This window comes from Enhydra lutris, unplaced genomic scaffold (genome assembly GCF_002288905.1).
Source record: "Enhydra lutris kenyoni isolate GAN:26980312 unplaced genomic scaffold, ASM228890v2 scaffoldscaffold7, whole genome shotgun sequence".
Classification (NCBI taxonomy): Eukaryota; Metazoa; Chordata; class Mammalia; order Carnivora; family Mustelidae; genus Enhydra; species Enhydra lutris.
This window is the reverse complement of record NW_019154091.1, coordinates 33,114,646-33,186,734: the sequence shown is the minus strand read 5'-3', so window position 1 is coordinate 33,186,734 and position 72,089 is coordinate 33,114,646.

Below are 72,089 nucleotides of genomic sequence, written 5' to 3'. Positions count from 1 at the left end.
ATTGCGCCTAAAATGAAGGTAACAAATGTTCAAGGTGTATTTTTAGAATCCATGCATGCTATTCCTTGCATCTTCAGTGAGATCCAAGAAACGAAGCTGTTTTCTCTTTCCATTATGGATGCTCTTTACAGCATTTCCACTCTCTGAACAGCTGTCATGGCAACATTTTCCTCTGTCAGGATGAGAAAGCGGCAAGGCTCATCCTCTTAATGCATGAATGAACCAGGGAGACTTCTGAATAACAGAACTCCCCAGAGTTTGGATGACACCATTGCAAAATGCAGCTTCTGCCATGCAGGCTGCTTTCAAAGCAATGCCTTCTCCATCCCGGCACTTCACAACGTGATGACAACATAAGGAAGAGATGAGAGAAATGGACTTCATTTCTTACTTGTGACTTGACATATTTTGTCCTTAAATAGTAAGCTGTGAAGTGACAATGAATAACATGAACACTGGAAAATGTTTGGAAGACACAGGATTTTTAATAGCTGAAAGACAATTTTGTCCTTGCAAACGTTCATAAGGGAAAATAAAAGAACTGCTGTATTCCAGAAATAAGCTGAATATCATAGATACCGAAAGTTTTATCAGCAGAAACTCCTGAACGTGGAACAAATGGCCTTGAATAAGAGTTCTACAAATGAAACAGGTGTAGGTAAACTTACATTGTTTGTTTCTTTGTTTTTTAGCTAAAATGTATTCTTAGAACAGTTTAGATTTACAGAAAAATTATGAAGTTAGGGAGCTTCTATAACCCCAGATTATTAACATCCTACATGTGTATTAGCTATAAAGAATGAGCCGATATTGATACATTATTATTAACCAAAGTCCCTACTTGATTCAGATTTTCTTTGTTTTTACCCAACACTCTTTTCTGTTCAGGATTCCACCCAAGATAAAACATTTCATTTAGTTGTCATATCTCAGACTCTAACAATTTCTTAGATTTCCCCTGTTTTTGTAGAATATCCCTCAACCAAGATTTGTCTGATGATAAGATGGGGGTTGTGGGTTTCAGGGGAGGAGACCGCAGGAGTAAAGTGCATTTTCATCACATGTCAACAGTAGATAATATTGACACCACTTATCACTGCTACTGTCAATCTTGATTGCCTGGCTAAGAAAGGTTCGTAACTACTGCAACCACTGTAAAGTGACTTCTGCCTCCTCTTTGGAACAAAGCCATTGTGCACATCCTACCCTTAAAGAATGGGGAGTCATCTGCCTGCCATTCTGTCTGCCTGTGCTCGCTCTCTCTCCCTCTCTCTCTGACAAATAAATAAAATTAAAAAAAAAAATGGGGAGTCATGTTTCACCTTCTTGAAGATAAAGTATCCACGTACATATGTACATATCTCCAATTCTGCAGAGCAGATGGTCTCTTCTGTCCCATGATTTTATTTTTTGTATGGCTGTGCCACGGATTGTTGTCCATTTATCTGCTGAGAGACATCTTTGTTTCAAACAGACAACAGAGAGTGGGGTCTGTGTTTTTAAGCTACTCTGATAATCTCTGTCTTTTAATTAGATAATTAGTATATTTAAACTATTCACATGTAAAGTTGATTATACAGTTGAATTAGTATCCACCATGTTTTTGTTTGCTTTCTATTCATTATATATTTTTCTCTTTGTTCCTTTTTCCCCTCTCATTCTACCTTCCATTATTTTAATAAGCACTTTCTATGACACGTATCCCCTCTCTCAGCATATCAATTATAATCCTTTTTAAACTTTTTTTTTCTTTTTTTTTCAGTGGTTGCCGTAGAGTTTGTAATATGCATTTTAGACTACTCCAAGCCCACCTTCCAATGACACTACACCGTTCCACGTGTGGCGTCCGGGCCCTATAATAAAGTCCCATCAGTACCTGCCTCAGGTCTCTATGACAGTGCTGTCATTCCTTCCACTTCCCCACATGCTGTAATCATCTAATACATCAAGACTAGTGCTAAGCAAATAGTTTCCTTAATTTTTAAAAACAAAAGATTTCCTTTTACCTTCATTTACTCCTTCTCCAGGGTACTTCACTTCTTTATATAGATTCCAATTTCCAAATTACATCATTTTCCTTTGCTCTGAAAAATTTAATGTTTCATGAAGGGCAGTTTTGCTGGTAATAAAATCCCTTAGTTTTGCTTGTCTGAGAAGGTATTTCTCCTTTACTTTTGAAGGATGAGTTCTCCAGATACAGAATTCAAGGTTGGTGGGGGTTTTTTATTTCAACATTTTAAATATTTTACTCCACCTATGAGGTTTCTGATGAGAGGTCCACTGTAAGTCTTATTCTTGTTCTTCTTCTTCTTTTTTTTTTTTTTGGACAGAGAGAGAGAGAGATAGAGATCACAAGCAGGCAGAAAGGCAGGTAGAAAGGAGGAAGCAGGCTCCCAGCCAAGCAGAGAGCCCGATGCGGGGCTCGATCCCAGGACCCTGAGATCATGACCTGAGCCGAAGGCAGAGGCTTAACCCAATGAGCCACCTAGGTGTCCCTATTCTTGTTCTTCTAAAGGTAAATTCCCCCTATGCCTACTCATGTAGGGTCCCCTGGTTTCTTTCAAAATTTTCTCTTTGTCTTTGGTTTTCTGTAGTTTAAATATATACCTAGGTATAGATTTCTGGTATTTACATTTACATTGCTTGGTGTTTTCTGAGCTTCCTAGATTTGAGATGAGGTATCTGTCATTAGTTCTAGAAAATTATCAGTCATAATTACTTCAAAGATTTCTTTTGTTCCATTTTCTCTTTTTTCTACCTCTGATGTTCTTATTACATGTATGTTTCACCTTCTGAAATTGTAGCAGAGTTCTTGGGTATTCTGTTCTGGGTTATCTTCATTATCTGTTTGTATTTCAGTGTGAGAAGTTTCTATTGACCTATCTTCAAGCTCACTGAGACTTTCTCAGTTTCAGTCCAGTCTACCAATGAACCTATCAGAGGTATTCTCCATTTCTGCTACTGTGTTTCTTATTTCTGGCATTTCCTTTTGATTCTTTCTTATATTTCCCATCTCTCTGCTTTATATCATCCATCTATTCTCTCAGATTGTATACAATATACGTTTGCAGACAAATTAGTTAATAACCTATGAATCACAGTCCTTTTAACTTCCTTGTCTGATCATTCCAAAATCTGTGTCACGTCTAAGTCTGGTTCTGATGCTTGCTTTGTCTCTTCAGATGATATGCTTCCTTGCCTTTTAGCACAGCTTATAACTTTTTGTTGAAAGCCAGAACATGATATATTAGATAATAGGACTTGAGGTAAATAGGACTTTCATGTGGACCTGGTTAGGAGCTACTATGTTTAATGTTCGCTATAAATATGGGTGCCTGAAGCTTAAAATTCATCTAGGGTCCTTATTTTATGTCTCCTATTATCTTTGGGCTTTCCTAGGAACACCTCCTGGGATAGAGTCTGAATTCTGCATCTCTTTCAGCTGTGACCTACTGTCACAGGAGAGCTCTGTTGGTGTGGTAAGAAGTAGAAAAGGGGAAGCATTCTAGAATCTTATTATTACATTTGTCTTTTAGTGGGCTTGTGTTGCTGTGTCGTGACCTTTACAAGTGTTTCTTAGCTTGTTTCTTTCCCTCTTAGGGGATACAAAAAAGCTAGAGACGGCTTGAGTCAGAGAAATGTCCTTTCAGCAGGTGGTATAAGACTGATAAAGTCATGTCCCCTGGAGAGTGGACCTTTATTCTAGAGAATGCTCTGGGAGTATTTTACAATGGTTATTTTTTTTTTCCTCTCTCCTTGCCAGAGCCAAGAGAGAGTCTTTCTTGGTTCTTTATTGAGAGAACTTGATGGGGTTCCTAGAAGCAAATCCATGTAAGTGTGAGACCCCTTCTGAAACTGCTATGACCAGGGATTTCTCACTCTCAAGCTAAACTACACTCAGTCTCCAGCAATTCCTCAAAATCACTATTTAAGTAGTCCTCCCACCCCCACCCCAGGTTGTGACTTCTGCTTCAGCTTCAGGCAAGCAAATCTTATTTGTGACTGTCTGGATTTACATTTCTCCACATTTCAGTGGCATTTATTCTTTGACTACTGATGGATCTAAGAAAAGTCATTGATCTTGGTTTGTTCAGCTTTTTCTGATTGTAAGGACAGGAGTGAAGACTTCCAAGCTCTTTATGTGTTGGAGTTCCTTACATTCTTTTCATAATCATATTTTAACATTTTATTAGAGAACATAAATCTTTGGCTTGAAAGTATTTATTGAAGACTTACCACAAGTATAGCACAGTACCAGGTACTCTGGAAGATAAAAATTCATTCATTTGGGGGGCGTGGGTGGTACAGTTGGTTAAGCTTCTGACTCCTAGTTTTAGCTCAGGTCATGATCTCAGGGTCGTGAGACCCAGCCCTGTGTCAAGCTCCACTTAGCAAGGAGTCTGCAAACACTCTTTCTCCCTCTCCCTCAGTCCCTCTCCCGCTTTCTCTCTAAAATAAACAAATAAATCTTCCCAAAAATCCATTCATTCAATAAATATTTATTAAGCATCTATTACAATAATAAGCCATATGCTGAACAGTAGGGATATGGTGATGAAGAAAGCTATGGTCTCAACTCTCAGAGAACTTACATTCCTGTTAGAGACACAGGAAAAGTATATACACTCAAAAATAGTAACCTCAGCCTTTAAGAAACTACTCAGTGACAAAACAAAATGTAATAGTCATAAAGAATGTCTGTGTTTGAGTACACTGTCATAAGGTGGTCCAGCAAAAAAAAGGAACGGTGTGAGCTCAAGAGCAGAAGTTAGAGAATGAGTAGAATTTAGGTTGTGAAGAAATGTCCCTTTGATTAAGGGCACAGCAATGGCACAGACTTGAAAGCAGTAATGAGGAGAACATGTTGTAGTACGGCTAGTACAACACAATAGTGTGTCCCATTACAGCTTGGCTGCAGTGTAGCTTTTGGTGCAGAGTAGTGCAAAAGAGCAGCAAAGAAGAGGGCTAACATCAAAGCAGACATGTGTGGTTTGACAAGCTCCATGAGGACCTTGTTATTACAACATAAGACAGCGAGTGGAATGAAAACAAGCACTGTACTGGGACTCATGAGGACACCTAGCCTCTGCCGTCAACCAGGTGTGGGTACCTGGGCAAAATCACTTGGCTCTGAGTCCACTGTTCCATCCTTATTACCAAAAAAAAAAAAAAAAAAAAAAAAAAAGTTCCATCAGTGAGTCGTCTTCCCATCTCAATACCCTAAGAGTCTGTGTGGGAATCTCTTCTACATCAGTCCCGGTAAGTAGTAATCTAGGCTCCAGACGAGTCCATCAAATGACAAGGCTCACTGTTCTCTGAGGCAGCCAGTTCAACAGAACCAGGCCTGGACAGTTACGATGATAGAATGCTTCTTTCAAAAGGAGCTGAGATCTACCTTTCCATAATCCACTCTGTCTAAAGCTTAAAAGAAGAGCAGCTCTGTCCAACACATCTCTCTGCAATGTTGAAATATTCCGTATCTGCTCAATTCTCCCCATGCAGCCACCGCTCACTTGAAATGTGGCTGCTACAACTGGGAAGTTGAAATATTTATTTTACTTATTTTTTATTTAGTTTTTGCTTTATTTTAATTGAATTTAAATGGCCACATGTAGCCAGGGGCCACAGTACGGGACTGCCTAGCTCTAGAGCAACCCAAATGAACCCATTTCTTCCACATGACAGCTCCTCAAATACATGTGATAGCCCATTGTTGGCCTGTCTCCTAAGCTTTTCTTTTCTAGTTAATCACACCATGAGGCTCTAACCATTGCTCACATGGCATATTTTGTGGCCCTGTGCTCTTACTGACACATTCTAATTCACTCACATTCAGTTGATGTCCACAGATGGTCTCTAGAAACCGTGAAACACGCCTGAATTTACATGTAAATCTGCCATGGATGTATGTGCATTTTTGATGGGAGAGTGTCCATGGCTGCCTTCAGAGTCTCAGAGGAATCCCCAACCCCCGAAAGGGGGCTACAGGGAGAGGGGATGATAAAAGAAAATGAGATACAATAGTAGTATTAAAGCTAGCTCTGAAACATCACATAACTATTAAGAGTGAAAGCAGATCTTAGGACCCCCAGAGCCCAGTCTTATTTCTATTTCAATACCACCTATGTATTTTTACACTGCTTCAATTTCTTCCTAAAAACATAGCCCATCCTTCTTCTTCTATAAACACAGTAACATGTATTTTTTATAAACCTGTATGTCATGTAAAACTATGTTATTTTCAGGAGAACTGTGGTTGGAAGTGTTTTTTTAAGGCATTCTTTAACACCACTAATAAATACATACATACATACATACATACATATATACATACATACCCTTCTCCAGTTTATTCAGTCTTGGGATACTTATTTTTTTAATTTATTTTTCCGACTGACATGACAACTTTTTAAAAAAGGAAAATGCACTTCAAAACCCTTCCTGCAGTCCACGGAAGACATCTGCAATTCCCCAGGTTCAGATCCTGCTGCCTCCATATTAGAAGAGCATATATTAAAAAGATGTTTGATGGGGAGCCTGGGTGGCTCAATGGGTTAAAGCCTCTGCCTTCGGCTCAGGTCATGATCCCAGGGTCCTGGGATCAAGCCCCACATCGGGCTCTCTGCCCAGCCGGGAGCCTGCTTCCTCCTCTTTCTCTCTCTGTCTGCCTCTCTGCCTACTTGTGATCTCTGTCAAATAAATAAATAAATAATCTTAAAAAAAAAATAAAATAAAAATGAAAAGACGTTTGAATTCATCTTACTAAATCAAAGGACCTACAGTCTGTCAGGTCATCGGACCTCCATTGACCTAAATCAAAACATCACAGCTATGCCGGGGTTTATCCTACTTTCAAAGAACTCCAGAAAAAATCATCTTATTACCTTGAAAGGCAATTCATTCCAATGCCATTCAATAAAAGACCTGGTGCAACATAACACTAAACTAATTTTACAGACAGCACATTGCCTTTTCCCAGGGTATGTATCAAGGAAGAGTACATCATCTATTCGGACAGCTGGGACTCTTCTTCGCTATCATCCGAATTGAATCCAGGCATTAGAATTATGTAAGAAGACCCTAGGGCAGAGTGAATACTCAAGTCTAGAGTTTTCCTAAATTCCAGGGTTTGCGGGCATTCTTTTTTTCTTTCTCTTCATTTCTTTTCCTCTCTTATTTAAATATTAAACAAGCAGCTGCACTGTCTACAATATAAAAATTTTAAACAAACAAGCAAAAAAGAATACCCCCTTCTGACATTACTCCTTACCTGGAGGTTACTTTTTAATAATAATTGACCGAAAGAGCATGCAAGATCTGAATCTATCTTCTTGCAATTAGATCCTTCTGCACAAACTTTAGAGCATTTATTTTTGTCTTTCCAGTTCTGAAGAAAGAAATAACTATGAGATATGAGCAGAAGTCCTTCTAAATCATCATGAGTGGCAGAACCTGGAGTCCGTCTGACCAGCTCTAGAGCCAGCTCTAGACCTGGAGTCCGTGCTGTGACTGCCTTAGGAGCTCCTGCTCCATCTATTAATACTAATAGATGTCTATTCTACTACAAAAGACCAAACACAGAATGTGGCTCCATCTCACCACCTGTAACACGCCTCTCTGGACCATATCTCCATGACCCCCATCAGATCCAAGCTAGCCCATCTCCCTATTCTGCTTTTGACCTCCTTTATTCTCAACTCAGTAGCCAGAGAAATGCTTTCAAAACACTGGTCAGTTCATGTTATTTCACATCATGTCCCAAATGCTTCCCATTGCACTCAAAGAAGCCAAAATCCTCATTATGCCCCACAAAGCTGCCCGATTCCTTCAAGTCTTTACTCGAACGTCACCTCCTCCGTGCACTGACCCATTTAACTCTCAACCTTTACCCCCAAGACACATACATGTCTTACCTCCTCACCTGCTATACTGCTTTTCTGTAGTACTTCAAACTATTTAACGTATTTGAGATTGTACTTATTCATCATATTTGTTGACTTACTTATGTATCTCCCCCATCCAGAATATAAGCTTCATGAAGGCAGAGATTTGAAGATCTAGAACACCGCCTAGCATTTAATAAGTGGTTGGTGGGTTCATACACAGGATGAAGAAAAAGGTAAAGCAAAAATGATCATAATTTCCACACTGTCTAAACGCAAATCCTCATTTAAATACTGGTATTATCCTCTGGAATTTTTTAAAAATAGATAATTTTTGTTATAAAGTAGTCAAATGCTCATTATAAAAAATCAAAATGAAGTCTTAACAAAGTCTTAACAAAGTCTGGTACATAATAAGAACTCAACAATTTTGGGGGCACTTGAGTGGCACAGTCAGTTAAGCACCCAACTCATGGTTTCAACTCAGGTGGAGATCTCAGGGTCGTAGTTCTGCGCTGGGCATAGAGTCTGCTTGGGATTTTCTCTCTCCCTCTGCCGCTCCCCAGTCCCCTCTCATGGGTGTGCTGTCCTCTCTCTCTCTCCCTCCCACAAAAAGAGAAGAAAAAGAAAAGGAACTCAGTGATTGTTTTCTGTTATTGATTCTTAGTACAGATTTTCCTTAGGATAAACTCTTGAAAAGGGCTATCACTGGTCATAGAGAGAGACGTACAGATTAAGTTCCTAATAGAGTGTCATCTTCAAGGGCCATCATTTGCTAGAGCCTCTTCCAAGATATGAAAGAGTCCTCAAATTATATTCACATGACCGTATGTTTTTGTAAAGTTTGTAAAAATAAGATCTTTAACAGCATCTGTTGTGACTGATGTTGCCTTCCACTCCACTCTCCCTTTCATCAGGCTTTCCCTATGTTGAGTGGCTCTGGAGTAGCCACAGGCATTCTGGGATTCCAGCAAGGGCAAAATGAGTTGGGAATTATATTTTAGTTTACAGTTTACACATGGACTTTGAGGTCCCTTCCAAAGATAGTTAGTGACCACTACCCCAGGCTAGAAATGGCCACGAATATTCCTACTGCCCATCATTCCAACTCACCCTCCAAAACTTGAGGTCACAGCATAAGAACGCCTCTTGCCAAGCCCAGCACCAGAAGTATGTGGATAGCAGACAACAATTAAGATTGGAAATGCACAGAACCAAGAGCTAATACGTAGCGAATTCTTCCAGTCATCAGGTATCTGAAATTGTAAGCAAGGGATTCGATTCTGTTTTCATCAGTGCTTAGACTAAATGGAAGGAATCCTGTGTCCGGGCTATATTCAGTAAGAGTTTATTCAATTACAAACACAACAAACCTACAGCTGTACTACAAACAGCAAATACATGTGTGAACTTTCAACTTCTATGAATTCCAGTTGCCAATGATGAAAAGAAATTTCCATCTACCGTGTGAGAAAACGTTTGTCTTTCTTGTGCCTTTGTTGAAAATAACACAAAATCAGTATCACATGAAAAGATAATCAAAGAGTAACCAAAATAATGTGAAGGATAAAATATGACCGAAGAACGTCAGGAAGTTAATTACTAAAAATGTGAATAAACGTAATATGTACATTCTGTTCAAGGGCGAAACACAGAGACCAGTTAGGAGGCTATGCCCACGATTTGAGAGAGAAAGAGAACCAAGATGGAGGTTTAGGCCAGGGCGCAGCAGGGGAGGTGGCAAAAAGCTGCAAAAACATTTCGGTCATTAGCAGTCAGCGGACGTACATAATGATGCATTCAGAGGCAGTCACAGCAAAGCTGGCGTGAGCCAAGCCCAGGACCTATGCTGACTCAAGTTTGCCACACTGAGATGGAGTATGACCCTTACGGTATTTACCAATTTCATAAAATATTGTTACTAGGTTTTCCTCATTAAAACTATTTACTTCCATATCCAATTTTGTATTCATAACTTTAGAATCTTTTTATGTTATTTTTTTTTAAGATTTTTATTTATTTATTTGACAGACAGATCACAAGTAGGCAGAGAGGCAGGCAGAGAGAGAGAGAGGAGGAAGCAGGCTCCCCACTGAGCAGAGAGCCCGACGCAGGGCTCAATCCCAGGACCCTGGGATCATGACCTGAGCCGAAGGCAGAGGCTTTAACCCACTGAGCCATCCAGGTGCCCCTAGAATCTTTTTTTTTAAAAGAACCCCTCCCCCCTCCAAAAAAAAAAAAAAAAAAATGCGATACAAAATACCACCCCACCTCAGGCTCCACAAATCTTACAACTGCCTTTGCTCACAGAGTAAAGGTAATCTCTGTCCTTTAAATTTCAATACCGGCTGCTTAATTTCACACTGGAAAGATCACAGCAAGTGACACTCCAGTTTCCTTAAAACATCATCAACATTAGCTATTATTATTCCTTCTAAACTTGGCCACTCTGATAGATGACATTTCAATTTGTGATTCTTTGATTACAAGTAACTCTGAACATATTTCCATATATGTACTGCTTACTTGTAAATCTTTGGTTAAAGACCAGCCCTTTGCATTTTTCTACCGGAAAGGTAATCTCTGTCCCTTGACTGGCACACAATGCTTGGTAAATGTCAAATATTGTTACCATGTGTATTTGCCCCACTTATCTGGCACATATATTTCATTTAAACATTTTAACTCTAAATGTCTTGTTTTTCCCGCTACGGAATAAGTTCTTAGTAGGCAGATAAAGTCCTTGGTGAGCAGATACATACTTACTATATTGTATATTTTATTTAATATTGCTTACCTAGCACAGAACCAATGTATTTTTTAAATTTCAGTATGGTTGACACATAACATTACATAACTACAGATGAGCAACGTAGTGATTTGACCTCTCTGTACAGTATGCAATGCTCATCACAAATGTGGCTCCCATCTGTCACCATGTAACACTACAATACCACTGACTATATTGCCGATGCTGTAACTTTCATCCTGACATCCTATTCGCTCCACAACAGGAAGCTTGTACTTCCCACCACCCCTTCAACCAAAGTTCTTTAAATGAGTAGTGTTTGAAAGAAAATCGAAATCCCTTAAACGACTCCATCACCACCACCATTACCAACACCACAACCACCACTATCGCCACTATGATCACCACATCTGTAGTCTGAACAGCTAAATCCACTCACTCAGTAGGAGTTAAAATGTCTCACTGGATGTCTCACCTGTCTGGCTAAAAGAGGATTCCAATGTCATGCTTTCAAATGAACATCAGAAGACTTGTGTCTTCATTATTTCCAATCACCCCCACTCTTCTTGCACTCTTCCAAACCTTCTCCACGTTCTCATAGTTCTCTTTTGTCCAAACCTCAGATTCCTAAAACACACACACACATGCACAAACACACACATACATTCATGGTTTATGAACCACCACCTAATGAGAAATCTGAGAAACAAATTCTATGTTTTGAACTGAACATGAATTATAGCTAATTCTGACCCCCCGCCCCGAGGCCTCTGAATACACTTAGATGATGATTGAAAATATAATTTCAGAAACAGAAGCAGGTTGCTAATTACAAGAACATCAATGGACAGCTCCCAGAGAAGGATTCCTCAATTTTGATGCAATTACGAAAATACAAAATATAAACACAAGCATTCCCAAATCTCCCATGCTTAGGATCGGGTCAAATTTTCATCAAGATACATCAGTAAGCCTATAAAATTTAAATTTCTTCAGGAGAAAATTATCTCAAGAAAAGTTCTGAAAGTCCATTAAGTTCTATAACATACCATTTTAATTTTATGTGTAACATAAATGTAGCAGAAAAGTACACAAGTGATTAAGTATAGAGTTTGATGAATTTTCATAAAATGAACACTCTCAGATCATCAATCCCCAAATTATGAGACAGAGCACTGGGGAGCCCTCATGGTGCCCATTCCACATCGCATTTCCCCAAAGTACACCACTGTTCTTACTTTTAACATTATAGGTTAATTTTGCCAATGTTTGAACTTTATATAAATGGTAGTTAATCAATATATACTTTTTTGTGTCAGGCTTCCTTCTTCTCCTAATTATGTTGTTGCAAATAATAATAATAGTGCAAACACTCAGTTGTGTAATACATAATAAAGAATGCTTTCCTTTAGTCACTGTAGTTATTTCCAGCAATGTGGCTTTGTTTTTCAATAAAGTTTTATATTTTAGGGGCACCTGGGTGGCTCAGTGGGTTAAGCCTCTGCCTTCGGCACCAGTCGTGGTCCCAGGGTACTGGGATCGAGCCCCACATCGGGCTCTCTGCTCAGTGGGGAGCCTGCTTCTCCCTCTCTCTGCCTGCCTCTCTGCGTACTTGTGATCTCGGTCTGTCAAATAAATAAATAAAATCTAAAAAAATAAAAAATAAAGAAAGTTTTATATTTTAGAGTTTAAATCCAAACTCAGAAACTACCTCAACAGGAGTTAATAAATAGATTCAACTGGGGAAGGGAGAAAGGAGTGATTAGGATGATTTTTTGGAAAAGTACCTATTCACACATACCAAAAAATAACTACCTTTTACTACCCTAAAAAAGTAACAGTAAAGCCCTATAGTCTAAGATTTCTGGAAGTCTGGGATGCCTGGGTAGCTCAGTCAGTTGAGTGTCTGACACTTGGTTTCAACTCAGGTCCTGATCTCAGGGTCATGGGATGGAGCCCCATGTTGTCGGGCTCCATGCTCAGTGGGGAGTCTGCCTGAGATTCTCTCCCTTTCCCTCTTCGCCATCCCCCAAAATAAATACATCTTTAAAATTTTTGAAAATTTGATTGAAAAGCAATTCTACACTACCCTATGATCCAGCAAATGCACTACTAGGTATTTATCCAAAGGATACAAACATAGTCATCCAAAAGAGCACTTGTACTCCAACATTTGTAGCAGCAATGTCCACAACAGCCAATGTGGAAATAGCCCCCATGTCTAACAAAAGATAAATGGATAAAGAAGATGTGATATATACACGCACGTGCGCATGCACAGGTATATTACTCAGCCATCAAAAAGAATGAAATCTTGCAATTTGCAGCAACATGGATGGAGCTAGAGTACATGATGCTAAATGAAATAAGTCAGTCAGAGAAAGACAAATACCATATGATTTCACTCATATGTGGAATTGCAGAAACAAAACAGATGAATGTAGGAGAAGGAATGGAAAGATAAAATACAGTGAAAATTGAAAGGAAGACAAACCATAAAGAGACTCTTGACCAGAGAGAACAAACTGAGGGTTGCTGGAGGGGAGGTGGGCAGGGGATGGGCTGGATGGGGCATGGGCACTAAGGACACTTGTTGGGATGAGCACTGGGGTTATATGTAAGTGATGAATCGCTGACCTCTACTCCCGAAACTAATACTCCACTATGTGTTAACTAACCAGAATTTAAGTAAAATCTTGGAAGATAGGTAGATAGATATATGGAATTCTACAGAAATGCACTGTAGAAACTTTTGAATTGTAGATCAAATCAATACACATATAGCAAAATCACATCATTTTGATTTACCTATTTTTAGTTACATAATTTGAAACAACAACTCCTTGTCCCCCATCCACCTCTGTCTTGGGTAATTCTGTTAACAGCTCCAATCTCCCTCACACTGGTCATACTTTTCTCAAAAAGGCAATGTTTCTGTAAGAGTTTCCAGGTTCCGTGCTTCACAGTTCAATATCCCTCTCTTTCATCTGTCTCAGACCAGCTGTTTTTTATTTTTCCCCAATCATTAAATGTTACTAGTTTAAAGCCAAAAAGTGTTTGCCTCAAAAGCTAAGATAAAAAATAAACAATAACGATGAAAGAAAAACAAAAACCTCTATTCTTAAAATACCGCATTTCCACCAGATGGCTCATTTTTCTCTTGTGCAATGACATTTTCATTTTCTTTAACTTGATTTGACTTCTAACCAAGTTCATTCTTAAATTACAGGCAGCTAAGCCTTTGAAAATTTTATCTGCAGCTTTCAGGATCCACGGGGACAAATGGCAAAGTGGTAGACCGTGACAGGGCCACAGCTCAGCCCACAGAAGCCGGCCAAGCTTTATGCCTTCGGCAGCATGCCTCCACTCTTCTGTGCTAGGTCAGTAGCTTTACACCATCTGGGTTGCTGCCCTGGGATATATGATTTACTAAACCCGCTGTGATCCCATGTGTGACTCTTCCCAAGGAATTAAATAGAAAATGCATTGCCCTCCCTAAACAGCAATAAATCCCAAACATTTTGATCCCCATTACGCCACCTGAAGATTCACATAAAACCCTAAAGCCACCAAGCTTCTCTTCTATTAAAAAAAAAAAAAAAAAAAAAAAAAAAGGAAGCAAACAACGAAAGAAAAATGTGTCATCTTACAGGTACCATTGCTACTAGATAACTCCAGAATTAATTTTGCTTTTCTATGAACTCAAACATTTTTGGGAAGGTGGAAAGAAACTCATTGAGTAGAACCGGGGTGAAAGTGACTTGCTAACCTGGTTTACGTGGCAAGAGCCTACACCAAGCAGCACTAAAAAGTTAGTCAGAGCTCTACACTCCAGTCTTCATGAACCCCTAAAAACATGTTCTAAGGTTCCATGTCTCAACTTTGAGAGATACCATGTTATGGGCTGATTGGTGTCCCCAAAGAGATCTACCTGTACCCATGAATGTGATTATGACTTTATTGGGATACAGGTCTTTGTAGATGTAAATCAAGTTAGTTAGAATGAAGTCATAAGGGTAAGTAAGCCTTACCCCAATAGGACTTACATGAGAAAAATGCCATGTGAGACACACAGAGATGGCCATGTAACCACAGAGACAGAGACCAGAGTGATACAGTGCAAACCAGAGCTCAGGGCAGTCAGCTTAAGTCTCTCTTCCTCTCCCTCTGTTCCTCCCCACCCCAAACTCTCTCTCTCTCAAATAAATAAGTATTTAAAATACATGTATGTAATGCCCCTTCTTTTATAAGAATCCAGACTCCCATCAGAATAGTCACAATCCACTATCATGCATTAAATTTGCTCAATTCTGAGTTCTCCATGATGAGATGAAATACTGAAAGTAGATTTATTTGCTTTTGCATTTTGTACTTATATTTGAATGTGAGCAACTGGCATTCTAAAAATTCACTGTACTTCAAAAATAATAGCTACTGTATACTGAATGGTCTACCAGGGGCCAGGCACTCCTCTAAGAATTCATATGCATTACCTCATTTAATTAGTACAACCCCATGAAATGGTAATACTATTATCCTTCTTACATAAAGGAGGAAACGGAGGTAAAAAGCAATGTGCTCACTCAAGGTCACCCAATTAGAAAGCAGCACAGCCACAGTTTGATCCCTACCAGTCTGACTGCAGAGTAGTGACCAGCTTGCAACAGTCCCTATTACAAATGCACACTGGAAGAAGTTTGACTCCTTAGCTTACCTACGTTACTGTTTCTACTCAGTGTCTTTTGTCTTTCCCCATTCTTCCTGCCTTGCTTCCATTATCCCATTTTGGTCATTGGCCAAATTACCACTAGGCAGTGTAAAGGACCTATGCACTGCAAAGCTGAGGCCTTCCTGCAAATGTGCAGTTTCCTGCTTTTCCTAGGGCAGAGAGGTTAAGTATTTTGATTTAAAAGGCCTTCTCTCCCGACTGAATTATAATCAACAAAACTCCTATTTATGTCATCCAAGCACTTAAGCAGAGAAGGTGATAATGTCAGCAAGTCTTCTTTCCAACGCTTCATGTATGGAATGCCTGATCAGGAGTTGGCCTTACGGCCTTATGGTTTTCCCAAACCCATAAGCTGGAAATGGTCCCCTCCTCTCTCTAAATCCCCTTAACCTTTAACCTTTAGTACTTCCTTTTTCTTTCTTTTTTTTTTTTTTTTTTTTAGGTTTTATTTATTTATTTGAGAGAGGTTTTGGAGAGGGTAGAGGAAAAAGGAGAGGGAAAGAGAAAAATCTCAAGCAGACTCCATTCCCAAGCACAGAGCTGGGTGGGGCGGGGTGGAGGGACTTGATCTCATGACCCTGAGGTCATGAACTGAACCCAAGCCAAGAGTCAGAAGCCTGAGCCACTGAGGCCACCCAGGTGCCCCAAATTTTAATGCTTCTTATGATGTTTATCAGAAACTACCTTCTACTGTAACTACTTGTGTTCATGTGTTACCTCCCTTTTTGCACTAAAAATTCCTAAACATCAACAGCAATGTTTGTCTCCCCCAACAGCAATTTCCTTGGTGTTTTGCATTAAGCCTGGGCTCAAAATACATTTGTTGAATGAATAACTGGGTAAATAGTTAACAACCATAATACCAGGCAAGTGATCCTACTAATAATATGCTGAATTCTAGACACAGATTATTCAATCCACTGAAAGTGATATAAAGCAATTTGACTTGAAGAATCAGATCCCTATCTATTATAAAAACTATAAATTAGATGTAATGTTGAAAAGCAGAGAAGACAGAAATTTAGCTTTGCAGCAAGGTCCTGAGATACCCTTACTAACCCAAAGACAAGTTGAAAAGATAAAGAGTCTATTTAAAAAGACAAACAAAAAATTATATTTTTTCAAAGATAAAGGAAGCATACACTTTGATTGATGCAGGTGGCTAAGCCTCTGTCCTGAGCCATGGAAACTAGGAGATAATAAATGTTTGTGGTTTCAGCTTCTACGGTAGGGTAATTTGTTAGGCAACAATAGATATCACCATCCCTTTGAAGTTAGTAGGGACTATACCCCCTCTGAGATGTGCACAGAAGTCTAATGAATGGGACTACTGGAAAAGCTCGTGTGCGCTTGATAAAAAGAGGCAAACAGCTGTCATAAGCTTTTGGCATTTTTCTCTTCCCCTTCATTCTTACTGGATTATGAATGTGATGCCTGAAGTTGGGGCGGTCATCCTGGAATCAGGAGCACAAAACCTACATGCTAAGAAAGGCAGAGAAGAAAGAGAGAAAGAACTGGGTCCTTGGTGGCATCATAGGGAGGCTATCCCCTTGACATTTTGTTACAAAAGAAAAAGAAACCTTGTTTGAGTCTTGTTATTACTGAGAGTCAAATGTGATTCTAATGTATTCCTTTTCCAGCTTTGGCTAGATCTTCTGTTTTCTCTATAAAATTGCAAGTGAATAACATCTCTCTCTTCCTATATAGATAGGTGTGTTGAACTGCTTAGTTCTCATGAAAGGCAATATAAACACAAGGCATTATTATTATTAAGGACTCAAAATATTATTAAGGACTCAAAAACATTACTAATATTTAATGACAAAACCAGGTATAATATTACTGACGATATGTAGATAATGTCTAATTCTAACTCTTAGTGATATTTTAAAAAACAACTAGTAAGTTTTTGAAAACTAAAGTTTTATATCCCTCCCTTATGCAACATATGGATTTGATGAGGTTGTGTCTATGCTTTCTAAATGACTCACAAAAAGTCTGAAATAGAAGCCCAATAAGTAGCAAACTAAATTCAATACCTACAGCTCGTCAGCCAGTATCATCAATGTAACTTACAGGTTATTGCGCATGAAGTACTTAAACAGTACTGCCCTTGACTGCTGCTGTCAAGGGTATGCTTAATGGTGTTACCCAGGAAGTCTCATGGTGTCTGTGTTTTTGCACAATGGGGTATCTATTTTCAAATCAGACTCCAGGCAGGAAGCACCACTTCCCACCAAGGGAGATTTAAAACCCACCTCTATCTTTGCAGCACACAGAAGACATCCATTACAGCAAAGAAAACACAGATGGGGATGTTCAGGTTAGACACAGCATTATGTGACCACAGCCAGCAATTTGGCAGAACAAACTCAAAAGAAGCAAAGCCACACTTAAGAAATCCACAGATAAATCAAACCTCTAGTCTATACTTAAAGACTGTATTTCAAGACCATAAGAAAAGAGAAAGACATAGTTATAATGAGCCTACAGCAAAAAGCAGACATCTCAGCAGATTCAAAAGCACGGGGTCCGGACTAGTCTGGACCAAATGATTTCCAGGTCCCCACTGGTTAAAGGCTCTCGGCTGGGCTCTCTAAGGAGAAACCTGGGACTTACATCAAAAGCCATTAGATGGCATAGACAATTTATCATATGTAAGAACATGTAGAAAAATATGAGATAATCATAATCAGTTGTAGGTTCAACTGTTCTCAACAAATCTTCGAACTGTCTTCATAAACTCTAGGAATGATAAGAATGCTGACATCTATAGAGTGCTTTCTAAGCACCCCATGTTATTCTAAGTGCTTTCCATGTACAAGCTCCTTTCAGCCTCACAACTCTATGCGTCAAGTGTATTAGTATCATTCCAAATTAACAGATGACAAAATCAAGTAGCCTGCCCATAAACTAGGAGCTGATAGAGCTGTGGAGCTGTGTAGACAGGCTCGCTCTCAGCCATCACACTAAGAACACATTGATGTTGTTAGCTGTTAGCTACGTCACATGGACTCAAGCTGGCTATTAGAATCAAGATACTGTTCTAGAGTATAGGCAGACTAAGATCTATCAGACTCTGATAGAAATTAGATTAGTAGGACTTATTTAAGTCTGGGTAGGCCAGTCCTATATTCTAGTTCTCTACTGCCCACGAAATAGACTATGTCAAACTATACCAAAGTTAGTGGTTGAAGCCAATCACTTCATGTTGCTCCTGAATCTGCAGTCTGGGCAGGCTATGTCTCTGCTCCACATAGTGTCACCTGAGGGGGCTGAAAGGCTGCTGGGGCAGAGCAAGACTCTATAAAGGCAGGCTGGCATCATCTGAAAACTCACTCACTCATTTAGCTGATGGCCAGCTGTCACACAGGACCTCGGCTAGTCAGCCAGCATCTCTACTTACATGTCTCCTCACAGCATGGTAGTTAGACTCCAAGAGTAAGGACCCTAAGATAATAAGGTGGAAGTCGATGGCATTTTTATGACTTACCTTCAGACATCACACAGTTATCACTTCCAACTACCAGTCAAGGCAATAATAAAGTTGGCTCAGGTTCAAAGAGCAGAGACATAAATCCCACCACTCAATGGAAAGAGGCAACAACAGCGTGCAATATGAGATCCACTGTGGCAGCCATCTTTGGAAAGTGTAATCTGTCATAACAAGACATTTACAGCTTCTCAAAAGCTAAATATGATGGACCTACATGATAAATAAAATAACTAAGTGACACCAATACAGAGGGCCAAAAGATACATGAAAAGATGCTCAACATATCATCAGGGAAATGCAAATCAAAACTATAATGGGAGGGGTGCCTGGGTGGCTCAGTGGGTTAAAGCCTCTGCCTCCAGCTCAGGTCATGATGCCAGAGTGCTGGGATCGAGCCCCGCATCAGGCTCTTTGCTCAGCAGGAGCCTGCTTCTCCCTCTCTCTCTGCCTGCCTCTCTGCCTACAAGTGATCTCTGTCAAATAAATAAATAAAAATCTTTAAAACAAATTAAAAATTAAAAAATTTAAAAAAAATTTTTTAAACTACAATGAGACATCATTTCACACCAGTCAGAATGGCTAAAATCAACAACACAGGAAACAACAGCTGTTGGCAAGGATGCAGAGAAAAGGGAACCCTCTTGTATTGTTGGTGGGTATGCAGACTGGTGCAGCCACTCTGGAAAACAGTATGGAGGTTCCTCAAAAAATTAAATATAGAGGGGTGCCTGGGTAGCTCAGTCGGGTTAAGCACCTGCATCTTGATTTCAGCTCTGATCATGATCTCAGGGTCATGAGATCAAGCCCAGTGTCAGGCTCTGTACTAGGTGTGGAGCCTGCTTAAGAATCTTTCTCTCCCTCTCCATCTGCCCCTCTCCCAATCTCTCTCTCTCTCTCTCAAAACAATAATAATAATAGTAGTAATAAAGTTAAAAACGGAACTACCTTATGAGCTAGCAATTGCACTACTACCACTTACCTAAATACACAAAAATACTAATTTGAAATGATACGTGCACCCTGATATTTATATCAGCATTATCTACAAGAGCCAAATTAGGGAAACAGCCAAAGTGTCCATCAATTGATGGATGGATAAAGAAGAGGGGGTATACTAAGGCACCTGGGTGGCTCATTGGTTAAGCATCCAACTCTTGATTTCAGCTCAGATCATTCTCAGGGACATAATTTTGAGCCCCAGGTCAGGCTCAAACTCAGTGGGAGTCTGCTTGAGATATGCTCTACTCCTTCTCCCTCTGTACCTCTTGCCATTACTCTCTCTCTAAAAGAATAAACAAATAAAACTTTAAAAAAATAAAAATAAATAACAGTAAAAAAATTTTTAACAAATAAAAAATAAATAACAAATCTTTAAAAAAAAAATATAGAGGTGATACACACACACACATGTACACGCACACACACAGAAATATTATTCAGCCATCAAAAAGAATGAAATCTTGCCATTTGCAACAACATGGATGGAGCTAGAAAGTATTATGCTAAGCAAAATAGGTCAGTCATAGAAAGACAAATACTATATGATTTCACTTATGGAATTTAAGGGGAAAAAAATGAGTAAAGAGAAAAGAAGAGAGAGAGAGGCAAACCAAGAAACAGACTCTTAATTATAGAGAACAAACTGATGGTTACCAAAGGGGAAGTGGGTAGGGGATGGGTTAATAGGTGATGGGGATTAAGGAGCACACTTACGATGAGCACCAGGTGGTATATGGAAGTGTTGAACCACTATAATGTACACTTGAATCTAATATGCATATTATTAACTAACTGGAATTTAAATAAACTTAAAACATTTTTTAAAAAGTGAATGCTGTGGAGGCCAAGAAAAACAAGGCTGTACCCATCTCGAATCTAGCCCTGACATAAGTGCAGCCATCTTGATGTTCCAGATTATCACAAAATATTTCTTGGGTTCTGACCTACTCAGGTTAGCACTTTAAACAGTCCCTCTCTCCTTTAATGATTGATTTAAAGCCCTGGACTCAGCTGCCTCTGTCTTTCATAACTCCCCTATACATTCCCCAACTGATCAATGTTGACCCGAGTAGGTAGGGACAACTCTACGCCCCTACTCAGCAGGAAGAAGTTACAGAAGATGAGACCTTCCACCTTCAACAACCTTAAAGATTTAAGGGTCAAAATTGTTCAAGGGAAAATGTGGAGACCGAGAAAATTAAGGCCATCCCACCTCAGATTTAGATTTAGCATAAATACAGCCTCTTAGCTCCAGGTGCCATCTCAGACCCCTGTGCCCAAGGGCTGAACTTTCCCCTACTTTGCTGTAGTAAGCCCCACCCTGCTTTAGTTCAGAGACCCCCATCCTGCTTTAGTAAGCCCCACTCTGCTTTGGTTCCAGGAATCCCCACCCTGCTTGTAACAGGAACCCATAAATACCCCTGCCTTAACTAAGCTCGGGGTCCAAGTCCCTACTCTGCTGTGCCGGGTATACTTGCGCCCAACTTAAGCTTGTCGAATAAACCCTTGTGTGATTGCATTGGTGTTGGCTCCTTGGTGGTCTCTCGGACGCGAAAACTCGGGCATAACAAATGCAACAACATCCTAATTAAATACTTTATGAATTAATTTAAAAATAAAATTTTTACAGTTTAAATTTCCTTCTAATAATTTTTTTCCTTCTTACAATTTTCCTTTATAATAAGCTTCATTTCACTTTACAACTTAATTGTATGTGAACAATTTCAACTTCCTGGGGACCAAATGGGAGTAGGTAGGGAAATGACAACTGATATCACGAAAGAATGGGATATTTCTTTCCTGTTAAACTGGAAAAATAAGCACTGCTACTCAGGTTTTCCAGGATAAAATGTCATTTTCAGTAACACCTTACCACCTCTGAAACGTTTCATCCTGCCTTAAAAAAGCACGGTAAATCAAAATCTCAATTTGCTTTACCAAGATGGCATGTCATTTGTAGATCCTTCAGTGAGGACACCAGAGAACAACTCCATCACTGTAACTCATGGGCCTCCGGTCAACCGTCGGCAACAGCTATTGATTTCAGTCTAACTATAAGTGTTCAGTATTTTTTTGTGTCTAAAATTAAGGGTCATCTCGTTAAATGTGCCGCTTACTTTTTCTCTTCATCATCACTTTCACCCTTGAGATACACTGTTTTCCAACCTTAGATGCCCCTCCCCCAGCTGACCTAAATCTCATGTATCACGTAATTTGTAATCTGATCACAAATCTTGATCGACATACTCCTGAACACACAGCCACAATCCATGCATGAGGCACACCTGTATTAGCAACATTCTTATCTGAAGATAAGATATTGGAGACCTATAGACATTCCAAGAAGCTCAGAGATGCCATGTAAATGCAAAGAGACAATATACAGGGCTTTCCCTATTCAGAGTTTGTTAGGCAAATTACTAAAGGGTTCAGCAAGAGTATTTGAGCCTTATGGCTTCACACTGTGAAGCTTAACAAGGGCAGAAGGAGGTAAAATAAATTGGAATACTGCTGAACTCCTGGATGTTTCCAGGAAAGAGGGAGGAGTGAGAACCTATGGAGCAGGGTATCAAGGCCAGCTTGGGGGAGAGGAGAACTATGATTTATTGTCTCCCTCCACCAGGATGTAAGTTCTGTGAAGACAAGGGTGGTGGCTGTTGGGCTGTCTGGGATGCCTGCAGCACGGAGAAGAGAACCTGACAAGTAGCAGATACTCAACCAGGATTTGTTGAATGAATAAATGACATTGTAGATAGTAGTTGTCTTCGAGAAAAATTCAGTGAGAGATGAGAATCCAGGCCTTCACTCTTTTGATAGCCGACTCTGTTTTTTAGACCCCTGCCTTCTTACCAACCTCCCCATTCCCTCTCCCTCCTCACAAGTCTCAACCAAATAGAACGCTAACCTTCTCCCCTGCCTGGAGAGCTGGAGTATAAGGTAGTGTCTCCCCATTATGATGCAAGGAAATATTTGCCAAGAGAAAATCTGTCCACGTCAACATAACTGGTCATCGTTGCAGCCCCACTGCAAGCTTTCCCACTGGAAAGAAGCATTACCTGAAGCTTGGTCTTTTAAGCTGACTTTACAAGGTCAAAAAGTCACAGAGTGGTCACCATATACTTGCACATATTCCACTCTCCCTGGACCCACTAAAAATTAGTTAAAAAAGAAGAAGAGGTTTCTCCTTCATTTAAAGTCTTCTTAGAAAATTCCTCTTCCGGGGCGCCTGGGTGGCTCAGTGGGTTAATCTGCTGCCTTCGGCTCGGGTCATGATCTCGGGGTCCTGGGATCGAGTCCCGCATCGGGCTCTCTGCCCAGCGGGGAGCCTGCTTCCCCCTCTCTCTCTGCCTGCCTCTCCGTCTACTTGTGATCTCTCTCTGTCAAATAAATAAATAAAAATCTTTAATATAAAAAAAAAAAATTCCTCTTCCTTTCAGCTCCCCTTTTCTCTGCCCATCCTGACAACCACTACTGCTTTCAGAAATGCCCAATCAATAGCACTAAAGGTGTGGTAGGCCGCGAGACAGGCTTTTCTCTACCTTTATGCCCTTGGTAAATGCACCCTGATTTCCAAGCCAGACTCAATCACTAGGTAGCTACCTATGGCCAGTGACTGGCCACTCCCCAACTCCACGGCCACAAATAATACAGTCCATATCGGCCCCATCGGGGGAAACATACCTATTATTAATGTGTCCTCCCCCCTTACTACCGCAGCTGCCAACATCACTAACTCCTCCCTCCCGTACTCCCTCGGGAATATTTCTCTTGTGCCCTCAGGGAATCTATCGCTGCCTGACCACTAATGATTCCCTAGGCTGTATATTCATTCTACTATCTCCTTCTACCACCATCTACTCTGAATCCCAGCTGTAATCCATCCTATTCCCCCAACACCGTGGAGGAAGGGCTGCCTTCCTCCCATTCATAATAGGGCAGGAATAGCCACAGGGGTGGCAACCAGAACAGCGGGGATAGGAACTTCCATAGACTTTTATTACAAACTCTCCCAAGCCCTGAATGATGACATGGAACGGACTGCTGACTCCCTCACAGCCCTACAGACGCAAGTTACCAGCCTGGCGTGGCGGCCTTAGCCCTGCAGAACCCACGGGCCTTAGACCTTCTGACCATGGAAAAGGGGGGACCTGTCTATACTTAAATCAAGAATGTTGTTACTTTGTTAACCAATCAGGTATAGTTACCTCCAGGATTAAAGAACTCAGGGATCCGATTCAAGCACGGCGGCGAGACACGTCTTTCTGGGGCCTGGACCCCTACACCTGGGTAACCTGGCTGCTCCCTTTGGTGGGACCTGTATGCATAATCCTCCTTCTAATCTCAGTTGCTCCCTGTCTTTTCTGATGCTTGAAGGTCGCCTAAAAGAACTTGCCCGAGTGTCCGTCAAACAACTCCTCCTTCAGCCCTACTCTCGCCTGCCCACTTCCGACTACCCCTATGACGACGATGCCCCCCCCCACCCCGTCAGCAGGAAGTAGCCAGAACTGAGTCAACGCCCCTGGCACCATTATATAAAGCAAAAGGTCGGAATGTTGGGCTGGCAGAAAGAAAGGGCTACTTAAGATGGCGAAAGTTCTGGCCACAAAACCTGAGCTCGGACAGGAGAACAAAGACCCAAGCAGAAATCTGAAAACCCCTGGGCCCTGGGCTCCCGTGGACCAATGGGACCCTGACAAGCGGGGATCTTAGATCCCCGCCCCGGGCTCCAGTGGACCAATGGGACGCTGACGAGCAGGCGAAATATCCAAATAAGGGAAACTTGCCAAAAGACCCTTGAACTCCCCTCGAGGCCCCTTAAAAGCCCCCTTCTCCCTGCCTTGGGCGCGACTTCCGTCACTCTGCTTTCCAGAGTCTCGGAACCTCGCCAGAGGGTGCCCACCTCCTCCCGGCGCAACTTTCCTGGCTCCCCTTCTCCTGAGCCCTGAAACTTCCCCGGAGAGTGCCTTTAATAAATCTTGCCTTGCACCCACTTTGCCTGGTGTTGTGTTTATCTCGCCAGAAAATTTTACAGCCAGGTCATTTAACTCCCAAGATCTCTGTTTCTTCATTCATAAAACTAGAGGTTGGGAATAGGTAAACTTAATTGTCTTTTCCAGACACAAATTCTTTGAATCAATAAGTAATTAACAGAACACTCCAAATGATAATCTTTCTGATGGTGTAAAGCAATGGCATAAGTTAATTCTGTCTTGCAATCTAATAGTACCACTTACTTTTCTGACCAAAAAATAACTAGGCACTCACTATACGCATAGTTTTGTGCTACTTCCCTGTTATTCCAGAACCTGCATTTATGAATGATATCTGCTTGAGTTTTGATCCATGTTTTGGAAATCTAGTTCTTGTTCCAAATTCTGATATACTGTATGGTTTGTTCACTCATCTGGTTAAGAGACAGTTTAAAAGCTCAGTGCTTACTGATTAACTCCCAATAAAGAATGATTGATTTGACTTCCTTATAATGGAAGATGTTTCATTTTTGAGATTTGCTTAACTCTATGAACTAGAGAAATGGATAGGCAAGCTAATCTGTGATCAGAAGCTCCATTTATAAATGCATTAGCTAAATGTCGTGACTACCACCTGATGGGCAGTTTACTGTGGATCACTGCTTTATAGTCCACCTTCAAAACAGCCCTCTGAGAAAGGTATTATTCGTCCCATAGAACCAACTACACAAGAGACAAGAGGCTATAGAAGATTGTACCGTGAATCACAAATTCCTGACTCTAAAGCTCTCATTCCCAAGAGTCATAAGCAATTTCTAACCAATGTTCTAACATTTTTAAGTTTTTGTTCATCTGATATTCCTGTATGAAAACTTGCTGCTGCTTCACAATTAAAATGCAAACTTATTCACTGGAGACTTCTTTCTTGCTACTCTTGAGTACCAGATTGTGGTATGGTATAGAAAATTTTTTAGAGTAAATGCCGTGAGATTTTTCGCCTTGTTGAAAATGATCAAATTTGAGAGTTATCACAGTGAAAATCAGTGTGTCCTTGGGAGGGAGCCATGGCCATGGAAATCTTCCCAAGCAATAAGCAATTAAAGGGGTGTCTGATCTGTCTGCCTTCAGGGTTCAGAATAAAATCCATCTGTTTGTGCCCTTATACAAATGGCCTAATGGCAAAATTATCTTCAGTTACTCAGATGAATACATCTAAATAGGTTATTAATCATCATTAAACAGAGAACTTTTATCTCCTGCTTAGAGAACTTTTTGGTCTATTATGGTCAGATTAAAATACAATGTTTCTAAAGTTAAGCTTCAAGGTTGCTTTGGAACAATAATAAACACTGTCACTACACAAGGAAGAAAAATAATGGAAGGTATTAGTTTGTGAATGAAAAATGGGATCCCCGGCTCCAGCATGATCTGGCTGGCAGCACCCAAACTTTTCATGGAAAATTTTTTTTAAGAGTTTATTTAGAAAGTATCATAGTGTAAACAAACTATACCACTTAGACTTTCTTTTAATACAAGACTCGTGATGCAAAGCTGAAGCCACTCATGAGGGTTGTGCTTCTCTAGAAAGTTGGGGTTTTTAAAAGAACATCTGTGAACCATAAATAATTAATAAAGATTTCCTTTAAGGCAAAGGCTGGCCAAGATCCTGCTCTGTTGACTTCTGCCACAGACAGCAGAAGTGGTCCTGTTTCTCAGATTTCCACCAACAGTGAAATCCGTGTGTCCACTGACCGCGCCCACCCCAAGCATGGGAAGTGGGGCGAAGAGTGTTGGAAATGGAGGGATTATGATGAGAAGTAACTTGATGGCAAAGAACATTCAGGTACATATCTTAAGGGAGCCCAGTCCAACAGGTGCTTATTTTCAAGTGTGACAGTAAAAGTGCTGAACAACCAGGATGGCACAGCTTACGAGGGTGCCAGAGTGGGCGGTACTGTGGCCCTGAGTCAACCCTGACCCAGCCCTGCCTACCTCAGTCTTTGGCCTTGAGGCCAGCTGAGTCCCGCTCTTCAGGCACAGAATTTTAGTTACAAGTAGAGAAGGAAATACAATCAGTTCTTCTGATTTGTGGCAACGTGGGAGGCAGGGTAGAAAAGTATAAATGATTTAAAAGAAACTACAAATTCCAGGGAAAATGATAAAACAGCAAATATACAGTTAGATTTTTTTTTTGTTAAGTTTTCATAGAACTAAAATAAATGAAAATATTGCTCTAGTTCTAAACGCGTTATATTATGCTTACTCCTGACTAGCAGCATATCAAATATATTTCATTAAGAGGCTCGGTCCAGGGGCGCCTGGGTGCTCAGTGGGTTAAGCCTCTGCCTTCGGCTCAGGTCATGATCTCAGGGTCCTGGGATTGAGCCCCGCATCAGGCTCTCTGCTCTGCAGGGGGCCTGCTTCCCCCGCCCCCCTCTCTGCCTGCCTCTCTGCCTGCCTCTCTGCCTGCTGGTGATCTCTCTCTGTCAAATAAAGAAATAAATTCTTAAAAAAAAAAAAAAAAGAGGCACGGCCCATAACAAGGATGAGGGAAACACTGCTTCAAATTCTGAAAAGTTAGAAACCTAGGGAGAGGCGGATTTGTTTTGAATATCTGGAGGAATGTTGTTAAAGTTGTAAAAATAATGTATTTAACACAAGTTTCTTCTAGCCCCGGGCCAGGTTTGAAAAATACAGAGGTAATTAATATAAACCTCCCAACATAAAGGACTTTATCTACGACTGGAAAGGAGAAACAGGAAGGAAAAGGAAGCTAACGAGTGTTGAGTATTTTGTATATCATGCATTATCATAGGCACTTCGCAGACATGAGCTCGTTTAACACTTATAACAACTTAGACCATTAGTCCCATGTCACTGTAAGGGCCTGTTTAGCCAGAGCGATTCCATCTTGGATTAAACAGTGATTTTGTTGTTTTTGCAGTAAAACTTAAACTGACCCTGCCCCCCCCCCCCACACCCAGGGACTTACTTAAAAGCAAGCTCAGGAAACCAGTCCCAGGTAACAAAGCCCAAATACAAGGGTAGGTCAGGCCAGGTGGAGGTATCCAATCAGTGGGGCGTGCATACTGTCTCCCTAGCTACCAAGGAGTATGGGCCCCGCCTTTTGGGCGCCAATTCTGACCAAGGTGATAGGCTAGTTCAAATATCCACTAGGGTAAATTGTAATTCAATTGGCCACCCGTGTGTGACCTAGCATGACTGTGCAGCTTTCTCTGTGTGTTACAATCTCACTGGCCTCCTATGCATGGCCAGGCCCAACCACACGGCCTTTGCCCTTAAAAGCTAGTCTGTAAAGCAGAGAGGGGTGTAAGAGGCGCGGCCCTGGCCGATCGGTTTGATTCTTGATGCTTGGCCTGAAATAAAGCTTTGCTTGACCTTTGCTTTGTATCAGCCTCGCTCCTTTAATCAAGGACCCATTATTGGGGGACCTTTCATTACGTTATTTTCCAAGGATAATTCCCATTTTACACAGGCTCACAAAAGCTCAGAAAAATTGACTATCTTGCCCAGGATTGTGTAGCAATGTGGTTAAGCTGCAATTTAAAACCACTGTATCTGTATCTGTATCTGTATTCCACTACTCAAACAAATGTATCTAAGTACAACATACAACAGACTGGGAGGTAAGTGTTGCTCATAAGACAAACCATGCTCAGTAATAATTAGCTTTTCATTTATTTGAACTCTACAAAACATCTGCAATAGACAAAAATCAATTAGTAATGATTAGAGCTGTGGTTTCATTTCCAAATTAGGGAGAATAAGGCATTGGCGCAGTAGGCAGGGGAGGAAAGAAATATTTCTTCCATATAGCTGAGTGAAGGGAAATCAAGATGTTATCCACGATAACTTCAAGTGTCAAAGTAAACTACGGAATTATTAGTTACAATACTTTATTCATTTCTATAAATAATTACTATTTCTGAATGGAAGAGTAAAGGAAAACATGAAGGCACTTGAAGAAAGCTTGGGCACAACCAACTTTTTCAATAATGGGCAGCATATTCACAGTCATATTGTGAGAGCCAAATGATATATTAATAGCAATGTTGAAAAAGAGCCAGTTTGATTTTTTAATGGTGATATAAAAGCTGTGCCAAGCAATTTAATTCATCCAAAATACACTTCGTGATAATAATAAGTATATTTTAATCGATACTAACTACATCAATAAGAACACTGGAATTTGTCAAAGTGAACCATTTTTTTGACTCTCTAGGGTGTATTTAGCCAGAGCCCATCTCAATTTGGATTCCAAATTAACAACAGTAATGGGAGTTCTTGGCCTCAATTTCAGCAGTTTCATGAAAGAGAAAATGCTTTCACTGAACAGGACACATTCAAACACAACTCAAAATATCACTGAAATAAATAGAAATCTCATGGTAGTACTAAGATACTTTTAGCCCTATTCAAATTTCCAAGAATGTTGTGGGTACATTATCTTAGGCATAGATTGAACTCAGTTGAATTTTTTTTTTTTTTTTTTAAAGAGAGAGAGGGAAGGAGGGGCATCTTAAGCAGGCTCCGTGCCCAGCACGGAGTGCAACATGGGGCTAGATCTCACAATCTTAAGATCATGACCTGAGCCAAAATCAAGAGCTGGAACCTTAAGCAACTAAGCAACCCAGATACCTCAAGAACTCAGCTGAATCTTAAATCCCATGCACACTAAGGGCTATGGTCTGCTAATGCAGATATTCAGGGACAACGGCAGAAACTTAAAACATGATTCGTATTCATCAAAATCTGTGAATTTCCTCTAGAACTGTGAATATATTTTCATCGTGTTGCACAATTCTTAAAGGATCAGTAGTTCTATTAATTTTAAGATAATTCAGTAACAGAACATGAATAAGCAGGCTGCACTTGGCAAACCAATGCTTCACGGAAAGCCCAATGCCTACATCCTAGAACAATAATTTTTGAGATTTGTTTTAAATCTTTCCTTTTGTTTAGCTTTTAAATATAATTTCAGATTCAGTGTGTTTGGATATATGTCAATTTAGCAAGAAAGTGCAACCGAACAGGCAGGTGGCTCTTCCAGAGACATTTAAATACCAAGAAGTCCCAAGTAAAAGCTTGGTATATCTATTCAACAAATGCTTAAGATGAGACAAGTGCTGTAAACTAATGACACCTAACATACATCTATAGAACACTTCACTCAACAAACAGTAGAATACAGTCTTCTCAAGTACACATGAAACACTCCCCATGATAGACCATGTGATAGGCCATTAAAACAAGCCTACAAATACATTTAAAGGAATAGAAGTTATACAAACTGTGTTTTCTGGCCCCAATAGAATGAAACTAAAATGCAATAACACAAAGAAATTTGGAAAATTCAAAAATATGTGGAAATTAAAGAAACAAAAACACCTCCAATTAACCAATGGATCAAAAAAGAAATCACAAGAGAAATTAGAACATACTTTAAAGAGAAAGAAAATGAAAATAAACATACCAAACTTACAGGGTACAGCAAGAGCAGTGCACAGAAGGAAATTTAATGCTAGAAACATTTATATCAAAAAGAGGGGCACCTGGGTGGCTCAATGGGTTAAGGCCTCTGCCTTCAGCTCAGGTCATGATTCCAGGGTCCTGGGATCAAGTCACGCATCGGGCTCTCTGCTCAGCAGGGAGCCTGCTTCCTCCTCTCTCTCTCTCTCTCTCTCTCACTCTCTCTGCCTGCCTCTCTGCCTACTTGTGATCTCTGTCAAATAAATAAATAAAATCTTTTAAAAAATAAAATAAAAAAGAAAAAACATCTGCAATCAATAACCTAACCTTCCACTTTAAGATACTGGGTAAAGAAAAGCAAACCACACCGAAAGCAAGCAGAAGGAAGGAAATAAAGATTTGAGCAAAAATTAGTGAAATAAAAAAAGTAAAAAAGAGAGACAAAGAAAATCAATTAAACCTAAAGTTGGGTCTTTGAAAAGATCAATACAATTTACAAACTTTAGCTAGACTAACCAAGGGAAAAAAGAGAAAAGACACAAATTACTAAAATCAAGAATGAAAGCAGGGACATTATTTAACAGTCTTAAAGAAACAAAAAGGATTATAAAGGAATACTGCAAAAAAACATATATGCCAACAAATTAGAAAATCTAGATGAAATAGATGAATTGTTAGAAATATATAAACTACCAAAACTGATTCAAGACATAAAACAAACAAACAAACAAAAACTGAATAGACCTATACCAATACTGAATTAGTCATTTAAAAACCACCCAAAGGAAAGAAAGCACAGGTCCAAATGTCTTTACCAGTGAATTTTACCAAACATTCAACCTAGAGTTAATATACAGAAAAACTTGCACACAAATGTCTAAACTAGCATTATTCATAATGGCTAAAGTGTAGAAACAAGCCAAATGTCCATCAACTGATGAGAGGATAAATAAAATGTGGTATATCCATACAATGGAGTATTTTATTTGGCAATAATAATGAATAAAATGTTGATATATGTTACAATATGGATGAACCTTGAAAACATTATGCTAAGTCCAAGAAGTCAGTTACCAAAGACAACATATTGGATGATTCGATATAAACTGTCCAGAATAGGCAAATCTATAAAGACAGGAAGTAGATGAGGGGTTGCCTAGGACTGGGAACTTGATGGGGAAGCAAGGGACTCATGGCTACTGAATAAGGATGGGATTTTTCTTTTGGGGCAATGAAAATGTTCTCAAATGGACTGTGGTGACAATTCTATAAATACAGTTAAGGCCGCTGAATTGTACACTTTTTTTTTTTTTAAAGATTTAATTTATTTATTTGACAGAGAGAGAAACAGAGAGATCACAAGCAGGCAGAGAGGCAGGCAGAGAGAGCGAGAGGGGGAAGCAGGCTCCCCGCCGAGCAGAGAGCCTGATGTGGGGCTCGATCCCAGGACCCTGGGATCATGACCCGAGCCGAAGGCAGAGGTTTAACCCACTGAGCCACCCAGGTGCCCCTTTACTTTTTTTTTTTTTTAAGATTTGTTATTTATTTATTTGAGAGGAGAGAGACAGAGAGAGCACACAAATGGGGGAGGGGGGGTGCACTGAAGGAACAGAGCCACCCAGGCGCTCTCATACACTTTAATTGAGTGAATTGGTGAACTATATGAATTATGCCTCAAAAAAAAACTGTTAAAATGTGAATTAGTAATCTGGAACTTTTTCACAAGTGAAAAAAAAAAATGAGACCTCTGACTATAAAGTTAAAAAGTTAGAGGCCAGCTGCCACCTAAGCCAAGACAGTAGGGCTAAGATACCCTGACGGCACCTATGTTACCTAATGCCCTTGGAGTCTGAAGAGCAGCCCGGGGAAAACATCCCCTCTGCACCACCATTACCTCCACCTCACCGATAGCTCCCTCGGTACATGGATGAATAGAAAAGCCCAGACCAACTCACTGATTCCCCACCCCTTGACCACAATGGGGGTGGAGGGGAAGGCAAGAGGTAGAGGAACAAGTTCCTGGTACATAGAGATTGGCCCATCCTGGAAGATACACTAGAGTAAAATTAGGGGATCACCAAAAATTATATCCTCACAGTTTCTATTATCCCCTCTGTATTTTGGAACTCTGGATTTCTCTCACTTTTCCCACTCCTTTGAGTAAAACTCCGCCTACTCAAAGAGGCTCTTGCATCCTCACATCTCACTCCTAACCTGAGAAAAACCTTCACTCCCAGAAAGATCTGCTAATGCCTGCCCACATAAAAAGAAGGAACAATAAGCACTAACTTGTCACACCCCAAGAACTGTGGTGATAGTTCACCACACAGTTTCCAGCTGCAGACCTAAGAAGATACACTTGGCAATCCCTGAACAGAGAGACTGACAGAGTGGTGGGGGGAAGCATATCTTTAAATCTTGACTGTTCTCCAATACTGAAGTTTGGCCTTTACTCAAAAACTTTTAAAAATGGAACCTTTGGATCCGTTTTACGAAGATGGCACCGAAAGCTAAGAAGGAAGCCCCTGCCCCTCCCAAAGCCGAAGCCAAAGCAAAGGCTTTGAAGGCCAAGAAAGCAGTGCTGAAAGGTGTCCACAGTCACAAGAAAAAAGAAGATCCTCACATCATCTACGTTCCGACAACCCAAGACTCTGCGTCTCCGAAGGCAGCCCAAATACCCTCGGAAGAGCGCCCCCAGGAGAAACAAGCTTGATCACTATGCCATCATCAAGTTCCCCCTGACTACTGAGTCAGCCATGAAGAAAAGAGAAGACAACAACACACTTGTGTTCATTGTGGATGTCAAGGCCAACAAGCACCAGGTCAAACAGGCTGTGAAGAAGCTCTGTGACATTGATGTAGCCAAGGTCAACACCTTAATCCGGCCTGAAGGAGAGAAGAAGGCATACGTTCGGCTAGCCCCTGACTATGATGCTTTGGATGTTGCCAACAAAATTGGGATCATCTAAACTGAGTCCAGCTGGCTAAATCTAAATACAGTTTTTTCATGATAAAAAAAAATAATAATAATAAAAAATAAAAATAAATAAATAAATAATTTTAAAAAATGAAACCTTTGCTGGAGTGCCTAGGTGGCTCAGTTGATCAACATCTGCCTTCAGCTCAGGTCATGATCTCGGGGTCCTAGGGTTAAGCCCCACATTGGGCTCTCTGCTCAGCAGCGAGTCTGCTTCTCCCTCCCACTCTACCTCTGTGTGTGCACTCTCTCTCTCAAATAAATAAGTAAAATCTTAAAAAAACAAGAAATGGAACCTTTGAAAAAATCTGCAGCACAAGAGTGACACTTAAGAATTGAATGCAAAATCCTCTTCTTGAGTATTTTTACCATCAGCATGTACTCCATAAAGCATATGTAATACATGGAGCTTCTCCCACCAAGATTTAAGAAGATATTTCGTTAAATAAGAGTAGGCAGAATAAGAAAAGTAAGCAGCAAAATAAAAAGTAGCTCAGAAGTAAAATTCACATCGCAAGCAATGTAAAACAGACTTGACACAACAGAAAATGGAATAAGGATGAAGAACAAACTTGAGCAAGTACCCAAAAGAAGAAATAAAAAGATGAAAAGGATGAATCTGAAGGTAACCATTTGCAAGGTCTGATCACAAAGCCTACCTATGAATAATGACAGGTATTCTTGAAGCAGAAACCAGAGCAAATGAGTTTATCAAAATGTGGGGGAAAGAAGTGACTCCTCTATCTTAGCCTGATTTTCCCTTGCAGGAAAATAATTGCAAAAAAAGTTAAGGCATTTTCAGCTGGGATACAAACCCAGGTTTGAATGGCCCCTAAATGTATGTTTTTGTCCGTTCAAAGCTTCCAAAAGATATACTAAAAGAAAACTTTCAAAACCTGGAAAAGAACTGGCAAACCACGGTGCGCTAAGCAAGTTACAGGGTTTTGTTTTGTTTTGTTTTGTTTTATAAAGATTTTATTTATTTATTTGACAGACAGAGATCACAAGTAGGCAGAGAGGCAGACAGAGAGAGAGGGGGAAGCAGGCTCCCCGCTAAGCAGAGAGCCCAATGTGGGGCTCGATCCCAGGACCCTGAGATCATGACCTGAGCTGAAGGCAGAGGCTTAACCCACTGAGCCACCCAGGCACCCCTGCAAGTTACAGTTTTAAAAAATCTAAAAGCCATATCTATCACTTATGAAATTCCAATTTTCTGAAAAAATGATAGACTGAGTTTGGATTATCTCTACAATAATAAATGCGAGAAGGCTATGGAGTAGTGTCTGTAACGAGGCTGTAACCGCTAGCCATAGGTGGCTATTTAAATTAATGGAAAGCAAATAAATGCAAATTTTAGTCCTCTACTGGCACATTTCAAGCATTCAAGAGTCACATGTGGCTAGTGGTGGCCATCTTGGACAGCAGAGATGTCTACCCCTTCTATTGCTGCAGACAGTTCTACTGAACAGGCTGGGCCACCACATTGTGAATACAAGTTCTTGACCAAATAATTGCATGGGGAAGTTGGAATTTCTGTTTGAAGGTTAGAGAAAACATTTTTTAGATCTGATTTTTTCGATCTCAGACATATATTACCCCTGCCCCTTTCTGAGAAAAATGCTTGTTTATGCATGCGATCCTGCTTACTAGTCTCATTTTAAATTCATGACCACAAATCCCAAAGGGACGATAAGAACTGCCTGGAACTCCACTACATACCCCTGAAAAGTTCATTTTACACATTCTTCTTTCAAAATCCCTCTCCCCATCCCCTTCCTTGCTCATCTCGCTTCTCCTAATTTCCACAGGTCCCTCTCAACCAAAGTGTTCTCCAAAGAGAAAATACAGCAACTGCATAGGAACCCCCTGCATCCAGTCCACGTTCATGTACAATAAAGAAGAGCCCCAGATGCTAATAGAGACCTTGGCCTTCCATCCACTTCAGGGATGGCACTTCTGCCATTATTCCTCTCTCCCCAGCAGCATGAATGTCCTCTCTACCGGGTTTTGCCCACCAGCATTAAACCATGCTCCGAAATTTCCTTTAAAAAAAAAAAAAAAAAAAAAAATGGTGTTTACGAGCTCGCATATACAAAGAACAGATTGGTGGTTGTCAGGGGCAGGGGTTGGGGGGGTGGTAAAATGGGTAAAGGCAGTCAAAAGTTACAAATTTTCAGTTATAAAATAAATCAGTCCTAGAGACATAAACCCCAGCATGGCGACCAGTTAATAATACCATATATCTGAAAGTTGCTCAAAGAGTAAATCTTAAAAGTTCTCATCACACACACAAAAATTCTGTAGCTCTATATGGTAACAAACGTTAGCTAGACATTGTGGTGATCACTTTGCAAGAGATACAAATATCAAATTATTATGTTGTACAATTAAAACTAATACAATGTTGTATATCAGGTATACCTCAGGGATTTAAAAAAGAAAAGAAAAGAAAACAAACACAGTGTTTGGACACTAAGTGCCCTTCAGCTGTAACATCATTTTTTCTGCTCTTCTCACTCAGGTCACAGCTCAAACGAAGCCTCCTCGAGGTGCCCTTCATTGACCATCCTATGCAAAACTGCCCCCACCTCATATGGCCAGTCTCTGTCACATTAGGATGTTTTCTTCATAACGCTCACGTCAGGAGGAAAAAATAGTTCCAACACCACAGACCTTGTCTGCTGATTTATAACCCACATCTCCAATGGAGCAAATAATAACCATAATAAAAGAACAATCGTTAGTGTGCCATGGTCCAAGCATTGCTTCTTATTCAATTTTCACAGCTTTAAGGAACATACTATTAATACCTTATGTTATAGCCTAGAAAGCTAAGGCCCAGGAAGGTTGTGTAGCTTGCCCAAGGCCACACAGGTAAGGGGACAAACCAAGTTAAGGCCCAAGCAGGCTTACCTCACAGCGCATGCTCTCTACCACTATATTTTGCTGCCTGTCTCTATGATAGGTACACAAATACACATTTTGTTTGTTTGCTGAATGAAGTTTTTGACCAAGTCATCACAAAACAACGTTTTAATTCAAGAAGGAAAAGATTAAGGAAGTGAACTTTGAAACCAACTAAGGGTATAAGATAATGGTAAGTGGCATTACCCACCAATAAGGAAAAGTATAGTGCAGAACCACCTAAATAATTAATCCACATATAGGAGCAAAAAAGAGAAAGCTTTTTAAAAGGAAAAAAAAAGTGTAAAAGAAAATTCGTAGTAAAAAGAGCAAGAAATAAAAATATAGACAATCAAGACAAAGTTACATAACATGGGTCCACCTGCTCACAATTTTTGTTAATTTTTGGTTGCAGTGTGAGCTGTTCTGATAATAACAGGTGACCACACGTGCTCCATAGAACTCTCACCGCCCTGCATGTCTGTCCTATCTCTCCCTCCACCCGTAACTGTTCTCATTCCATTTTCACTTCAAAGCCCCGAATTTTTTTTTGTATGAGCTAAAATTATTTCTTTTTTTAATTTTTTATTATTTTTATTAGCACTTAATATATTATTTGCCCCAGGGGTACAGGTCTGTGAATCATCAGGCTTATACAGTTCACAGCACTCACCATATCACATACCCTCCCCAATGTCCATAACCCAATCACCCTCTCCATACCACCCCCCAGCAACCCACAGTTTGTTTTGTGAGATTAAGAGTCTCTTATGATTTGTCTCCCTCCTGATCCCATCTTGTTTCATTTTTTTTCTTCCTTACCCCCAAACCCCCTACGTTGCCTCTCAACTTCCTCATATCAGGGAGGTCATATGATAATTGTCTTTCTCTGACTTATTTCACTCAGCATAATACCCTCTAGTTCCATCCACATTCTTGCAAATGGCAAGATTTCATTTCTTTTGATGGTTGCATAGTATTCCATTGTGTATATATACCATATCTTCTTTATCCTTTCATCTGTTAACGGACATCTAGGTTCTTTCCATAGTTTGGCTATTGTGGACATTGCTGCTATAAACTTTCGGGTGCATGTGCCCCTTCGGATCACTATATTTGTATCTTTAGGGTAAATACCCAGTAGTGCGATTGCTGGGTCATAGGGTAGCTCTATCTTCAACTTTTTGAGGAACCTCCATGCTCTTTTCCAGAGTGGCTGCACCAGCTTGCATTCCACCAACACTGCAGGAGGGTTTCCCTTTCTCCACAACCTCTCCAACATCTGTCATTTTCTGACTTGCTAATTTTAGCCATTTTGACCCGTGTGAAGTGCTATCTCATTGTGGTTTTGATTTGTATTTCCCTGATGCCAAGTGATGTGGAGCACTTTTTCACGTGTCTGTTAGCCATCTGGATGTCATCTTCACAGAAATGTCTGTTCATGTCCTCTGCCCATTTCTTGATTGGATTATTTGTTCTTTGGGTGCTGAGCTTGAAAAGTTCTTTATAGATTTTGGATACTAGCCCTTAATCTGATATGTCCTTTGCAAATATCTTCTCCCATTCTGTTGGCTATCTTTTGGTTTTGTTGACTGTTTCCTTTGCTGTGCAAAAGCTTTTAATCTTGATGAAGTCCCAATAGTTCATTTTTGCCCTTGCTTCCCTTGCCTTTGGTGATGTTTCTAGGAAGAAGTTGCTGTAGCTGAGGTCGAAGAGGTTGTTGCCTGTGTTCTCCTCAAGGTTTGTGACGGATTCCTGTCTCATATTGAGGTCTTTCATCCATTTGGAGTCTATTTTTGTGTGTGGTGTAAGGAAGTGGTCCAGTTTCATTTTTCTGCATGTGGCTGTCCAATTTTCCCAACATAATTTGTTGAAGAGACTGTCTTTTTTCCATTGGACATTCTTCCTGCTTTATCACAGATTAGTTGACCATAGAGTTGAGGGTCTATTTCTAGGCTCTCTATTCTGTTCCATTGATCTATGTGTCTGTTTTTGGGCCAGTACCATACTGTCTTAATGATTACTGCTTTGTAATAGAGTTTAAAGTCTGGAATTGTGATGCCACCAACTCTGGCTCTTCAGGGTCTTTTCTGGTTCCGTATAAATTTTAGGATTATTTGTTTCATTTCTTTGGAAAAAAATGGATGGGATTTTGATAGGGATTGCATTAAATGTGTAGATTGCTTTAGGTAGCATAGACATATTCACAATATTTGTTCTTCCAATCCATGAGCATGGAATGTTTTTCCATTTCTTTGTATCTTCCTCAATTTCTTTCATGAGTACTTAAAAGTTTTCAGAGTACAGATTCTTTGCCTCTTTGATTAGGTTTATTCCTAGGTATCTTGTGGTTTTGGGTACAATTGTAAATGGGATTGACTCCTTAATTTCTCTTTCTTCCGTCTTGTTGTTGGTGTGTAGAGATGCAACTGATTTCAGTGCGTTGATTTTATATCCTGACACTTTACTGTATTCCTGTACGAGTTCTAGCAATTTTGGAGTGGAGTCTTTTGGGTTTTCCACATAAAGTATCATATCATCTGCAAAGAGTGAGAGTTTGACTTCTTCTTTGCCAATTCAAATGACTTTAATTTCTTTTTGTTGTCTGATTGCTGAGGCTAGGACTTCTAGTACTATGATGAATAGCAGTGGTGATAGTGGACATCCCTGCCGCATTCCTGACCTTAGCAGAAAAGCTGTTAGTTTTCCCCGTTCAGGATGATATTCACTGTGGGTTTTTCATAGATGGTTTTGATGATATTGAGGTATGTACCCTCTATCCCTACACTTTGAAGAGTTTTGATCAAGAAAGGATGCTGTACTTTGTCAAATACAAAGCCCCGACTTTTATTTCTTTCCCTCCCATTCTGTTTTTCCACATTTAGGAACTCCAAGATTTCTCTCCTTCTTGACTTCAAACACTTGCCACAACTCGCAGGGTTTCAAGCCATGTGACAGCACACACTTCTATCCTGTATTACTCTATCTTTTCCCGAGGTGGTTGTCACCTTAAACTAAACTGGAACCAAATTTGGGAGGAGGCAGCCCTGTCATCCACACCTGTTTTTTCCCTCAGGGCCTCTCCCAGTATTTTATACATAAATTGGGTAAATAGTGCAAGGCAAGGAGAGTACCATACATTTCCCATTATCTAATACTTAGGACAGTATCATAAAAAAAAATTAAAGAATACATGTTTCTATAGAGCACACAATATACAGGAATTAGCTATATTCCTCTAAATCTTTATTTCTTTCATAACCAAATAATAGGAATTAGATATTAGCCATTACTAATACCTAATCATTTCCCAGCACTGTGTGTCTGCTAACATGTCTAACCAATGATTTCTACCAACCTCCAAATCATCTTTCAAAGTGTCACCTCTGGAGAGCCTTTGACCAATGACGGACCAACATCTGAACTGCTTCCTCCCATAAACTTCCACATTAGCCACCCACACACATAGCTCAGTCCACCCCCTCACCTGCAGCAGTTCTAGTAAGGTCACTTTTATAAAAACCAGCAAGTTCAGCTAATGATGTACTATATGCTGGCTAACTGAACATAATCATAAAAAAATAATTAATTAATTAAAACTTGTAGTTAAAAAAAATAGCAAGTCACAAGGACACATCAACATCAGATAATCAGTCCAAATATTCTTGGAAGAATTTGTTACAGTTCTTCACTATATTCCAGCTCGTGAAGTTTGGATATTCTGGCCCAGACTTTGAATTTTGCCCTGGCTTGCAGCATAGGATTGCCAGATGGAGCAAACATGAACATACACAAACAAGATGCTAGGTTCGATTTGAATTTTACAGAAAACAACAAAAAATATTTTAGTAAAAGGACGCCCCTTACAGTGTTTGGGGCATACTCACACTTCTTAAATATTGCATAGGACATATTTAGACCAAAACAGTATTTGTTGTTTATCTGAAATTCAAATTTAACCAGGTGTCCTGTATTTTGTCTGGCAACTCTACCCTGGAAGACAGAAATCAGACTTCCCATATTTCTGGAACCATCTTCACTTAGCATTGATGTCACATTCCCTAAACTGGTATTTTTGTAAAATGCTTCCTGGCTAATCCAATCTATCCCTCTCTTACTCTACTTGCTTACCCTAGCTCTGTTCCTACTGGAGATTTTTAAAATCAGTTCTGATTATCTCTTCAGACTTTGCTCTAGCTCAGCTGTTTGTTTAAAAGAGCCAAGTCTCCCCCAGTGTTTCCCAACATAAATTATACTGCGAGCTTATAAGCTACCTCAATTCTCTTCCACAAGCTCCAGGGGTAAAAGAGAGAGGGAGAAAATAAGCTACATCCTCGGTCACAGAGAAGAAGTAGGCAGCAGATTTGAGATCCTGTAGTGTTTTTTAGAATTTTCAATTAATAAACCAGACTTAAAAATCAAGATAGTACCTAAAAATTCTCACTGTGGTTTCTCTTGGGGTTGAGGGGGGGGAGAAGACCCAGCAACCCTGAGCCTGCGTTGCCGTCTGATAACCAGAGACTGGAAGTGAAGAGGTGCTAAAGACCCCTAAACCAAAGACCCCACCACTCCCAACTGTCTCACCTGCATCCCAGCATGCACATGACCACATCTGATACTCTCTCACACAAACCCTTCGCTTTTCACATGTCCACATGACCAACCACCCCGGTTTCTACCTTCCATCTTCTGATGCTTCATGAGCTATGCAGGCATGTCACACCCAGCAGGTCCCAGCCTTCCACTGTCCCTACTAGCATCTGTACAATGTCTGCCTGGACAGAAGAGTGGGTTTGCCTAGATGTAAAATAAAACTGAATTCGATCCAAGAGAGAGAGTTTTTGCACAAGCGGTGAGGAAAAAAAATATCCTGAGGAAAATATGTGCCAAGTTATAAATCAAGAAAGCAGCGTAAATCCTGCAAGCACTGCACAGGAAATGAACAGCACTGATTCAAACCCACTGGAACAAATGCAGGACTTTCCCTATTATTAAAGCAGTGATAAATGCAGCCAATGTGCCCCATTGAGAAGAACAGGAGCACAACCCATTTTCCTGCTCAAAACACAGCGTTTGGGAGTTGTACAATCTGTCAAGAAGTGAGGACGACCTAAAGCAAAGCACTGAAATCAGCAAATCTTCATGTTGAAATTCACTGACCTAAATCTTACAAAGAATGTAAATGAGACACTGCCACAGATTACACCAAGAGAACAACACTGCACACCAGTCACAGAACAGACTGAAACACAGAATTTCTGCTGCATAGCCCATGCTCTCACGTTTATCTGGCAACCTTCCTCAGCTTGCAACCTTACAAAGGTTCTGTTATCCAACGTGCTACACAGGGGGTGATACTGGCTTTTATCACAAGGCAATGCATGCAACAAACTAAATTAAAATTCTCTAATCAGTTTCAAGAAACAATTTGATTTTATTATAACAACCATATATAATTAATAAGGTTCATGATTCAAGACACAGTCTGTAGACCTACTTTCTTTTCTCATTTTTAGCCATGAAGTCATTTTTAAGAGAACTCAGACATACCTTTTTCCTTTCCCAGTAGAACGGTACCAGACTCATGGTTTTCTACTTGTCTTTTTCTTTATTAGTTTCCTTGCCCTCCCTTTCTTTCTTTGCCTCTCCTTTTCATCTTTACTTTCAGAGACTTTCCTAAAGCAAAAGTGCTTTGTCCCTATCAGGGTTGAACTGCAGTTATAGTTGGCTTTTTGCCATCAGGAAAAAAAATATATGAGGTAAAGAATATCAGTGACCTTTCAGGCCTTCCCCTGCCCACCAGCACCTCGGTTTCTCCCTGCTGCTTGCTTTTTTCCCCTCTTTTCACCATCTGTTTTAGAATAAAATTATTGAGAGAGAGAATAGATGTGTATTAGTTTCCTGAAGCTGCTGTAACAAATTACCACAAACGTGGTTGCTTAAAATGACAGACATTTACTCTCTCCCAGTTGTGGAGACCAGAAGTCTGGCTCCAGCAGGGCCATGCTTCCTCCAGGGACCCCAATGGAACACCCTTCCTTGCCTCTCCCAGCTCACAGGGGCTGCCCTGGTGGTCCTGGGCTGTGGCTGCCTCATTCTACTCTCTGCCTTCATCTTCACATCACCCTCTCCTCTGTTCATGTGATCTCTCTCTGTCCTCTCTTATGGGGACACTGGTGATGTCATTTAGGGTTTACCTGGATAATCCAGGGTAATCTCCTTCTCAAGATCTTTGACTACATCTCCAAAGACCTTTTATCTAAATAGAGTAATAGTTAAAAATCACAGGAATTAGTATTTGATTTCTTTGTGTGGCCATCACTCAAACCGCTACAAGGTGAGTATTGTATCACATGCAGAATATGTGAATATTTTACCACATGCACATCGGCTGAAGAGCATTAGCCAGCGACATGGTATGTTTCAATTACACGATTCAAGATTCTTAATCAGGAAAATTACTGGATGACAGAGGGAATTGGGTTAAATGAAGAAATTATTCAATGGGTAAAACTATACCTCTCATAACTTGATGAAGACCCAATTTAGAAGGTACTCCATGAACAGGATAACATTCTATTAATACAAAACCAATGAGCCTGGCTATGGAGAGGAGAATATAATATGTCGAAATGTGATCCACCCATGACTCCCCCAATTATAGTTGGGCGGGAATGAAGAAGAAGAGAAGCAACAAAATATCCTTTCTGGGACACCACAGAAAACCCATGAGTTAAATGTTGAGCACTGCATGACAGCAGATAATAATATTTTGAGCTTAAAGGGAATGAAAAAAGTATAATAGAATTGGGAATGGAATTCATTATTGAGAAAAATGAACAGAGTATATGACTAATTTCACCAAGCTTTATCTCAGGAAACAAACTGTAGGCCTACAAAATGTGTACATAGTGAAAAGAGAGGAATTTAAATTATTATCAAAGGATTAAAAGCAATGAAAAAAAAAGCCATCTTCAAGTGAAGCTATGAGACCATTTTTTAAAGGTCAATGGCTGGCCTTGTTGCATTAACTTTAAAAGAAGATAGGGGTACCTGGGTGGCTCAGTCATTAAGCATCTGCCTTTGGCTCAGGTCATGATCCCAGGGTCCTGGGATGGAGCCCCACATCGGGCTCCCTGCTCAGTGGAGACCCTGTTTTCTCCCTCTGCTTGCCCCTCCCCCCACTCGTGCTCACACTCCCTCTCTCAAATAAATAAAATCTTTTAAAAATTAAATTAAAATAAAATAAGATAAATGGGGCACCTGGTGGCTCAGCTGGTTAAGCGTCCAACTCTTGATTTCAGCTCAGATCATGATCTCAGGGTCATGAGATTGAGCTCCACATGGGGCTCTGCACTAGGCATGGAACCTACTTAAGATTCTCTCTCTTTCCCTCTTCCTCTGCCCCTCCCCACCTTCTCTCTCTATAAATGAAGCAGCAGCAGCAGTGGCAACAGCAGGAGGAGGAGGAGAAGGAGGAGGAGAGCAGGAGGAAGAGGAAGGAGAAGGAGGAGGAGGAGGGTGGAGGAGGGGGAGAAGAAGAAGAAGACAACAACAAATAAAATATCAATTTATTTTCTTCACTCTGGACAGGAAATGTGAGAGCAAAAATGTTTAATTTTTTTACAAAGGGCTGACCAAAGCAGTCTTGTCATAACTACAAGATGGGGAGAAACTGTTCAGCCCACCTGGATAGTCTCCATAAGAACTTGCTGCTCTCCTTCACAAAATTCAAGTACCTCAGAAAACAAAGTCAAATATTTCAGAAGCTCTGTCCATCCCATCTTCTGTATCTAACCTGAAACTACAACCTAGAAAGAAAGCAATCTGGTGATAACATCCTCCAGCCATGACACACATAGCATTGACAACTCAAAACCTATGAACAGTCCTGAAATACGAAGACAGTAAAGGACTTACCAAAAATTCACTACAATGATAATATTAGCTGACATTCATTGATAGCTTGCTACCAGTCAGGCACTGCTCTAAGCACTTACCTTGGATGATTTCTTTAAGTTCTCATAAAAAATGTTATAAGGAAAGTACCGTTTGCACAGAAATTTTACGGCAAAGGAATATAAAGTCAAGATTCCAAAACCGAAAGTAGCTGAGCCAGGATTCAAACCCAGAGAGCTAAAATCAGAGTGAGACTCTCACCTATGGCCTCTGCTGTGCATTATTAGCTCCAGTCACTTACTGAATGCCTACTGGGTGCCAGACACTGCCTAAACTACCCCCCCAACACACACACACACACACACATGAAGATATGCCTCCCAACCTCCCTGGGAGGGAGGAACTATTATTAAACTCAGTGAAGGAAACTGCCACACAAAAAGATTATGTAATAGGTAGATTAGCATTTAAACATAGCAAGGAAAATTCAAAAGGCAGCATATTTGACAACTACTCCAATAATAAAGACTAGTGACTTAAGCTGGATTTAATAAGACTATCTCTGACCAAGCACAGGAAGGGAATCCAGTCATCTAATCTGCCTACTGAGGGCTGACTACCTTAACATCCTTCCCCCTTGACTCCTCTGCATAATATCCAGATGCCAGTCCCTCAGTTTTCAAAGGTAAGGATTAGGAAGCATCATCACTTTCAATACATTTAAATGGGAAAAACAGTGCCAGGTTTTCCAGTGACTTGATACTACAGAGGTAAGTATATATGAGGAGAGGACTAGGAAGAGGCATCCATAAACAAGGCAGAAAAAAATACAAGTACCAAGAGCAAGTCAAAAATCACTTTCCCACTGCTGCCTATATATAGTCACGTAGGTACCAACATTTCCCCAAAAAAGAGGAGAAAGTAAATAAAGAAAGCCACATGGCCAGCCCTCAGCTGAGGGGACTTCCAGGAGCATTTAAGAAGTTGCCGGCTGACATAAACCTGAGACAGAAGGAAACAGTCTCCAAAAGGTGGGAGAGAGGAAATAATTGGGTCCAAAGCAAAGATAAGCAACAAGTAAATCAAAAAAGGGCTCTGTGTCTGTGTGTGTGTTGTGTTCTTATTTACCATGAGAAACTTGATAAAGATAATCTGTTGTCCTGGTTTGCAGAGTCAAGTACATGCAAGGGGGATGTTTCTCTAATTCCTATGAATTCGGAGCTAGGATCAAGGTAGGACAACCATGGCTCCCCTTTTCAGTTTCCCTTTAATGTCTAGAAGGAGCAACAGAACCTTAGTGAGGAGAGCACAGTGGTGATAGGCAGGGAGAGGGAAAAATGCCTTAAATTGCTAAGTAATTATGATTTCCTTCCCACTGTCTCACGTACACACACACACACACACACACACACACGAAATACCAAAGGCGGGGGTGGTGCCTGGGTGGCTCAGTCAGTTAAGCATCCAATTCTTGGTTTCAGCTCGGGTCGTGATCTCAGGGTCATGAAATCGAACCCCATACCAGGCTCTGCATTCATCACAGTCTGCTTGGGATTCTCTCTCCTCTGCTCCTCCTGCTTGTGCTCTCCTTCCCTCTCTCTAAAATAAATAAATAAATTAAAAAAAAAAAAAAAGAAGAAAGGAAAGAAAGAAAGAAAGAAATACAAAAGGACACTCCATACCAGAGTTCAACATGATTATCTGCCAAAATTCAGGGCAACAAGATTCATATGAGAGAAGAAAAGGAATCTACTCAGCATTTATACAGAAAAGTAATATCCAAAATATGTGTGCCCAGCAGATGCATCTTATCTTCTTCTTTCATAATTTTTCATGATCTATTGCATTTCTTCTATGAGCAGAAAGCCATGCAAAGCGGTACCCCTTCCCCCACCAAAAAAAAAGAAGAGTAAGGCCAATGAAAGAACAATAGGCAAATATGATAACTGGTTTCCAGATGCAGACATGTGAATATATGATATTTTAAAACTTTATTAGACAGTAAAGTTCGCTCACATACCTTATTCCATTTGTCACTGTTACAAGCAACATCTTTTATTTCCAACGCCATCCCCACCAACATCTCCGCCACCACAGGAAAATTAGGGTCATGGTATGATAGCAGTCTTGCCACATAAATCAAAGATAAGATTTTCTTACACAATCAATACCTTTGATATCTATACTATAAACTTACGGAGATTTAACTGCAGTCAACAGTCATTAAGTTTTACAAACAGCTGTGTTCCAACCCTACAACGTGCCTGAACATCTCAGAAATAACACTGCCTATATAAGGAAAAATTTAACAAAAAAACAAATCATGGCATATTCAGCCAAGGAAAATGAATAGGAACCCACAGAGTTTTTGCAGAAATAACAATTCATGAATAAAACATCTACATAGTATATGGCTTCAGAAAGAATCAATCATAATAAAAGCTTCTATGACATAGGATAATATGCATGTATTTAAACTTTTCTTTCTGACAAATGACAGAGTATCATCAAACCCTTCTGTCTCCATTGAAAAGATACTGCCAGTCTAAATGCTGACAACGTCTACTGCCTCTTCATATGTGTGGTAGGGGGTGGGGGAATGCTAGGGGTCCTGCCCCATTAATGCTCCAAGTACAGTTTTACACACACACACACACACACAAGTGAAATTTTAAAAGATTTTTTAATCTGCAGAAGTAGCCACTCTTTGAGGAAAAATGCAGAGTTTAGATAAGCAAGTCTCACATTCATTCACCATATTGCATATAAAAATTTATCTTAAAGACTTCCCAAATTAAGGCTGTAAGTTCATTTTAACAGAAGGCCACTCAATACGTTATTATTTACATTCTGCTTACTTTCAAAAAGGAATTCGATTTAATGTACAATAAAAGACCCATCAAATCAGAGATGGTAGGAACAGCAATTTGACACCGCGGTTCTGAGCCCAGACTGTGGAGGGAGTGAGGACAGGATCACTACACCTTAGTGGCTGTGTGACCTTGAGCAAGTTACTTCACATCCCTAGTCATCGATCTCCTCACCTGCAAAACTAGCATGAAAATAACTACCTCTTAGGAGACTACGTAAAGTAACGCAGATAACGTAACAAGGCAGCAGCACTGTGCTGTGTTCAAACAGCAAGAATTCGAGAACTATAGATGCTGTTAATTGTAATTAATAAGTATAGTAGAAGATTTTAGAAGGCCTCTCCAAACTGCCAGGTCGTGCTTATTAGCTATTTTTTTTTAAGATTTTTATCCATTTATTTGAGAGAGAGAGAGAGAGAGCAAGGGAGAGAACAAGTGGGAGGGATGAGCAGACTCCCCACTGAGCAGGGAGCCCGATGTGGAGCTTGATCCCAGGATCCTGGGATCATGACCCAAGGTGAAGGCAGGTGCTTAAGTGACTGAGCCACCCAGGTGCCCAGTTATTATCTATTTTAAAAAAGAAAAAAATCCATATGCTTCCACTAACACAAAGGTGCATGTCATATAGTTATAAAAATGACAGAACCTGACCCCTTCCCATCTCCAGAAAAAAAGTCATATCATCTTGACAAAAAGGTGGCCAATAAGAAAACCTGTAAATGTGAGAGAAAATGTGACTCAAGAAATAGTTTTGCATTGGTTTCAAGGGCCCAGTAAAGGAGACGCTAGAGTTTTACATCATAAAACAGACAGCAGTGACTTTGGTCTAGAATATTTTAAGAGGAGGAACTACCAGCTGGCTACTTTAATTATGATTTCTATTTTTAAAAACTGCATCCTCTTGTGTCCCCATACTGAATTAGCTACAAGTCGTTTCCCCTGAGAATTAAACAAAAAAGGTAATTTATTTGATATTGTACATCTGACCGCTAAACACTTTGACAGGATTATTTTGCTTTCTCTTCGAGAGTAATTAGCTGCTGCATTCACCTGCCTTGCTAACAACACGGAGGAAGACGCTTGTCTTCTAAACTTGGACAGGAGGGCCTGCGTACAGCTCATCTAAAAGCCACAGTGACTTATTTGATGCTGTTGGAAGTCATCAAGATGGCTAAAAGACAATTCTGTTTCATATTATTTAGGACTGGAATCTGATCTACGAAGAGCATATGCTTACCTACTACCATTCTCAGAATGTCTTTATATCCACAGACACTTTAGAAGCCGTAACCGCTCATAATTCACGTGGAATTACAGATCTGCTCGTGGATTCAAGCCTGACCATGGACAGAGCAATCGGTCTGGGGAGAGTCCTGCATTACTCCTGAACATCCAACTGAAAGAGATGACAGCCTATTAATCCTCATCCAAGAAAGATGGTAAGACTCAGTGAGGGGTACCGAGAAGGCTGTACATTTGGAATGGGCACTTAGCCTAGGGGCAGGTCTATAACTGGGGGAACTGAACCTACCAAAGTACTTTAGTCTCCATCCAAGTCCATCTTAAAGAGACTGTGGCTGAAGAAGGAACATCAGGATCCATCACCCGGAACAGGATTTCAACATATTCTCGTGATACCCTCAGGTAGTGGTGACTTCTCCTTTGACTTTGTTATTTTGACAAATAACATCTCCACACTGAGTTCTGACTAAAGGGAAATGTATGAGGCATGCAAGGAGGTATTTCTAGGCTGAGGAATCACCACCTCACAGGGTGTTTTTGAGTGGTTTCATGTCAACCCAAGTTTCCGTGGATATACCACAGGACTGTCTCCAAACCTTCCCTTTCCATGGTTTTCATCTGTGATTCAGATGAAGATATATATATATATACTTATCAAACTTGTGGATTGCAAAGATAGTATAAAAGAAAAAAAATACAGGATTCAAAATGGGGACAAGGGATTAAATAGATGAGCCAAATCATAGAGATTAAATTTAATTCTCCCTTCCTAGTCTCAAAAAATTGATTGCGCAAGTATAGGATTTGACTTAATCACAATCTGTGTTTAAAAAGAGAAAAGATACAGGCATTTTAGTCGCCTTCAAGCTAAATGTGAGACAACAGCATTACCGTTGCCCAAAAAGCTAAAGCAATCTGAAATTACATTTTAAAAGAATAGTGCCTAAAGCAAAAAAAACACAATAGTCCTTTTCTATTATGAACAGCTACAACCACACCAGTAACTTATGAGTTCAGTTCTGGGTGCTACTCTTAAAGGTCACTGACAAGCTGGAACATTCCTGCAGAAAGTGATAGGAAAGTTAAGGAGTCTCAAAACCAGATATGACAAAGGACTAAAGAAAATTAAGATATTAACCAGAAGAAAACACTTTAGAAGAAAGCTGGTGGTGGCGTGTTCACCTCCTCATTGTAGCTAACCCAACGGCTGTCAACAAGAGCTGAGGGCAGAAATAGGGAACGTAGGACCCCATACCACAACTCCTGAACCTTCAGCCCAGGCTAAAGATGAATGAGTCATCTTATGTCCTAGGGAATAAGGACTTCTGGGGTCTATCGAAACCAAATCCACCGAGATGCCTTGTATTTTCTGCTTTCCTTGGTTACCTCCTACCATGCAGACCTCTCCTCCCAAATAGCACTCCAGTTATCTCTTGTTGCTAACAAACCACCACAAGATTTAGGGGTTAAAACAATCGTTTTTTCTTTTTCTTTTTCTAATCATGATTATGCAATTTGGGCTAAGCTCACCTGGACAGTTCTTCTACTGACCTTGCCCTTGATCACTTGGGGGCTGTATTCAGCTGGCAGATTCAGCTGGGGACTGAGCTTAGCTAACATGACTTGGGCTCCTTCCTCTCTCGCTCTCGCTCTCGCTCTCGCTCTCTCGCTCTCTCCTTCTGTCTCTGCGTGTGTAAGGTGAAAGGTGATCTCCCTCTCCATATGCTGTCTCCAGGTGGTATCCCCACGTACTCTCTCCAGCAGGTAACCAGACTTCTTGAATGGCATCTGAGGACTTACAGAGAGTAAAAGCTTACTTCTAGAACTGGTGTTACTTCCCTATTGCCGCATTCTACTGGTTAAAGCAAGTCTAGACTCAGATCAAATTCCAGGGAAGAAGATCATACAAGGACATGACTCAAGGAGGTGTGGTCATCAGGACCATGGACGGTGCAGTTGACCACAACTGTTATCTCCCCAACTTAATAAAGCTCTCTGGTCTGCCAACCACCTCTTGTCCCATCCTCAACTGTGGCTTCTGGAACTTAAGAGACCACTGCATTCCCCATATCCTTAGCCTCTTTTTGAACTTTCTGCTGCCATTCCTTCGCCTCCTTACCTGAGCAGAAACCTGGCTATCTCCAGAAGATTCAGGTCTGTTGCAGCTCTCTAGTATCTCATACTTTGCTTGCTTTAGGACCTGTATTAGGAGTCTGGTCTGCTAAGGCCACCTGTGGACAACTGCTCCTTCTAAGATGCATATTGACTTTCCCCTCTTTGTTTTTTTCTATCAAATCTTAGACCTCGCCATCACCAAAACTAAAGGCACTAATGCACACGTCCCATTCTCTGCCTATAGTCAACTATTCTCCCAGATTGCTAGCTCAAGTGTCAACACAGGGTGTGTATGTATGTGTACGCATGCATATTGGGGTACAGGCATGCATTTTGCAAGCACCTTTAATCCACTGACTCCTGTTCCCCTCTCCATGAGACCCCTTATGTATGCATTATCCTCCCTATCCATCTTACATTCCACAGTCCATCATTACACGAACTCTCTTTGGGACACCATAAATAGTCTTATCCTTTGCCCTTCCATCTCACCCTTCTGCCTAACCTTCCTGTTTGCTTCTCAGTTCACAAATTCAAGTATGGAGCTCTCCTGAAGAAAAATCACAGAACCACAGACTAGTTCACGATAAAGCCATAATCATCGCTCTCAACCAACTAGCAATTCTACTTCTTTCTCGGAGTAACATGCTCTCCTCTCAGTGGCAAGTACCAACTATGTCATATGTTCTGCATTTTCATGTTATTTCCTTTCTGATAACTGCCCCTCCCACTTTTAGTGGGTGACTTTGTTTCATATTTCACTGAAAACTAGAAGACACCCATAGACATCCTCCTATCTCCGCTAGCATATGGCCTGTCTACGCTCCTTCCTGCCGTAACGAAGAAAGAGCTTCCTGCCATCCAAAGCCTGCCATATAGACTCCAGGTTCCCTCCCCTCTAGTAATATCACAGACATCACCTATTATCCTTTAGCTCTCTGTCTCTTCACTCCTCCCACCCTGCTCTTTCCGACTCTTTCCACTGAGGTCCAGTATCTTATAAACAAATAAAACTTATTCTCTACCTTTCCTCTCCAGTTCTAGCAGCTGCCCCTCTCCTGTCCTTCCTGGCCAGACAGCTTAAAATAATCTCTCTTTATCCTTAGTTCCTACTCATGTACCTCTCGACCTACCTAATCTGGTTTCTTTGCTCATCACTTGACTGAATCCACTCTTGCTAAGCTTCCCAGTGCGCTGCATGTTCCCATCCTAATGGCCACTCAATCTTCACCTTACATCAGCAGCAGCATGTGGCATATGAAACCCGCCCTCCTTGACCCTGCTTTCCATAAGGATACCAATTCTCCTAGGTTTCTTCCTACTTCTCTAACTGCTCCTTCTCAGTATCCCTTGGAGGCCCTCTCTCCACCTCCACCCAAACTATAAATGTTGGCGCCCTCAGGACTTGAACCCGGTACTCTCCTCCATGTACCTCTCTCCCTAGGCAATCTCCCCAGCTGTCATGGCCTCAGGGAACCCTAAATGCCAATGACTTCCTGGTTATAACTACCACACCCATCTCTTTCAGCTCCACATCTGCATATTCACTATCCTCTTGATGTATCTACTTAGGGATTTCACTGGCATCTCAAAGAAAACAGCTCCAAAATTCAGATCATTATTATCTCCCACTAAGCCCACTTCTCCTCCAGGGTTCCCCATATATGAATACTTCATTCACCCAGTTGCTTAAATTAGATGACTAGGATTCGCCCCAGACTCCTTACCCCCCTCACACATCAAAGCAACTGGTTAACCAAATAGTTAATCCAATGATTTCTCTCCATCTCCATGTAATTGCTTTAAAATGCAAATCTACTTAAAACCCTTCAGTAATGTCCTGGTGCCCTTAGGAAAATAATAGTATCTTTAGAATGTTCTGCCTGATTTGGCTCTTGATTACCTCTCTGTTTGGACCTCAAACCACCCACCTTGCCTCCTCACCTGGCTCCAGCCACACTGGCCTTCTTTCAGTTCTTCAGATAAGCCAAGCTCTTTTCCTTCTGCAGGACTTTGTACAAGGTGTCCCTCTGCCTCATTGTTCCTCACACCCTCAGAATCTTCTAGTTCTTTTGTTTGTCCTCCAGGGCCCAGCTGAAATGTCCGTTTCTCAAGGAGGACTTACTTGCCGCCCACCCTAAATTAGGTTTTCCCTGTTAGCTCGTACGTAGCACCCTGCACTGCAGACCTTTAAAATGACATATTTATTGACAGATTCAAGAACTGAATATCTACCTTACACCACCAGGCCAGGAGTCAGCAAAATCTTTCTAGAAAGTGCCAAAAAGTAAAGATTTCAGGCTTTACAGGCCACGGGGTCTCTGTTGTGGTGCAAAAACAGCCAGAGATGTTATGTAAGAGAATGGTAAGGCTGTGTCCCAGCAGGACTTGATATACAAAACCAGGCAGTGGGCTGGACTAGAACGAGAGGCTGTGGCTAGCCACTCCTGCACTAACTACCCTCCCAGGGTGGTGGGACCATCCCCATGTTATTCTTACCACGGTGGCTCTGTTGCCTAGTGAGTGCCTGGCACACAGCAGTTGCCCAGAAACAGGTGTTTAATGGACATGCCATGAAAGACGATCACAAGAAAATTTGCTCCATGGAGCTCTATGGATCAATAAGGACAAGTTATAGGATGGCACAATTTGGGTTCAATGTGAGGAAAAACTTTCTACAGGTTCCACCAACTATACAGAATTACCATATAGATTAGCTAAAATAATGGATCTGAAAGCATTCTATAAATTACAAACAAAATGGATGACATTATCAATAATAATTAGCAATATCCATAAACATGTGCAGGCTATCTTCTGAGGAAACAGGTCCTTGGGTTATTTAAGGAGAGCCTGAAGACCCATTTTCCAGCGGCCCTCCAGGACAGACTTTTTGCATTGACAGGAGGTTGGACCAGAAGACCTCCAAGATACCTTCCAAATTAAAGAGCCTAGGCCATCACTCAGGACTTGCTCATTAAGAGCAATGACATACTGCTTAAGTCCCTACTTTGTGACAAGAGCTCTATATGCCATGATTTATGTAATTCCTGAAACAACCCTTCGGGTTCAAGTGGCATTATCCTGAGGCTAGAGAGAAGCTGATATCTCAAGATGTTCAAGTCAAGGGGTAGAACTAGGACCAGAAGCTTGGGCCACACAGGCATAGCCTCGCCCAGCCACACCAGTCCCTTCTCAAGCACCACACTTAGACCCCCAAATTATAGGCATGTAATTCCTAACATGCCCCTCTATATTTAGGGCTGAGAGATAAGCCCTTCAAAAAGCAGCCTACATCAAATTCATGATAGGGCTCTGAGGAAATGAGGAAGTGTGTCTCGAAAGTCATTTTTTTTAAAACAATTTTCCTTTAAGATATGCTGAATAAAGATAACAGTTTTGTAAATAGAAAATAATTTATGTCTAAGAGAAACGTTTTCACCTTTGTGAGAGAAGTATTATTTTTCAATCTACATTTCACAAAAGGGAAAACAAGATAGCTAAAGTATTAGGTAATACTATAAATTACTACATCGCGTAATTTGGGTAACATTTGTTGAGAAAAGAAAATAGCAGTTATGGAGCAGAATAAATACTGCTTTTTTCTGATTTTCAAAGACAGAACAGACTTTCCATTTCCATATACAATATTTCCATTTCCATTTCCATTTCCATATACAAAAATGCCTGTATAAAAACAGGCCGCTTTTATTTCAGAAGGAGGTCAAAAACTAATCTTGTTTTGAAGTCAGAGCAATGGGATTACAAATACTCCTTATTATGTTCAATAGCTTATCTATTTTTTCTATATTTTTAATGATGAACATATATTACTTGGTCATAAAATGGCCAAAAACAATCTGATCAGGAGATGTATTTCTTAATATTTTCTGCATAATTTTATTGCCCAAATCCTTCTAATTACTCCATCTACTCATTTACTTGGCCTCATCTACCCGGAACACAACTGAGAATGAAGAAGGGAGCCAAAACGCCTCTGAACAGCCCAAACAGATGGGACAAACCCAGTGTTCATGCACAGTCATTAGAGAGGGACCTTTTGAGTCCTTCTTAACTCACAGGGATTCTCATAAGCGTAGATAGCTTGTTGCCAAACCTCTCACAGAGTCGGGGAAACCAATAAAAAGGGATGTGGAGTAGACAACACAGCTATCTCGCCAGCATCCACTCTATCTAATCTCTGCCTAGGTGGGATTGAGTCCCTCTTGCTGGAATATTCTCTGATTACCATGGTAATATCAGAGTATTCCCATCTCCTTTTCACCCTGATCACTGCCTCATATCTCAACCAATAAGCTGTTCAAATTCCTTGGGGGCTGGTTCAGGAGTCTGACCAGTCAGTGCAAAGCTCAGACTTTCTACAACAATTCTCGGGAAAGAGGTTCTACTCTGTTGGCAAACAGCATCATTTGCAAATGACAAAATGCAAAACCTTAAGATACTGCAATTATTTTGCACCATGACACACGCCAGCTCAAGGACGAACCTCACACATGGAATCAGGCTAATGAAACCACATCTCTGATCGAGCCACATCAGAGGCCAGCTCAAGCCTCTGAGGTTTTCAGATATATGAGCCATTAAACCCTTCTATTGCTGAATTAAATTAGTTTGTACTGGATTTTGTGTGAGCCATAACAGTCTGTTTTGCCTTATAGTTTATAGCTGTTGAGAGTTCACTCTCCCTTCCAAACGTATCCTGATTTCAATGACCAATTATATGGACACCCAGATCCTAACTGATGTGGGACAAGCAGAGAGTGTTAGGCAGTTAGGGGAAATCAAAACACTCATGGTGACACCCGAAAACAGTAAAAAATAAGAATGCACATAAATGTCTTTTAAAAGGAAACATAAAAATTCAGCAGCAGTCTGGGGCATTCAATGTTAGAGTCAAATAATCCCATATATATTGACAGCCCTACTTAGAGGCTATCACACTAAACCAGCACCTTTCCCCAGAAGTTCTAAAGATTTTCTCCAGGAACTAAAACAAATGTAACATATATGAGGTTCTCTGGTCCACTGTAATTGAGAAAAGCTCCATTCTATTACTCACCTTGGAGACTTAAAATACATGAGAAAGTGCTAAGGGCTCTGAGTACTCTTGGAAAAAAAAAAAAAGAAAAGAAAATGACTTATTTTGTTTACCCAGTACTTACCCAATTTATCTGATCACAGAGAATTGTTTTTCTAAGATACCTACTAATATGCCGTAGATAACTTTTCTGCTGACAACGATTTGAGAAAAGCTATAGTCAGTAATTGACTGAGTCATCCAAAAAAAATCATCAAATTACATTGACTGTTTTTTATTTTAAAAGTTGAAAAGTACTTCATATATTCAAGAAAGATTTCCTTCCAAAATGATTAAAATTTTAAGTATGAATAAATAAATAAATGGGAAAACCTCACCCCTTCTCGTGATAATTAAATAAGAATGGGAAAAAGGGAATCCAGAGCATCAGCAAAAGAGCACCTTCTAAGGTGCTAGGACTTCACAAAGGTTACGGTCCTATTACCTAGGAGAGACAAAAAACCTAGGAAAACGCGCACACAAACCCATCAGTAATTGGGTCTAACTAGAGAGTTCTACACTGATCAAGAAATGTATAAACTGATATGCTCTAATATTTTAAGATGTGTATTATCCCAGAGGTCATATCAACCACAATGACTTTACAGGGACTTGAGAAATTGCAATCTTTGCTAGATAAAGTCTCAGCAAGCTTCGGGGGCTCTTTCACGCTGAGATATAACCAAGTGCTAAGGAGAAATGTGCCAGAGCATACTTCACTGTCACCAAGAGGGGTCCTCTTGACTCGGAGTCGAATAAAACAAAAAGCTTCAGAGTTGCCTCAACATAAATCCTGCTTACAGCAGATAGACCAGCATCTTCACAATACCTTGAGCCTGGTGAATTCTTTTTTTTTTTTTTTTTTAAATAACTGGAACCTGGTGAATTCCTATAATTCAGGAAGTCTGAAGAGCTTTCGAGAATCACTCTAGAAAGACTTTTTTTTTTTTAAAGATTTTATTTATTTATTTGACAGAGATCACAAGTAGGCAGAGAAGCAGGCAGAGAGAGATAGGAGGAAGCAGACTCTCCACTGAGCAGAGAGCCCAATGCGGGGCTCGATCCCAGGACCCTGGGATCACGACCTGAGCCGAAGGCAGAGGCTTTAACCCACTGAGCCACCCAGGCGCCCCTAGAAAGACTTCTTGACAGATATTCCATGTTGGGCATCTGAAATGCAGAGACGGAAGGAAGACAGAGGGAGAATGCACGGCTTGGCAAGAACATCAAATACCCAAAGCTGGGCAAAAAGGGAAACACGTGAGCCTCTGTGAATGCTGAGGGGCAACAACCTGGCTTAAGGGCTTCAACCAAGTTGTGATGGTCAGAGAGCAATTTGCCTTGGATTTCTACAGAAGAAGGGATCATGATCTAGCCTTCAGGCGATCCTCGCTACTGACAATACCACTATTAGCATAAAAACTGGAAAATTCACTGCTGAGCCTCAGAAGTAATATCATCCCCACATGAGAAGCAACAACAAAGTTCTGTCAGAACAGGGCATGAAATAGAAGTGACCCCGATTGTTAATTACAGTGAGTTCCGGCCACCAGGAATCCCAGCTGTGGTTCTCCACTGCCCTCACCACCAGCACCACTGCTGCCATCATCTGTTGCTGGGGGCCTCTCAGGAGGCTGGAGTGAGGATTTAAGGGAACAAGACCTTATTCCTTAAACCCGGAACCAAGTAGTTCTGGGTTGCCAGGAGGTCTAAGGTCCTCTGCCCAACTTGTACCCACAGTAGTTTTAATTGTCTGTATGTTTGTTTGAGATGCACATGAGACTATCCCTTGAAAGAGAGAGAAAATTAACACTTTGCTCCAGTTTGTGTTTGTATAAATGTAGGAAATTAGGTTAAAATAGTTCCTTTCTCTAAAGATAGAAGAAATTCCAAGTACTTCAGATATTAAAGCATGTAAGACACTCAAAAGTTCCAAATATCTGATAACTCCAAATTCACAGATACACACCTAAGGATGGATGGATGGATGGATGGAAGGATGGATGGATGGATAGATAGATACAGAACGATAGCTAGAGAACTATCTTAGAAAGATGGAATGATAGATGAGCAATAGATACATCGATATAGAGATAGATAAATAGATAATCAAACATAAGGCAGCAAGCCATAAAATAAAGGAGTATTCTGAAACAATCACTAATACTCTGATATTTTATTTATACTTAATTTCAGAAAGATTTTCACATACATTTATTTTGAGCCTGTCACTTTCCCCTTGGACAAAATAGGTATTATTTCATTTTAAAGATCTGGAAAAGACTCAAAGAAGCTGAGTGACTTGCTCACATGCACAAGAGCAGACGGAAATGGCCAGGCTAAGACTTGTATCTGGTGACTCCCGACCTGCCTTTGGCTCCCCTTCACCTTATTTTAACCATAGTTAATAATCGAACTTCCACTGAAAAGAACAACTCAACAACTGAGGAAGAGGTTATCTGCACCTCTCAACGGGAAACAAACAGACTGGAGTAAGAGTATCGCCTTGTATCTACGCAGGCACTTTCCAGAGTCCTTCAAAGTGCTCTTGCATACAGCCTTCCCTTTGCCCTCACAATACACCCAGAAGGTATGTAGCACAGTTTGATTTCCCTCACTTCTGAGAAGAAATATATAGATACCTAGATATTAAACCCCTCACCCAGGGTCATATGCAAGGTTAGTGAAGAGGGTAGAATTCCTAGAACTTAGATCTGATGGTGGCTACTCAATTCTGTAAGACATTTTTAGTGACCTATGAACATCAGTGTGGCTATTTTTCTGTCTTCCGCTCTCTTCAGTTCACAACCAAGTACTCCCTATATGCATAGCACCATGCCAAATGCTCTGGGAAAGGCAAATAAATAAGACCGTGAATCTGTGTTCTAGGAATTTACAATTTAAGAGAGCACTGATACTTACTTGCCTCAAAATACCAGGAAGAATGAAATGTATCCCATCAGAGATACAAACTAATTCACCAGAAGGGAAAGATCATTCATGAATGGAAAATTCAAGGAGAGGCTCATGAATAGTTACTGTACATCCCAATCTGCCAGGAACAATCCCAGTTTATGCCTGCTCTCCTTTTAGTGTCTCTTCCTCTCCAAGGTGCCCCAATTTGCTTGATAGATTATATGACCAGCTGTTTCGATAAGGTAGTGAAATCTAGATTGGGCCTTAAAGAATGGAGTATACTTTAATGAGTGGAGATCTGGGAAGAGAATATTAATAGAAAGAAGGGAACAAGAAAACCAAAGACGGAGGCAGGCAGGAAAAAATGGCAAATTTAGTATCGTGTATAATCTACAGAGCTGGCTGCCATCAATTCTTTCCCTCCCCGCCTCTGCATACTGCTCTACCCATCAAGAGGTGGCCTGCCTTTCCCCTGAATCTAGGCTGCCCCCCTAACTTGCCCTCACCAGAATGCACTGGAAGTCCCATGATGTCCACTCCAGGTCTAGCCTTCAGGAGGCTAGGCCCTTCTGCTGCTTTGCTCTTGCAAACAGCAACCAAGAAAGCCAAAGACAAAGGCAGGGGGAGAGTGCATGCCCAGACCAACTGCAGAAGTTTCAGCAACCCCGCAGAGGGGTCAGCTTACGAATGGGGAAGCCACTGTGGCTATTTCAGTGCCAGCAGACCCCGCACGGAGCGGAAGAACTGCTCACACTGCCTGGGTTGCAGAATTCTGAAAGATAATAAATTGCTCCTGTGTTAGGCCGTTACATTGTAAGGTGGTCTGCTATGATAGACCCCGAGAACATGGTACGAGTAGACCATCAGGGTCTGAACTCGGCTAAGGCATGCTTGGTGAGGTAGGTGTTCTCCGTTGTCCTGTGCAACCTCCAGCTTAGGAAAGCCCCATGTCCCTGTGTCTCAGGGGTAGGCTTTCTCAGTGATTCTGATCCTCCTCCAGCGGTGGAAGGTCCCCTTCTAAGTCTTTGGCCCAAGACAGTTTCCTCTCGTCCTCTAGGGATACACACCATCAAGAGATATCTCAGGCCTCCTGTTCTGTCTTCAAAGGTTTTCCTATGAGCACCAGGAAGGCCTGTGGAGGAAAGCCTTCAAAGGGCTGTCAACTCCCCTAGTGTCTAAGACTTCCACGGGTTCCCTATTGTCACAGTTCAGCTTCTCGAAATTCAACAGCTATAGCTGAATTTGGTTTACCTGCTTCCCGTGGCAGACTGGCCTTCTTCCAGATAAGAAGGCCAGATTTGGCAACAGATAAGCCAAAGTCTGCGTCCAGTCTCTCCTAGGACATACCTGCTTGTCCTTGGATTTATTTTTTTTTTAAAGATTTTATTTATTTATTTGACAGAGATCACAAGTAGACAGAGAGGCAGGCAGAGAGAGAGAAAGAGAGGGAAGCAGGCTCCCTGCTGAGCAGAGAGCCCGATGCGGGACTCGATCCCAGGACCCTGAGATCATGACCTGAGCCGAAGGCAGCGGCTTAACCCACTGAGCCACCCAGGCGCCCCGTCCTTGGATTTTATACTAGTTGTTGACCTGCAACCTCAGATCTCCGTTGGGCTCAAGAAAGGTTATGATTTGGGATGTCACTTCTCAGATCAGGATTCTACAAATCAGGCAGAAGCTAGAAGCCCATAGTTGCTTTTTATATGATGATCCAGTGAACTCTGGGCGGTCCACAGAAGAGCCTCAGGGTAGCCCCCAGGAATAGGGGAGGGTGAATCCATTGCCTCTCAAGCTTCCATTTCTGGCTCAGCCAGTCAGCTCTATGTGTTTTCGATTCCAGTATACCTAACATACAGTGTTACATTAGTTTCAGGTGTACAAGACGGTGATTCAACAATTCTCTACCTGTACCCTTAATCTCCTTCACCTATTTCCCCCATGTCCCCACCATTCTCCCCTCTGCAAACCATGTGTTTGCGCTCTAGAGTTAAGAGTCTATTTTGGGGGTTGTCTCTTTAGTTCTTTGTTCATTTGTTTTGTTTCTTAAATTCCACATATGAGTAAAATCGTGTGGTATTTGTCATAATCTGACTTATTTTCACTTAGCATTATACCCCGTAGATCTATTCATGTTGTTGTGAATGGCAAGATTTTGTTCTTTCTTATGGCTAGTCAGCTTCCATTTTTAAAAACCAAGTTATAATGAGCTTCAGTAAAAAGGGATGTGTGACTAAAAACACCTGGAAAACCCATGAAACTGACCCATGGCCAATTTCAGATGCACCAAGCAAGCTGTCCCGTCCCCAAACCTCCTTCTCTCTACTTCTTCCCCAAAGCCTGAATGCTCCTCAGGGGAGCAAAACCTGCACCTCACACTCAGAGATAAAGTTTACAGTGCAAAGACTTCAAGGGAAAGTTGACTTAAATTCATATTGAATGGAGTTGACGATAGGATTTTTCCCCTAAAAGCAGGTATTATAAAGACAACAAAGCCTGTGAGCCTGAAAAGAAGTAAAAAGGGCCCTGAGTTGGGGACACAGAAATGATTTCAAAAATGATGGTTCAGGTACAAAAGGCAAACTTTCTACTTCACAATTTTGCCCGCAGCTAGCATGCCTACATATGTCTCTCTATCTCTCTGTCTCTCTGTCTCTCTCCCCTTCAGGAGAAGCAGGTGAGTCAGGAATCTGCTTAGCTGTCATGCAACAAGACCAGCCATAGTCGGCACCTCAGGAGACCCTAAGCGATGACTAGCTGTGAATACAGACTCTCCCCTCTTGGCCACCTCGCCTCAGAGCCTGGGATGGGCACACAACAGCTCCACACCTCCCCGACCTCGAGGACATAGAGCTGTAATAGTAGAGAATGAAATACAAAGAAAGGAAGGGAGATGCATTCACGATGTACAGCATGAAACTTGGTCATGGTAAAGCCACCCAAAATAAGGGCAATCGAAAACGTAGGTGCTTCTCCAGAAAGTACCTTCAGCGTCCAAGCTTCACATGGATCAAAGAAGGCAAATCTTCACATCTGGAGAAGTAATGTCTGCAAAAATGCTCATATTAATGAATAGCACCACGGCCATTTCCAATGAGGATGACTAAGCCAGCAATGGCATGAGCAATTTTCAAATTAGTTCTTGGGTAAATATATTAAAAAGGAAAATAAATGTAGAATTAAATTCTCTTCTAATCCTCAGCTATAATTATTAAAGACAGGTGGTTCATGATAAAATATATATGCATGGAAGATTAATGTAAAGACCTGAAACATGAGAAAGTGTCATGATTTTCTGCAGAAGACATCTGGTCTCTCAATCAATACCTGAAGAGGTAAGGATTACAGGAAATGAATGTCAACCACTCTACTCTAAATCTCAGTGAAAATCTTCCTTTAATGTTGCTTACTTTGTTATGTACCTAAATCTCATCTTTGCAACCTTCTAGTGGGGATGAATCCCTCTAGGTCAGCTTTTTTTTGGGGTGGGGGGAGTGACCTGTTTTTTTTGCACCTTGTGTATAAAATGAATATAAGGAACGTAATAGAGAAATACCTGAGAAATGACTGCATTGTACTTCCTATAATGTTATATGGAGAAAGTTTTGATTTAATAAATGATTAATGTTGCTTTATTTCAGTTTCTCTCATGAAATTTTGGTCCTTCGATGTTTGTCATTTTGAGGTTGTGCATAACATTTAAAATCTAAAAACATTTATATATCACTAACACTAAAGGAATTGTCAACTTAAACTGTCAGAAGGCGTCAACCTAAGAACACCACTTAAACCATTAAGTATAAACCCGCATTAGTGGGTTAAACTTAAGAGAGTTCTTTTCTTTTTTTATCAATGTTTCTAAAGTTTAACTGAAATACAATATGCCGCATGTAACACAATCTGATATGTTTTGACCTATTTATATATCCAAGAAAGCCTTACCACAGTCATAATAATGTCACCTCTGAAATATTCCTCAAGACATTTTTGTTAGTGCCTTCCTCCCACTTGACCCTGTCTTCCTCCCTCCCTCTTTCTGTCCCTGTGCAGACAATGATCTGCTTGCACTTTTTTTTTACATTTATACAAATGACATCACACAGTGACAAATGACAAATGACATCTGGGGGCAAAGGAGCAGGGATGCCTGGCTTCTTTTATTCAACATAATTATTTTGAAATTCATCCATATTGTAGCGTGTATCAAGAGTGTATTCCTTTTTTCGGGGCGCCTGGGTGGCTCAGTGGGTTAAAGCCTCTGCCTTCAGCTCGGGTCATGATCTCAGGGTCCTGGGATCGAGCCCCACATCGGGCTCTCTGCTCGGCAGGGAGCCTGCTTCCTCCTCTCTCTGCCTTCCTCTCTGCTTACTTCTGATCTGTCTCTGTCAAAGAAATAAATAAAAAAGCTTAAAAAAAAAAAAAGAATAAAAAAAAAAGAGAAAAAAAAAAAAGAGTGTATTCCTTTTTTGTTGCTGAGTAGTCTTTCTGATATGGATTTACCACAGTTTATCCATTCATGTGTTGATAAATATTCCAGTAGTGTGCCATCTGGACTACTCTAAATAAAGCTGACGTGAAGATTCATGTACAAGTCTTTGAATGTTCAGCCCTACTTCATCGATCTACAGAATACCACAATAAAGCAAATATCACAATAAAGTGAATCAAAGGAAGTTTTTGGTTTCCCTGCACATTTGAAAGCTGTTTACACTGTACTGTAGTTTATAAGCACATAACAGCATTAGATCTAAAAAACAATGTACATACATTAATTAAAACATTCTTTATTACTAAAACATACTAACCAACAATTCTTTGAGCTTTCACTGAGTCTAATCTTTCCGCTGGAGGAGGGTCTTGTTTCAGTGTTGATGACTGCTGACTGACCAGGGTGGTGGTTGCTTAAACTTGGGGGGGCTGTGGCAGTTTCTTTTTCTTTTTTCTTTTTTTTTTTTAAGATTTTATGTATTTGACAGAGAGAGAGAGAGAGAGAGAGAGAGAAAAGCACAAGTGAGGGGAGGAGCAAAGGGAGAAGGAGTGGGAATTTCCAGCTGACTCTGTGCTGAGCTCAAGCCCCACACGGGGCGGGCTGTGTGGGACTGTGGCAACTTCTTAAAATAAAACAACAGTGAAGTCTGCTGCATAGGTTAAAGATTCCTTCCAACCTGATAGTATTTTACCCACTACAGAATTTTTTTTTTTAATTGGAGTCATCCTCTCAAACCCTGCCACTGTTTTGTCAACTAAATATATATAATGTTCTAAATCTTTTGCTGTCATTTCAACAATCTTCACAGTATATTCAGCAAGAGTAGATATCATCTCAAGAAAGCACTTTCTTTGCTCATCCATAAGAAGCAATTCCTCATCCATTCAAGTTTTATGACAAGTTGGCAGCAAGTCGGTTCCATTTTCAGGCTCCACTACTAATTCTAGTTCTCTTGCTTTTCACACCACATCTGCAGTTACTTCCTCCACTGAAGTCTTGAACCCCTCAAAGTCAAACATGAGGGTTGCACTCAACTTCTTCCAAATTCCTGTTACTGTGGATATTTTGACCTCTTCCCATGAATCATGAATGTTAGTAGCATCTAGAGCGGTGAATCTTTTTCAGAAGCTTTTTTATTTATTTCCACTAGAGGAATTGCTCACGAAACTTGAAAGTTAAATTATCCCTTGATCCATGAGCCACCGAATGGATTTTGTGTTAGCAGGCATGAAAACAACATTAACCTCATTTTACATCTCCCATCAGAGCTCTTGGGTGACCAGGCACACTGTCAACGAACAGTGATCTTTTGAAAAGAATCTTTTTTCTAAGCAATAGGTCTCAAAAGTGGGCTTAAAATATTCAGTAAAACGTGTTGTAAACAGATGTGCTGTCGTCCGGATTTTGTTGTCTTGTTTATAGAGCACAGGCAGAGTAGATTTAGCATAATTCTGCAGGACCCTGGGATTTCCAGAATGGTAGATGAGCACTGGCTTCAACGGAAAGTCACCAGCTGCATTAGCCCCTAACAAGAGACTCAGCCCATCCTTTGAAGCTTTAAATCCAGGCATTGACTTCCCTGTCTCTAATTAAGGTCCTACCTGGAATCTCTTTCCAATAGAAGGCTGTTTCGTCTACACTGAAAATCTGTTGTTTGGTGTAGCCACCTTTATGAATGATCTAGAGCTTCTGGATAACTTGCCACAGCTTCTGCAGCAGCCCTAGCTGCTTCACCTTGTTCTCCAGTGTTATATATATGGTTTCTTTCCTTAAACCTCTTGAACCAACCTCTGCTAGCTTCTAACTTTTCTTCTTCAGCTTTCTCATCTTTTTCAGCCTTCACTGAAGTGAAGAGATAAACCTTTGATCTGGACAAAGCTTTGGCTTAAAGAAGTGTTGTGGCTGGATTGATCTTCGATTCAGACTATTCAAACTTTCTCCAAATGGTCAATAAGGCTGTTTTGCTTTCTTACCACTCATGTGTCCACTGGAGTGGCACTTTTAATTTCCTTCAGGATCTTGTCCTTTTCATTCACAACTTGGCTACCTCTTCGCCACAAGAGGCCCAGCCTTTCAACATCCTTCTTCACTAAGCTGAATCATTTCTAGTTTTTGATTGAAAGTGAGAGACTGGGGCGTCTGGGTGGCTCAGTGGGTTAAAACCTCTGCTTTCGGCTCAGGTCATGACCCCGGGGTCCTGGGATCGAGCCCCGCATCAGGCTCTCTGCTCAGCGGGGAGCCTGCTTCCCTCTCTCTCTCTGCCTGCTTCTCTGCCTACTTGTGATCTCTCTCTGTCAAATAAATAAAATCTTCAAAAAAAAAAAAGTGAGAGACATGCAACTCTTCCTTTCACTTGAACACTTAGAGGCCACTGTAAGGTTATCACCTGGCGTAATTTTAATAATGTTGTGTCTCAGGAATAGGGAAGCCCAAGGAGAGAGAGAGAGAGATGGGAGAATGGCCAATCAGTGCTGTAGTTAGAACACATGCAAACATATATCAACTACGTTTACCATCTTACATGGGCATGGTATGTGGTGCCCCAAGACAGTGACAATAGTAACACCAAAGTTCACTGATCACAGATCAATACAGTAAAAGTAATAATAATTAAGAAGTCTGTAATATTGAGAAAATTACAAAAATGTGACACAGAGACATGAAGTAAGCAAATGCTGTTTGAAAAATGATGCCCATAGCCTTGCTCAATACAGGGTTGACACAAACCTTCAATTTGTAAAAAAGGCAGTATCTGGAAAGCACAATAAAATGAAACACAATAAGACAAGGTATGCCTGTACACATGTTTTTATTTCTCTTATACAAGCCCCTAGGAGTAGAATGGCTTGATTTGGTAGGTGAAATTTTAACTTTTTAAGAAACTGCCCAACTGTTTTCCACAGTGATTGTACCATTTTGCATTCTCATCAGAAGTGTATGAGGGTTCCAACTCCTCTACTCCCTTGGCACCACTTGGTATGGTCAGTCTTCTCATTTCTAATAGGTGGATATGAATAAATCACTGTGGGTTTAATTTGCATTTCTCTAGTGATTATGATGAGCATCTTTGTATGTGCTTAATTGCAATCCATTTATCTTCCTTGTGTTTCTGTTCAAATCTTTTGCCGATTTTTTTTTAAAACTGGATTATTTTCTTATTATTGAGCTTTGGAAGTCCTGTATATTCTAGACACAAGATCAGACATATGCCTCACAAATATTTCCCCCAGTCTTTTCATTTACTAACGATGTCTTTCAAGAGCAGACATTTTATATAAAGTTCATTTTATCAATTTGTTTTTGGATTGTGCTTTTGATGATGTATCTAAGAAATTTTTATCTAAACCGAAGTCATAAGTGATTTCTCCTGTGTTTTCTTACAGAAGTATTATAGTTTGAGGTTTGCATTTAGGACTATGACACACTTTGAGCTGCTTTTTTAAATATTATATAAGGTATGGACTAAAGCACATTATTTTACATATAGATATCCAATTTTTTTCTGCATCATTTGTTGAAGACTCTCCTTTCTCTACGTAATTGCCTTTGCATCTTCATCAAAAAGAAGCTGCCCATATTGTGTAGATCTATTTCTGGATGCTCCATTCTCTTCCACTGATTTATCCATCTAACTTGATATCAATACCACACTGCCTTAATTACCGTAGCATTATGATAAATGCTAAAATCAGTTAACTAATCATATAACCTTATTCTTTTTTATTTTTGGTTGTTTTGGGCTATACTAAGTCCTATGCATTTCCAAAGGGATTTTAGAATCAGTTTTTCAATTTCTATTTTAAAAACTGTCAAAAAAAAAAAACTGTCTACTAGGATTTTGATTGAAATTACATTGAATCTATAGCTCAGTCTGGGGAGAAGTAATCTAAGGTGGTGGAATCTTGATCTTCTGCCCTCATCCTTTCCTCCCTCCCTCACTTTCAGCCTCCCATCCATGGGGGACTACATGTAGAGGGTAAGAACAGAGATCCAGCCAGAGGTAAGGTGTCTCCTACTAGTATGTCTCCATGGGGACCCAAAGGCTAGTTCCCTCTTCTGCCTTTTCTCCCCTTTTCCTTTAGTTTCATTTCTTTAATTTTTTCTCTTTTTCCCTTCCCTCCCTCCTTCTCCCCCAATTCCTTCCTTCAATAGATTAGCTCCCCTGCTTCCCTTCCCATTGTTAACACCAGCACCTTCCAGTCAAACCTGGAAACAAGCTTCACAACATTTCCCAACTCTCGGGTCCCTGAAGCAAGCAAATGGCCCTTTTGAGAATGTCTACATTTGGGGATCTTTGGGTCCTTTCTAAATAATCACTCATCACTGTCCCCCCCCCCTTTCTTTTTACTTTCCATGATTCTAGAGAAAGATGAAATACAAAGGATGTGGCCATGATGGCCCAAAGAACTGAAGAGTCATGCACATTTCTAAGGAGGAAACTGTCTCGAAGGAATTCTGGCTGGGGCAACATTGGGTCAAACACAAGAATAGAAGGAAGAGAGACAGACCTACAGCCTAGAAACTAGAAGGGGAAAGCAACAAAACCACCGGGGAAGACAAAGAAGAGTGTTTTAACCCAGAGCAATGAAGGGGAAGTGAAGGAGTAAGGAAGGAAGTCCTGGCAGAGGCAATGTATCTGAAACAGGACATAATGGGGCACCATCCCTAAAGATCCTTTGGCCGACACAAGACTTATCCGTAGGTCAGGGGCTGCCATTATAATAAAACAATCATTACAGAGAAAAGCTCACTACTTTATTTACTTTGTGTTCTAAATACAAACTATAAATTATAAATCATAGAGAAGAAAAGTATTATAACCCTGATCACATCACATAAGGAATTTTTTTAAATCTCTATATCACCTTTTTTATTTTTATTCAAATTTTAGTTAATTAACATACATTATAATATTGGTTTCAGGAGTAGAATTCAGTGATTCATCACAACAACTGCCCTCTTTAATACCCATCACCCACCTAGTCCAACCCCTGCCCACCTCCCTCCAGCAACCCTCAGTCTGCTCTGTATCATTAAGAGTCTTTCACGGTTTGTTTCTCTCTTTCCTTTTTTTATTCCCTCCCTTCCCCTATATTCATCTGTTTTGTTTCTTAAATTCCACACGTGAGTGAAATCGTATGCTATTTGTCTTTCTCTGACTGCTTTATTTCACTTAGCATAATACACTCTAGCTCCATCCACATCATTGCAAATGACAAGATTTCATTCTTTTTGATGACTGAGTAATATTCTAGTGTGGGGGAGTGTGTGTGGGGGTGTGCATACCACCTCTTCTTTTCATTCGTTAGTCATGGACATTTGGGCTCTCTCCACAGTTTGGCTATTGTTGATAACGCTGCTATGAACATCAGGGTACGTGTACACCTTCGAATCTGTGGAAGTCTCTGTATCTCTTAGAAACTTACAGAAGATCAGAAATACAAATGGCTCCTCTTCCACATTTAATTTGACTTCATTCCTGAGATGATCAAAAAACTGATTAATTGCTACACATGTATTTTAATCAACAGTACTTTAGAATAATGTTTGTCACAATTCTTTTTAGCCAGTGGTTCTCCTACCAAGACTATTCATAAACTCATTTCAATTTGAAGCCATCATGACACTCTCACTGCCAGTTTTTTTATTTAATTTAGTCCAGGGTATTCCTCCAAAAGGTGTAGTTGAGAACTGATGTCAATTTCTGATAGATTCGCATGTGCTTAATTGCAATAGAGCCCATCTCTACTTGACTAGTAGAAAGCATAAAATCCCCTCTATAACAATATGTGAAAAGAGCCATCACAGGGCCTGCAGAAAAAAAAGTTCTGCAACTCAAAAAACAGAAGACTACTAAGAGAAACTGAGAAAATAAGGAATTCTAAATCCCATATCTATTTGTTATAATTATTTTTTTTCAGGCAAGCTTACATGTTAGCCTCCTATTTCCACAGAAATATGGGACAGAAAAAATAAATGTACATTACAAAGACAGTCCTAGCACTTCCAAATGTTCCTCACCTTTAGGTTCACTTCATGGGTTTGAATTTCTAAGGTTGGCCCCTCCCAGCTTTAAGTTCCCCCAGGGCTTTACTCTGCAATTTCTACACCTGCCACCAGGTGGTATCATGGGTCATGATGACAAGGGTCAGTCGGGGAGGTTTATACCCCAGGTGTGGGTAAGTGAAGGAATATAATCCAGGCAATTATGCACATTTTATTTTTAAAAATAAATAAATTATTAAAATTGCAGGCATAAATTATTAACCAGCTTCTAATTATCATGTGCAGCAGTGCTTTCTCAGCACTCTAATCTGAATTCTCAAAATACTCTTAACTAGCCAGTGCTTGGCTTTTTCCTTGTTTGTTCAGTTTGGAGAACAAGAGCCACACTCACGGTGCCTCCTTGGCAGGAGGAATCTCTGGTTTCCTTTCTCAATTAGGACGTTCACTTCTTACCTGGGCTGCTTCACTCTTGCCTAACTCCCTCAACATTGCCTCGAATGACATTTAATTTTCATTGAATTACTTAAGTTTATTTATTAAAAGCCTTACATGCTTTCTGCCAACTCTGTTCTCTGTTAAAAGAACAGTGTCTTTTTTACAGTTCCTGCTAAAAAAAAATATTGAAAAGTATAAGGGAGGGGAAAAAAAACAACAACAACCCATCCCTAATCTCATCAACCAAGGATAACACCATAAAAAGCGACTGCAGATGTCCCTACGCTTCTCACATTCTATATTTCCGTCCCTTTCCCCTTATGTCTGACATTTTTTTCTCAAGGTTGATTTCTACCTTGCTGCTTGTGATATTCTTACAGATTCCCCTAAAAGGTTTTCCAGGTGGGCTTAATAACTGCATGTCAGTCATAGGGTTGTTGCAAGGATTAAATGAGATATAACATGTAGGCCCTTAGACCAATGCCTGGCCCCTAGCAAGTGCTCAGTAAATGCTAGCTCTTGTCATTATTTCCACTGAGACTGGCTTTTACATCTTGCAACTCTGTGTAACCCTGCCTCTTCTTCCTTTACCTGATGGTCCGCTGAGCGGTCATTTTGCACATGTGGCATCCTCTCAAGTGTTGCTGAGGCAAAAAATATATTTTCTAAGATTGTATCATATCTCATGGTCAATCTGTTACAGAGAAAATAATTCCTCTGCAGCCTAAGGAAAACAGTGATTACTTCCTTTTGAATAACAGAAACAAAATCTCTTTTTTAAAGATTTTATTTATTTATTTGACACAAAGATCTATCACAAGTAGGCAGAGAGGCAGGCAGACGGGGGGGGGGGGGGGGGGAGTAGGCTCCTTGCTGAGCAGAGAGCCTGATGTGGGGCTCGATCCCAGGACCCTGAGATCATGACCTGAGCCGAAGGCAGAGGCTTAACCCACTAAGCCACCCAGGCGCCCCAGAAATAATAATCTCTTAAGAGAATCCATGAGAGAGCCTCATTTTCTGATAAAATAATCTTCTATTAGTTCTGACAAAATTTGTTGTGGATTCCCACTCATATCTTTCTTAGAGATACATCTGTGTCTGGATTGAAGGAAAATGGTCTGGAACAGGTGAAGGAGGAAGAAGACAGTGTTTTGTCAGTAAGGACATCCAGCAATCCCTGCAAAGGGACAGTAAAGTAAATACCTCTGGACCTACAGTATGGATTTTATTCCGTAGGAAACACCCCATTTTCTAAAACTACTGCCTGATGTGTCAGCCACACCAACAGAAACCAGAAGAGCTTTCATATCAACATGCCTGGTCCTTTTCTCTGTGTAAGGAGCAAAGGACAGGGGTATCCTGGATAGCTGCTGAAATCCAAATGCTGCCATCCACCAATCCAACCATCCATTCGTTCATTCCGTAAATAGTTACTGAATAACATGTGCTAAGTGCTGAGCTAAACACCAGAGATGCAATGGTTTATGAAACCAGATACCACCCGTGCCCTCATGGAGCTCATAGTCTAATGCGGCAAATACTACATGATTATGAAAATGACTCTACAATTAGAATCACTAAGTGCCATGAGAGCTCAGATCTCTCGTGATCACTAAGGAATAACAACGGAGGGGACACCTGGCTGGCTCGGTGGGTTAAGACTCGGCCTTCGGCCCAGGTCATGAACTCAGGGTCCTGGGATCGAGCCCTGCATCGGGGCTCTCTGCTCAGCAGGGAGCCTGCTTCCCTGCCTACTTGTGATCTCTCTCTCTCTGTCAAATAAATAAAATAAAAATCTTTAAAAAAAAAAAAAAAAAGGAATAACAATGGAGAAGGCCTGAAGGATGATTAGCAATGGACTAGGAAAGAGGAGCAAAAACGATGTTGAAGCAATGGAACTAGTTAAGGGTCAGTGCAAATACCCAGGGCCAGTGACACCGAAGAGGTCAGTGTGGCTGCAGCACAAAGCATGGTGGTCATGAGCCTGGGTGGCCGGAGAGATCCATGTTCCACATGTTTTGCCTTCATCCTAAAAACAGGCCAAACTGCTTCACATGACAGACGTGCCTCTTGAAGGAACATGTATGTCTAGTAAGAAAAAGAAATTGGAAGAGGGCAAGATGGCTGCAGGGAGATAAGCAGTGGCCATTTCGATCTCAAGATGCTGCGGCCACCTGTTCACCAGTCGTCCCCCAACACGCCCTCACTCCTGAACACCTGCTTACTCAGGTCACCTGGTTCTTTTCTCAACCCAGTGTGGGGAAGGGGCTCTGGAATACCCTTCAATCCAGATCCACTGAGGAACCCCGAGCAAAAATCCCCCTTACTTTCTGCCACAGGGACTGTGTCCTTTACTGGTTTGTCTTGTTAACACTGATGTCCCCCTATTTCTTGATATTCTCAGCCATTCCACTAGGAATCTGGGGAGAACTGGGGTCTGTACCTACATCAACCCACCAAACACAGAGGTTTCAAATATTATCTTCTAAAAACTCAACGTTCCAGTTAAAGAACTGTGTTTGAAAGGAACCACTTTTAAATAGATGTATTTTTAGTAGTCTCTTCACAAGCATATTTTGGATCAAATGGATAGCTGTAATTATATCAGCAATTTTCAGCACTCACATAAGTAGAAATTGTTGGAAACGATTGCTGAAAGGGGAAACATCACCCATATCCCTATTATCTGGTATCACAGAGTATACAGCTCGCGTGCCTGATGGATATTTATGAATAATTGTTAAGAACTCTTTTTATTCAATATTCTCCACTTCTTTCACATCTTTTTACCAAGAAGATTAAATGCCGTAACTCCCTCTTTCTTT